Source organism: Mesoplodon bidens (assembly GCF_964165515.1).
Source record: "Mesoplodon bidens genome assembly, chromosome: X".
In the NCBI taxonomy this organism is placed as follows: Eukaryota; Metazoa; Chordata; class Mammalia; order Artiodactyla; family Ziphiidae; genus Mesoplodon; species Mesoplodon bidens.
The window spans coordinates 75,374,649-75,446,737 of NC_138163.1; the positions used below are offsets into that span (position 1 = coordinate 75,374,649).

The following is a 72,089-nucleotide window of genomic DNA, read 5'->3' on the forward strand; positions in this document are numbered from 1 at the left end:
CTTATTAAAATATTAAACATTTGAATTATATAATGTATGAAATGTACTTTTATATAATCTGGGGTAAGGAGAGTAGGTGCAGACATAGAGGAAAGAAGACTGGCCATGTGTTGCTGTTGGTTGAAGCTGAGTAATGGGTACATGAGGGTTTCTTATACTAACTGTTCTTCTTTTCTTCTTTTGAATATATTTGAATTTTTCCATAGTAAAATACATATATATGTTATACATTATATATATATATATATATATATATATACACATATCTATCCTTATATGCATCTGAGTGAAAAAGTTAAACTTATTTAGTGACACTATTTTGAACCCATTATTACAATGTTTTACTTTATCCAGGTATGGTGTAGGAAGTTTATAGTAAGATTACTTTCTTCATACTTTCATTCCCTGAGCCTCAAACTTAGATCGTTATTGTTTCAAGGTGTTTTTGTTTATTTTTTCTTCTCATTAGATTGGCATTTTAAAAGGTATAAATGATCCTGGTCTTTGTTCAAGTTGTGAATATTCAACATTATTTAGGAAACGCTGAAAAACATCTTTCCATTGTGGGACAGAATCAAACTTGAAGAACAGAGATCCTAGATCTGCCTCTCAGCTCTGCTTCTGAAGCTCCTGCAAAAGGAAGATATTGGCGTCAGAGTGATAGGCCTAATTATAGCCCACTTCCCACCAATGAACAGTTGCTCTATTATTCCTTGAAGAGATCCAAGAAGGAAAATATAAGGCCTTAAATAAGGACTATGCCTATAGATGAATAAACAGATGTTCAGTAAGGAGTTAGATGAAGAGAACTTAGTCAACAAAAAATGGAAGAAGAAATAAGGTATTGGAAAAATCAAGTAAGTGTTTAAGGCTGAGGAAGTTCTGCTGAAGAAATTATCTGTGAAGTTCAACAAAGATACAGCTCACTGCCTGCCCCTCAAACACTCATCACATCCTTTAATTATTGAGGAATAAATAAGTTGAAAGAGCCACATTTACTTGAGAGTTTATCTCTCACTTCTTCCCTCTCAAAATACGGTACAGTGAAGGCAGTGAAATTACTTGTGAGGTGGATTCAAGAAGGCATGTAGGAGGGATGTACATTATTTGAGGACATTTGAAATGTGGGTCAAATCCCATATTTATATCCCATTATTTTTTTCAAGTCTACCAAAACATCAGAAATTTCTCCATAGGAAAGCCTTTACCACTTCCTAGGAACATTTTTCTGTAGCAGTCAAAATGTGTAATTCATAACAACTTGGTTATTGCAGAAGATACTGAAAGCATTAGGAATATAGGTGAGATGAGGAGGGAGTTGCTAAAGTGGAAGAAAGATAACTAGGATGAGAGGAGAGCCAGAGACAATTCTTCTGACTTTACTATTTGTTTTGTTTTGTTTTGTTTATGTAGATCTATTTTGAGAAGAGCAGAGAGGGACAGTGAAGGATAAGATTTTTTCCCTGTTAATCTATAAGAAAAATCAAACTATTGGGTCTTAAAATCCCTTAAGATTAAAACATTCCTTCTGTTCCCTCATCTTCTTTTCTGCCCAAAGACTGTACTTTAGCAAGTACACGTATTTAAGTCATTTGGATATACTTGGTCAACAAGTGAGGATGGAGAATAATCTTAGTAGGGTGTGACCAGTATGGGAAGAGTGGATGGCAGGTGTAGGGTAGGATGAGGAAGTGGTTCATCTTTCCATTTGAAAATAGAATGCACCACTCCAGAGAAAAAGAGAGAGTAGAGCCTCAGGGGACTTACATCCATGTATGTGAGAACACTGACAAAGATCATCAATTACATCAGTTTGCAGAAAAAGTAACATTGAATTCTGGAGGCAGAAATTTTCTATGCAAATAGAGAGACCATCTTTATTATTAAAATGCATATTATAAATTATAGACATAAATATATTCCAAGTGCAACATTTTCACAGTGTTTTGGGAGTAAAAACAAAAAGATGACAGAAAAATGACGTTGCACAGGAGTTCCACTTATGCATAGTTTCAGACCAAGGTAGTTTGATCTGTTGTTCCTAGAGCAGATGGCTCCTTTTCATGTAATTACAGGTTAACAGAATTAGTTCCTAAACCAAGTGACAATGTAAACATATAAACCATTTGTATATAATAATAATAACAATAAAATAATAGCAATAATAATAAAATGGAAATCACTCCATATTAAAAATATCTGTTAGGGACTTCCCTTGTGGTGCAGTGGTTAAGAATCCACCTGCCAATGCAGGGGACACGGGTTAGAGCCCTGGTCTGGGAAGAACCCATAGGCCTTGGGGCAACAAAGTGCATGCACCACAACTACTGAACCTGCGCTCTAGAGCCTGCAAGCCACAACTACTGAGCCCACGTGCCACAGCTACTGAAGTCTGCGTGCCTAGAGCCCGTGCTCTGCAACAAGAGAAGCCACAGCAGTGAGAAGCCCATGCACCGCAATTAAGAGTAGCCCCCACATGCCACAACTAGAGAAAGCCCATGCTCAACAATGAAGACCCAATGCAGCCAATAAATAAATAAATAAATGAATAAAAATTTTTTAGAAAGCCACTTAAAAAAATATTTGTTGGAATAATTGTGTGTACATTTCGCAATCAGAGCTCAAATAACTTTAATAGAAAATGTGAGTTCATTTATCTTGAATTGTATATTGCTGTAGTTGATGGTGTTTACTTTTTGAGGGTTTTACTTTTTACATTAAACCCAGAAAGTGACAAATGGGAGGTTTGGAGAGAAAATTCTCCAAGGAAAGGAGACACTCAAGAGGCTGCTGTCTGGATGGCAGCTGCAACAGTACTTCCCTCCTAGTTTAGACTTTTCCCTGGAAATCAGATCCAGAGTTGGAAGGGGAAAAAGTCAAAAAGAAAGAAAACAAGCAGAGATCAGAGAAACTGATAGTCATGTTTTTAGATATATTTCTTAAGATTTAGCATCCCCATTATTGTAAGAAAATTAGGTGATCACTTACTATATGTAACCTGAAAGACACTGCTGTAAGACTTTCTTCAAAATATCTTCCTTTCCAGTCTGCTTCAGTGTCTTTAATCCCTCCATTAAAAGTGAGAGATGTACACCTTGAGTTAAAGTTCATCCCTAAGGCGTAGAATTCAGATATCCCTTGGCAAATTAATATTAAGCTAACATTAGTCATTAGTACCTTAGTGTGAATAAATTTATCAGGTACTGACTAGAACAAGGGAATAGGACAGAAGACAAAACATACTGATGATGAGGACGGTTTGATAAAGTAAATCACAGCATTGAATACAAACTTAGATGGGCAGGCCTGAAGAGAAGGTGTGATCCTAGCTAAGCAGCATAAGAATACTGGACACTTGTTCTCTCTGTCTTTTCCTCAAATGATATAAATAATTTTCAAGGGCTTCTGGACTGCCTAATAAATGGGCTATAACCTCAACATTTCCTCTAAGAAATTCAGTAATCTCCTGCATATATTTCCCTCCTGTTTAAAATGATAGATATGTTTAAAGTGAAATTAATATGTTAATGAAATTAAATCACTGGTCTCCCAAAATGACCCTAAAAAGTGTAATTCATGCTAATATAGAAAATAATAAACACATATAGTATAGACAAGTCCCTTTCATCACAAGTACCCACAAAATTATTACTTCTAATGCCATTACAACACTGAATTATGTTCAAAGCCAAATCACTTTAAAGCAAAGAGACCAGGCATAATTACAGTTACCCATTTTAAAACACAATTTAACACTCATTTAGAACTCATTTAACACATCAAAATAGGTACCTTATGATGAATAATTAGGATACAAATACATACACAATTGCTAGCAGCACAAAGTCGATCTTCTAGCAGGGTAGTATCTTAATAACAGAGTACAAGCAAATCAACACTTGCCTAGAGAAAACATTAGAAAAATTTCCATTCATCTTAGATATTAGAATTCATTTAAATTTCACCAGTTTCTTTTCCCCCAAACATATTGGTATTGTAACTGTGCTTAAAATAACCCCCTTTCTGTAAATATGATGGAGCTCTTCCTTGATTTTCACATTCCTTCCAGATAGGAAGTAGCATGTTTCTTCATTTTAAAGCACACATATTTTAATTAAAGCACTCTTTGAAACTTAGAGCTTTTTGCCAAAATATTTTTCAAAGTATTCTAATATTTAAGACCTCAGGTTAAATTACTATTCATATCCTGGGTCTGTTTCCTGCATAGTAGTACTAAACAGGTAGCAGGCATGTAGCAGGCAAGGCTTTTTAATGGGCGTCCAATGTGGCCAAAATTAATCTTCTGCACTTTTCTCAAAAGGGGAAAATATTGACTTCCCCAGATGCTGGAATGGAGGCTGTGCTGGCCTTACAATGGTATGACTGGGGCAAAGCTGGGCCTGAAAAATTACTGAAGACTCTAGGGTCCACATGCCTGGCTGCCTCCAAACCTACTCTGGCTTGTGAATGCAGCTTGACAGTTGCCACCTAACTTAAAAATAAGGAATAACTTCATCTTTTTGCTCTGGCCTAAACTTAGTGGCCTAAACTTACTGCACTACTTCTTCCATAGGCTCAGAAAGTGCAGTAACCTGTCAGAGGTACCTTGATGTCACTCTAGAAGCATGGTGGACATTTCCTTTACTTGGTAGGTCCGTACATCTTCAGAGGTGTTCTCTGGAAATAGTTTAAGAGAATCAGAACTATGATTATCACCTATCTGCTTTCTCCTGGACCTTTAAAGGCAATTTGGGTCACATTGTATGAACTTTGACAAGCCACCTGCCCTGGTTAGATTAAATATGGCAATTTATACAGTCATAGAGAGTATGTGAATTTATTTATTGTTCTTATTTTAAACATACCAGAGGCCTGAGTGCAGATTTTGATTCTATTAATAGATGTGACAGATGATTTTTCATACTGATATTGAAATGAAGGAAATAGCTATTTGAGTCTTCAAACACTAGCCTGCCGATGCAGGGTACATGGGTTCGTGCCCTGGTCCGGGAAGATCCCACATGCCGCGGAACGGCTAGGCCCATGAGCCATGGCCACTGAGCCTGCGCGTCCCGAGCCTGTGCTCCACAACAGGAGAGGCCACAACAGTGAGAGGTCTGCGTACCACAAAAAAAAAAAAAAAAAAGGTCCATGATTTTAACACTGTTTTTGCAGAATAATATAATGTCCATCCTACTTAAAGACAACTAAAATATGATATTGGGATATAAACTGTGATTACTAGTATAAATAGACAATTACTTTGCTTCTAAATACAAGGAAACTCAGTGTCCATTTTAACAAAACTAAGTGCTTATAATGACTTCAACCTAATAGTCTCTCTTTGTCTTAGGTTCACAGATACAGCTGCTGGCTCTAGTTGAGATCATATGTATATAATATGTCACTGAAATTTTATAGCTTAAGTTTCAGTCCACATCCAGTTTTTTTTTTTTTAACATAGTTCAGTTGTCAAGGTAGAAGTGGTATGGCTGCTCACAAATGATTTTGCATGGAGTTTTATGTTATCATGCAAATCTTGTCTTGAAAGCCGTCTTCTGAACTCATCAGTGGTAAAGTAGTATATGATAGGGTCAAGGCAGGAATTCAGACTAGCAAGACACAAGGCAATAGAATGAAATATCAGAATCACCCTTCTGGCTAGGCAGCTTTTAATTTCATTGGACTTGACCAGGAAATCTAAAGGAAAACTGAAGTGATAAGGTGCAAAGCAAATTAGGAAAACTCCTGCACAGGTTAGAATCATCTTCAAGGCTTTCTTCTTCTCTCCAAGGTCTTGGGACACAGGATATTTATCCTGCAGTGATAAAACCGTCTTCCAGGTACAATACAGGACAATCAGAAGAGGAGTGACAAATCCAATCAACTCACCAATGGTCATCATGACAACAGACTGGGCTAGATTGACATTCCTGGTAGGAAGATCCACAAAGCATTTGGTTCTGTTGCTAGGGGTGTCATCACTGCTTCGGAGGAGAGGAAATAGCAGACAGGCAAGGCAGATTATTAGCCAGCCAGCAATGCTGACGTATAGGTCATATTTCTGTTTACAGTCATGGAAGCGAAAGGGGTAGAGGAGAAACCAAAATCTTCGCACACTGATGCAGACCAAGAAGTAGATGCTTGCATACATGTTGACATACTTCAGGTAGAAACAAAACATACAGAGGCCAGGCCCAAATGGCCAGTCATGATTCAAGTAGTAAAAGATCCTCAGTGGCAAGGAGAGGACTTGTAGTAAGTCAGCAATGGCTAGGTTTATCATGAATATCACAGCCCGTTTGGTTTCTTTTATATAGCCATAAAATACCCACAAGGCTAATATGTTCCCTATGAGACCTGGCACAAGAATGACAGTGTATGTCACTGCATAGATGAAGTATCGAAAATCTGTATTGGATCCATCTGTCCCAGCACATGTGTCATTAGCAGGCATGTTTCTTTCTAGAGAAACTGCCTTTGCTAAATTGTGGCTTAAAAGCTAAATTTATAATCTACTGCTGCTGTTTCTAAAAGACTGATCATCGATGGGCTGGGGAGACTGAATATAGAATAACCTCCTTTTTATTGCATTGGTCTGGGCTTCTATACATGATTTTTTTTTTCAAATAACTATCTGCATGTTTGCTTTGGATTTGTCTACATTAACTACATTGAAGTCTAATGTGCAAGCACAGATGACAAGCTGTTATAATTTTCCCTTCTTCTTTATTCTTTACTCAGTTAAAAGGCCTTCTGGGACATCATAACAGTTGATCCTCTTCCATTTGATCATAAATGTGCCATATAGTAGCTCTTCAAATTCCCATATGATGACAGTCATCTCTTTACTGGTGTTTGGCAGGCTGTTTTTCTTTTTTTTGGCTCACATAGAAGAAAGGTTTGCTTTAGTACTCAGTGGGTCCACAACTCTTCACAGGTGATTAACTTGGATAGATCATCTTTCTGGGACTTTTTCAGTCATGTGTCGTAAACTAAAAAGTGAGAAACAAAGTCAGAGCTGCAAATGAAAAAAAATTAAGCCAATTATTGTCTAGAAATTTTTGAAAAAACAAAAACCTATGTGTAGAAAAATCTATTACCTTTAATGGAAAGTTCTGATGTGAATGAGAGTGATTAGTCACAAGTTCCATAAGACACTTTAGAATCACAAGACAGTATAGCTAGAAGGAATCTGAGAAGAAATCTAGCCCCTTACTACTCAAAATGTGATCCATGAACCAGCATTACTGGAGAGCTGTTTAGAAATGCAAAAGAATCTCAGATCCCATCTGGGACTTACTGCAACACAATCAGCAATTTAAGAAGAACCACAAGTGATTCTTAGGCATATTAATATTTGAGAGGCTCTGACGTAGACCACAGCTTCACAAACATCACTGATTGTCACACTCATCTGGGGAATTTTAGAAAAAATTACAACTTTCCTTAGATTTTCTGGTGTCTCCTGTAGAGATTCTGATTCAGTACTTAGGGCCTGAAATTTGTATTTCTAAAAAGATCCCCATATGATTCAGATATAACCAACCCAGCATTTGTCCTTGAACCATCATATAGGGGCCACTGATTTGTTTCATATCTTCCCCAGATGTCTGAAAATTAGTGGGCAACCAGCCTCTCTTTAATTACTTGTAATAACAAGGGTCATCTAGTCACCTCTCAATTATCCAAGACAAAGGACAATGACATCAATACAGAGAATCAAAATCCCCAAAAAGGTGACCCAGATAGGTCCATGACCTTTGTTCTAAAACAAATTTTAGTTTAGGCACCTGGATAGTTGCCTCGAGGCTGCTGAAATGCAGGAGGAGTTAACTGACTTTAAAGGTATGGGGGAAGAACAAAAATGAAGTAGAAATTATAAAACATCCTGCCATGGATTATCAAATCCATGTTGATTATCAAATCCATGTTTGAAGTTGGCTTGATTCAACCACTGAAGGAATTGTAATTGTTATTATTTTGCCTCAATTGCCTGGTAAGTAAAATAGCACATTTGTTCAAAGATACGATGCACACTTTATTTAAACATGCTGATAAATAGTATGAACTATGCATTCAGATTGAAGGGGTTAAATACTTGAGATTTCTCAGATAAGGAAGTAGAGTGACAGTATTATAAAATAAAAAGAATCAAGATTGTAAAGAATAACATCAATGTTGAAAGAGTGGTTAAAATTAGAGGTTGTTCAGCTCCCAAACTGAAATACATCTTTGAAATATTTTCACAGGTAGTGATTTTGATTAGGTGACAGGCAAAATTAGGTGGCAGACCAAAAAGTCACAAGCCCTGGGTTTTCAACCACCTTTTAACTATTTATATAAAAGTCGTCACCTGCTAACATCACTGATTAGAAGTCAGAACTATACAAATAAACATCCAGTCAACCTCTAATGAACATTCACCTCTCCTATCAAAGCCAATGACTCTTAAATCTATATGTCAATCCTGAGCTGTACCTCTCTTTCCAACTATATATAACACCTCTTCTTTTGGATATTTCATTATTGTCTTAAAATTTAACATATGAAAGTGAAGCCATCTTTTCTATTTATTGAAAATATGTCATATTTTGTCAGATAATGTCACCTCTTTGATAAAAAATCTCCTAATGTCTTCTCATCTAACTCAGAGGAAAAATAAAAGTCCTTACAACAAATGGCCTATTTTAACTATATGATCTGGCCCCTGGTTACTCTTCTGACCTCACCTTCTAAGATTCTTCCCCTTGGACTCTGCTCCAGCAACTTTACCATTCTTGCTATTAGGTGAACAGACCAAGAACCTTCCTGGCTCAAAGCATTTGAATTGGCAGTTCCCTGTGCCTGAAATGCTTTAGTCTAGTTATTTATTTGTTTTACTCCCTTGCCTCCTTCAGATCTTTACCCAAGTGGGTCCTTTTCATGAGGCTTTCCCTCATCTTCCTATTTAAAACTGCAGCTCACCTCCAACACTCCCCATCTCCCTTCAGCATTTATTTTATCTATTGCCAGTTGTAACTAACATACTCTTTGATTTTTACTTATTTATTTTGTTTTTATATATTTTCCCTACTAGAATGTAAAGTTCAGGAGGACAAGGATTCTTGTGTGTTTTGTTTACTTGCTATAAAACAGAACTGAGGACTGTGGAGACCCAAATAAGTGCTCAGTATTTGTTGAATGAAATAATTTCAGTAAATAAAATCCATATATCTCACACAAAAATCATCATCCCTCAAAACTTCAAAACAGATTCTGCTCCTGACTTCTTCATTGTTATTAAGTTCACTAATGTTTTCCTAGGTTGTCTCAAAGTCTTGGAGGCATTGACTCTTTGTCATTTATTTTCCACTTCCAAACAAGTTAGGGAAGATAGCATATTATGGGGGAAATAATATATGTTTAGGAGTCAGGATTACCTGGGTTTAAATTCTTACTCTTTTAATTAATAACTGTGTGACTTCAGGTATATCACCAAACTTCTCTGATTCTTTAATTTCTCATTGTAATCATAGTACCTAACTTAGAGAGTCAGTGTGAGAATCAATTGAGCTGCTGTATATAATTTATTTAGCATAGTGTAAGGTACATAAGTGCTTAATAACTGATATTATTATTATTACTACTTTCTGCAACTTTCTCATAATATTATTCTTTAAATTTGCATTGTTTATACTTTAGTTCAGGACCTTATTACTTAATTTATTTTCCTATCCCTTATCATTTTCTACTCCATACTATATAATGCTGTCAGATATTTTTTTCCTTAAAATGAGCTCTTAAAAAGCGTTAATGGATTCCTACTGCCCAACAAATCACAAAATACAGTCTGGCAGTCAATGGCTTCCTTAAATACAGTGCCATCTACCTTTAGGATTTTGTCTCCCAGTGCTCTCCTAACATGCCCAGAACTCCAGCCCAACTGCACTCCATACTATTCAAACTGACTTTTTCTTCCCCCACAAAGAGCTTTTTTCATTTTTTCAGTCTGCTACCTCAGCTTGGAATATCTTTTGTTTTGTTTTGTTTTGTTTTGTTTTTTGCATACCAGTCTTACTTATTTGTGAAGACCTTTCTCAAATTTCCTGTTCTTCGTGAAAACTTCTTTAACTCAACACTGTTGTCCTAACTCCTTTTTAAAACCCTCACTTATACCTCTTTTAAAGCACATACTTCTTCTGCTTTTTCGTTAGTAACTTATGTCTGTGTCTTATTTATGCCTCTGCTCCCCTTTTCACCCCACTGTACCACAACTATGCCAGAAAATTGTTGAAGTCAGGGTCTGAGTCTTATATACGTTTATACCCCCCGAAGCACCTAGAACTAGGTTTGGAATATGTTGGGATCATCCAATATTTATTCAGCAAATATTTATTCAGCATTTATCATTTACCAGGTGCATGCTTACTACTGGAGATATAGGTGGTGGAAAAAGGCACAAGATCTCTGTCTTCTTAGGCCTTATAGTCTAGTAAGGAAGAATGATAATTGCTGCACAATATGAAAACTGTGATCATAGGCAATGTACAGTATACCCTAAAAACACAAAAGAGGGGAACCAACTAAATATTAAGAACATTTTGATTAAGTAATGTGAACTTAAAGTCAAGGCTATCTTCCTGAAGTCTGTATTTTTCCTGTTGGTTGTTCCCTCACTGGCCACATTTTAATGTTTTTTCATCTGTATATCCTAAACTGCAAACTTGAAATGCTCCTGAATACAGAATCTCCCTTAATATACTTCTGACTTCCTTCTGGGAGAGCTGGTAATGTTTTCCCTTTGTTCAGATAACATTATTTTCTAGTAGGAAAAGTTGCTTGGGATTGTTGGAAAGGCTTTCAAGCATGGAAAAAAAAAACCCTAGTCAGCTGTGCTATAATTAATATAAATATTCCTTTATCTAAGAGCGATGGACACAAAAGATGAAGGAGGTATTTTTTCCAGAGCATATTACTTTTTTTTTTTTGAGATTTCCCTTTCTCAGGAAGGAATCCGTATTGTAACAGACACTGGAACAGACTCCAATTTTAAATAAGCTATTTATTTGAAGCAACATGCCAGATTCCTTGAGCAATTTTTTCTTGCTTCAGGAGCCTATCCTTACTTAATTTTATGCACTTCCTTGGGAAGAAGAAAAATATAAGAGAAAAAATGAAACTGATGGCCTGAATTTAGCCTGATTTCCAGCAATATACAGGCCAGAAACTATTCTATATATAGTTCTTGTGGGAATTTAGTATTTTTATTTATGAATATTTATCCGTTTACCTGAACCTGAAGCTTCACTAAATTTTACTCATGATATGGTTCAAGAGTGTTTTCAGCAATATTATGTATTTGGTTGCTTATTTCTGGGAAAACCTGTTTCAAAAGAATATCACGGATAGCTTTCTGTGTTATTTTACTGAGACTTCTTAGTAAAATCTCAGCAAAATGTGTTTCTGTATTTTAATAAAGGAAAGTGAATTATTAAAATTATTAAAAGACCTAATTTATAATGGTGGTCTTTGAGACATATTAGTGGCAAGTAGAGACTATATTTTGGGATGTGGAGCTCTGCCCAGTAACCATCCAATCACAGGTCAAATGCAACTGCTTGCTCAAAAGCCAACTTTATTTTAGAGTTCTGGTTATGTACACACTTTAGTAAGCCAAGAAAAAGCAGACCTAGTGCTACAAGTGACTGCAAATAATGTGGGACAGAACAAGGAGCGTACATGTGTGTGGGAGGCAATTATACTTTTATGATACACGAGTAATCACAAATATTGAATAGAAGAGAGCAGAACAATTTCTTCCTGATTCTGATCAGCACACATAGCAAATCTCAGGGCTTCTTTTTCACTTTTGAAAATCTTCGAAGTGAAATAATTTACAGTATTTCCAGAAAACCTGTCCAGCAACTATATCTAAGAGCTGACTACAGCTCAGTAAGCAAATACTTTAGAAAGTCTTTACCTAGCTAATTCTCCTAGGGAGAATGTTCCATCAGAATTTTTATTTTAAAGAGGGGTGGGGGGCTTCCCTGGTGGCACAGTGGTTAAGAATCTGCCTGCCAATGCAGGAGACACAGTTTCGATCCCTGGTGTGGGAAGATCCCACGTGCCGCAGAGCAACTAAGCCTGTGTGCCACAACTACTGAGCCTGCGCTCTACAACCCACAAGCCACAACTACTGAAGTCCGCACACCCAGAGCCGGTGCTCCACAACAAGAGAAGCCACCGCAATAAGAAGCACATGCAGGACTTCCCTGTAGCGGAGTGGTTAAGAATCCACCGGCCAATGCAGGGGACACACGTTCGAGTGCTGGTCTGGGAAGATGCCACATGCCACGGAGCAACTAAGCCTGTGTGCCACAATTACTGAGTCTGCGCTCTAGAGCCCATGAGTCACAACTATTGAGCTGATGTGTCACAACTCCTGAAGCCCGCGTGCCTAGAGCGTGCATTTGGCAGCAAGAGAAGCCACTGCAATGAGAAGCCCGTGCATTGCAACAAAGAGCAGTCCCTGCTCATCACAACTAGAGAAAGTCCATGCACAGCAACGAAGACCCAACACAGCCATAAATAAATAAATAAATAAATAAATAAATAAATAAATAAATAAATAAATAAATAAATAAAAGAGGGGTGTTCTGTATAGATACCACATCTAATCATGTTCCCAACTCCTCTTATCTCTGACATCTATGATTCCCTGATAGGCCAGCTCCATGAAGGGAGGAAATACCTATGTGTGGACAAAGCAGTTAGAGTTATTGTTTTGCTAGGAAGTTTCACTTAGCTGAGTCTAAATGTCTCTTCTGAGATCTGAAGCACATTTCCTCTTCATCAGATTCTGTATCTTGTTGCTCTGCTCTGAGTAATACGCTTTTAATTACTCATAGAAAGAAGGAAGGTCATCACTCAATCTCCCATCAGAGTGAATAATGCCCAGACATGCTGCCTTTCCTCAGATATCTTAGTTTGCAATCATTTCGTATCCTGAAGACCAACATGTGCCAATTGGTATTGGGAATGGGTTACTGCAGAAGCTGTTGAAATCTGTACTGATAATTAAAAATTACTTTAACCACTATCCACTTTCTTGCTCCTTCCATCCATTAAAAAAAAAGAGTTTGTTCTTACACGGCTCCCACCTCTCAGGGTCTCCCTCTTATCCACATGATTTATAGGTGTCTATTTTTATTCTTTCCTTTTTTCTTAAGCAGGGCTTCTCAAAATGTGGTCTCTGGGCTAACATGGTGTATATAATAACTTTCTATTTAAAATACAAGTAACCATTTTACAAAGTTTCATTTTACATGTTACATTTAAAATATTTTCACTTTGTAGAAGTGATGAGAAGATCACAAGTTATGTTACAGTCGGAAAATGGTACATATTTTCTGTTCTCACTGCTGACACGGCTGTGGGGAATTTCCTCAGCTCTTTTGAATGTCACCTTGTGTCTCAGACCAGACATGAGCATTTGGACAAGAAGGGAGATTTTTTTTTTAAGGAAAGTTATAAGCTTCCAAGCTTATATAAAATAAACTAAGGTCCAAGATAATCAGGTCCTTCTGGCCCTTTTCACTTTTTTGCAGTTCTTTTTCTTGCAATTTTCTCTTTGAGAGTGTACCCTATCCACTGCTTCACAGGATTAATAGTCTGTGAAAGTGGAGGAGTAAACCAACCTTAAGGGTTCTGGTAAAAAGAGCAAGGGTGAAGTGGAAAGTTAAACCAGTCTCCAGGGCCTCATTCTGGAGCTGGCCTTGATTTGGGGTGTAGGTAGCTACCTAATGTGGTGTAAATTCATGGATCACCAAAAAAGCCCTCCTTTAAGGAAAAAGAAAGGAAAAGTCCTTTCCTACTTGTTGGCTGGGGCCCAAACTCCTTTTTCTTAAAGATAAGCCTTTTGCCTTATAGGGAGAACTTAGGCTTAGAATTTCAGCCTCCCACCCTTAAAGATGGAGTGCAGTAATTTAAACCTGGTAACTTTTCTTGGGGAATGTCAGTACCTCAGACAAACTCAGGATTTCTGGATCGTGTGTAATAGACCTCAGAGCTTTTGCATCCTTTGTCTTTCTGCTCATTGTATCACATCTTTCTGGTCTTGGTGCTCAGTGGTTACCCCCCTCTCCACAGTTACTTGTGTTTTACTTATAATTTGAAGCCATTTTCTCCACACTATATTATACAAGGTGTATAGCATTGTGTTTTTAAAAAGCAAAGCATAATATAGAAACCTCTCAGCAGATATTGGGGTCTTCAGAAACTGCATAAAGAATCCTGATGGAAAATTCTTTAAATTGAATTTTAAATACTTAAATGCAAATGGCAAAAAGGAATTGTTTAGCCCTCAGTAATTACCCTAAAAAGCATTCATAGAACCTTCAGTAATTACTTTGAAAAATTCCCAGGGAACATTTGATATCCAAAGAACAAGACAATTAATCTAATAAAGGGGGGTGTCTTGAATTTTACTTCTTTTTTTTTAATCGTTTGGCCTCACTGCATGGCATGTGGGATCTTAGTTTCCCGACCAGGGATCAAACCTATGGCGCCTGCACTGGAAGTGCAGAATCTTAACAACTGAACCGCCAGGAAAGTCCTATTCTTGAATTTTAAATGACAGATAATATATACTGTTCTTCAACCAGGCTTTAAGGGAGGCATATGAAAGGGGTACAAGACACTGAACACTGTTATCCCAGATGACTGAATATAAGCCTCCCCTAGTGGTGGTTTTTTCTTTGCTGGACCTGTTTTATTTTATGGCTCTTGGTAGTATGTCTTCTCTCAACAGGCTTCTAGTTGTTTACTTCTCAATATTCTACCGTGTTTTCTATACTTAGAAAGTGGATCCTATAAATTAATCAAGATTCTCACTTCAAAAAATAAGTCCCAAAAGTCTTTTAAGTCACTGTCTAAAGCGTAACCACATACCAGGAACCATTACTGTGGTCCTACAGTTCTCCTTCCAGCATCAGCAACCCTCCTGACTAGTAGAAGCAAACTGAGTCTTCTGGAAACTCTTGGCTCTTAGAGGTATTTTTCTGATTACTGAGACTGAAGTGTCATTGAAAATGATGACTGTATTCCTTGACTAATTTTCCACCAGTGATGGGAATGCTGTGACAGGTGCATGGCCCTTGGCTTAGGTGGAAGCAGAGAGGCTGGCACATCACTGCTAACGTTTCTTCTTCTCAAACTCTCCTTTTTTGTAAGCCACCACATTTGAGAAAAGAGCTATGACCGGAAAGTGTTAGAAGTGGAGGGTTCTCTTTCCCTGGATCTGTCTCCAAAAGGAGGGTTATAGGGGGTAAAATGGGGAGAGTCCTAGACTAACCTCAAAGACCTTTGTGCTAAATCTACTGTACCCATGGATCCAAGAACCGGGTAATGACATATTCACTTGGAGATCACTCTAGCCCAAGTCTGGAATAAGGATGCCCCAGGTATGAAACATCAAACATCAAATTAGATTATAGGTCCTCACCAGAACTGTTGTCACATTTGTCTGAGATGACATCATATACATATTGATTGAAAAGAGGTTGTGAAAATTGTCATATGGGACCCTTTCATATGACACTCTCTTCATCCCACACTAATATTTTAGGCACTAGATTCACAAAGACCGAGAAATTTTACTCTTCTCTAGGACAGGGCTGAAGTGTCCTAAAGAATCACAGACCCCATCTGAAGTCAAGTCTGGGATTACGTTAGCCTCTGGAGCTTGATGCATGTGCAATATTTGACTGGAATTTTGTGTATTTGTTTTTACTGCATAATGCTCTGTTAGCAAATAAAATAATTTTTCAGTGAGTGGCATTATTTGTAATATTTGGGTCACTTCTGATGACATTTCACTGGAGTGAAAGGTAATATAGTTCAAGATTGAGATATAATGAAGGACAAGCCAATGCTGTCCTTCATTGATCTTGTTCTTTGGCTTTAAAAGCAGATATATATTGGGTCTTCCCTGGTGGTGCAGTGGTTAAGAATCTGCCTGCCAATGCAGGGAACACAGGTTCGAGCCCTGGTCTGGGAAGATCCCACATGCCGTGGAGCAACTAAGCTCATGCACCACAACTACTGAGCCTGCACCCTAGAGTCCATGAACCACAACTACTGAGCCCACGTGCCACAGCTACTGAAGCCTGTGTGCATAGAGCCCATGCTTAGCAGCAAAGAGAAGCCACCACAATGAGAAGCCCGCACATCTCAATGAAGAATAGCCCCTGCTCGCGGCAAGTAGAGGAAGCCTGTGAGCAGCAACAAAGACACAATGCAGCCAAAATAAATAAGTAAATAAATAGATAAATTTGTTTTAAAAGAAGCAGATATATATCATCCACTGTTTTCTTGCAGTCTGTAGTATGGGTTGAAAAGTATCTAAGAAACCCAGAAAATCTCTTCTTCTAAAGTATTTTGCAGATGCTCCTACAGAAAGACTATGAGCTTCTGTTCTGTTTTGACTCAAAGTATAGAGTGTCATCTTCCACCTAAAATGAATAGGCAAGCAAGTAAAGAATACCGACCAGCAATTGCAAACTTTTTGTACATTTCCAGCATAGTATCAGTAACACTCAGCAATATTTCAGGAGGAACAGACATTCATATTTTATCTCTGTTTACAACATTTTGACATGAGCAATAGCTGTACTTCCTTTCTATTATGTTAAATATCACAACTTTATTATTTTAGACTAACATATTTCTGCAGATGTCTTTGTCAGATACAGGTTGAAGCATATCATGCACTTGTGCAAAATCCTTCAAATATTCACACTTTGATGATGTAAATATCTGACATTCAAAGCTCTATTTTCTCTCTTGAGCCCAATCTCTTATTACACTCTTCCAAATTCCCTAGGCTTCCACCATGCCAGGCTTATCTTGAATACATCATGTACCTTTTAATGTCTCTCTCTCTTTTAATTTAGTCGAAATGTCTTCAAGGTCCAGTCCCCCATCCCCACTTTCCCACTTTGATAGAAAAATTCTTGATAGAAAGGAGAATTTCTATAATCTCATTTCTTCCTCCAAGACTCTCTTGAGTTCACCCAAATTGGAATTAACTCTCCTTCCTTTGACTTCCCACTGCATAGTGCTTATACCTCTTTTATAGTCTGATGTGTTTCATCCTGTCTGATAGTATAGTTGGTTGTCTATATATTCACTAGATTGTAAGCTTTTTGAGAGTAAGAATTCTGTCCTAATCATCTATGTATTTCTCACAACACTTAGAACAGACCTGTATTAAATGTTCATTGGTAGACCTTTAGTAAATGCCTGTTAAATTTGAATACAAATGTCCCTGTAAGTCTGTAGAATATTTTTTCCAATTATCCAGTTCTGTATAAGTTTTGAAATATGTCACTTAAAGGCTCTTCAAGTTATAAAATCTAAAAACATATTTAGTAATTTCTAGCTATTGTTTTAATCATTGATATTGGCTACTGCGAAGTATTTGGAGATTAAAAAACCACTTTTTAAAGAGTTTTTCTTTTTTATTTGCTGAGAATCACATTTGAATTATTTTCTGTATGAAGTTGTCTTTTTTAATAACAGGAAAATTTTATCTTTTTTTTTTTTTGTGTGTGTGGTACGCAGGCCTCTCACTGCTGTGGCCTCTCCCATTATGGAGCACAGGGTCCGGACGCTCAGGCTCAGCATCCATGGCTCACGGGCCTAACTGCTCCGCGGCATGTGGGATCTTCCTGGACCGGGGCACGAACCCATGTCCCCTGCATCGGCAGGCGGACTCTTAACCAATGCGCTACCAGGGAAGCCCTATCTTTCTTATTGGTCACCTGCCAATGGATAAAATAAGTGCTCTGAATGCCATAACATTGAACTGATTACAATTTCCTACATGGTTTCCTCAAAACAATCAAATGTATTCACTTAAGTGTTTGGGAATCAAATTGAAGAAATTTCAGAAACAATCAAAAAGAAAATTATTCCTTCACAGCAACAGTGACCCCCCACAAGCTCCATGCTCACTTAACGTTTAAAAACTTATTCAACTACAATTTTACCAAATTTATCTGCAAGCTCTGAACTAAGGCAGAGTACACGACTCAAATCACACTAATAGCCTTTTTAAAAAATCTCAATTCTTAATATACATTTAAACAGCCACATTGTATTGCAATCAAGCGAAGTGCAAATAAAAGGAAGTCAGGTTTAAAAAGTATTACCCTCCCACTATGCACACACACACACACCCCAAAATGGAGAAGAGCACACTTCTTTGTGGTAATGTGGTGCTATTTTTACTCTTTTTTTTTTTTTTTTTTTTTTTTTTTACCACCACCTGCTACCTTCTTATGGCAGGAAATGACAACTTCCTCCCCCACCATAGCCAGGGAACTCACCAAGTACCGAAAGTGTGTTGAACAGGCACTTGTTCCCAAAATCTGAAGTTGAGAAAAGATTATATTTTTTTCCTATTACATTTATTTGCTAGTTTGCTCACTTTTATCTCTGACATAAGCCAATTGCTTACCTCTCTCTCTCATCATCTACTCAGAGAGTACAGCCGGACTTCTGGATACCTAAGTAATTTAGGCATAAGCTTGCTATTTATTAATTTCCAATGCCTTTCACTTAAATGTATCTTGTGAAAGGCTAAAGAGAGAAGGTACTTTGAAACCAAAACTGGTGACAGTACATAAAAGGATTTTTTTTTCAGTGAATGGCATCATTTGCAGTATTTGGTTGGTTTTTGATGACTCTTTATATCACTGGATTGAAAACTAAGTGACTAACCACTTCTTGAGATTCATTGCAATTGAGTTCATTGCATTTTCTTCCTGTTTTATTTGTAACATTTTAACAAGTGTTAAAGCAATGACATTTAGCTCTAAGAGATGGCAAAAAAAACCTTGAATTCAGATGTTCCCCCACCTCATACTTACAACCTTAAGTGTATGTCAAGGTAAATGAGATTGCAAAAACAACTCTTTGGCAGTTTGGAAGGCCAATCGTTTGTTTCAATGATTGACATCAGTGACAGAGTAATTGTGAACATGAGAAATATGGTTACTTTTTATTTTAAGATGATCATCAAATGGTAATGTGCTTCCATCATTTGTTTGTGATCTACCTAACTGTCCACCGATCATTTCAACAAGGCTTTACAGACGGGATAAAAGGAAAGTTGAAACAAATGGTTAGCAATCTTAAGGGCAAATTTATCTAAAACTAGGACCCTTCCCTTTCACTGTTCTTCCTAATACTGGGTACGTCACTGATACACTAATAACTCAAAGTTTTGACTTTAAATTTTTCTTTAATCTCCTTCCTCCCTCTGTCCTGTTCCTCTTCTCTCCCTCCTATTTAGACTGCAACTTCCTCCATCTGACCTTCTCTGCCACACTGTTGTTATCTACGTTGTTTTTTCCTTAGTTCTAGTTCTATCTATCTGACTTCCTTAGTACTCTCACAACTTCTTCAACTATGTCATCAACATGTCCTACATACCACACCAAGGTATTCATCTCCAATAAATTTCCTTTGCCTGGGAGGATGAATGGTATTCTCCATGTGAACTTATTTATCTGGGAAAAGTCACCCAAAAGACACAATACAGCACACCTACACACACACAAACACACACACAAACATTACCTTTCTAGACTCCATCAATGAGTTGAAGCAGTTAAGACATTGGATTCCTCACAGTGATAATATTTTTTAAAACAATAAAGTTATCAGAAATAACAAGGCAGAACTATAGTCAATATCTTGTAATAACCTATAATGGAAAATAATCTGAAAAAGAATATATATATATATATATATATATATATATATATATACATTCTTAAATCATTTTTAATGGTGAAAGACTGAATTATTTCCTCCTAAGATCAAGAGTAAGTAAATAATGTCTGCTCTCTTTCCTTCTATGCAACGTTGTACAACTTTCCAGGGCAACCAGGCAAGAAAAAGAAAATAACGTATCCAGACTAGGAAGGAAGAATCAAAATTATCTTTATTTCTAAATGACATGATTGTCTATGTAAAAAAATACAATGCAATCTTCAAAAAAAGAACTACCAGAACTAATAACTGAATATAGCAAGGTTTCCAGAAAAATGTCAGTGAAGAAATATCCACTGTATATCTATGTACTAGTAATTAATAGTTGTACATTAGAAATTAGAAAAAGATAACCTTTACAATAGCATCAAAATATGAAATACTTAGAAATATACCTGGTAAATGATGTCAAAAAAACTGTACACTGGTATTCACAAAATCTTGCTGAGAGACTAAAAGACCTAAAAAATGGACCAACATATATCAAAATAAATAAATAGATAGATAGATAAATAAACAAACTTATCAGGAAGCAAGCAATCAAACGAGTTTGTCTTCCCTAAGCTGTCACTTTGAAAGGCTATAGGCTTATTCCAATTACATTCTTTATTGCTCAGGAAAATTTTGGAACTCTTCCTTAGAATAGCACTCAGAGTCTGCCTCATATACTTTAGAATAATCCCGGTGGTGAAAAATCTTTGTCTTTTAAGGGTAGTTGAATTTTGGAAACAGGCAAAAGCCATTCAGAAATAAGTCTGAACAATGAAGTTAAGGATCAAGTTAAACATGCCATTTTTGGCCAAAAGCAAGGTATGATAAGGTATGACCATAGTGTGTTATGACATATTTTTCTTGATTAGCTCAAATCCAGTCTCAAAGATAATTTCAAAGAAGAAGTTATGAGACTATTTGGTGAAACACAGCATCACTACTGTAAGCATATAGCTTTACATTTGAGGGTGACATTTATTCAAAAATATAAACAGTGATGTATTTATTTAAATTAGTAATAGCAAACGCAATTTAGTGTAATGAAAATAATATCAGATTGAGAGTGAGAAGACTTGAGTTCTTGTTTCACCTTTGCCATTGAATATCTGTGTAACCTTGAGCAAGTCAATTTATCTGGGCTTCTATTTCTTCTCTGAAATGTCTAGATTAAGCCAAATAATTTTTATTTTTAAAGTTTATTTATTTATTTTTTTAATTAGTTTCTGCTTTATAACAAAGTGAATCAGTCATACATATATATCTGTTCCCACATCCCTTCCCTCATGCATCTCCCTCCCTCCCACCCTCCCCATCCCACCCCTCCAGGCGGTCACAAAGCACCGAGCTGATCTCCCTGTGCTCTGCGGCTGCTTCCCACTATCTATCTACCTTACGTTTGGTAGTGTATACACGTCCATGCCTCTCTTTCGCCTTGTCACAGTCCACCCTTCCCCCTCCCCATATCCTCAAGTCCATTCTCAAGTAGGTCTGCGTCTTCATTCCCGTTTTGCCCCTAGGTTCTTCATGACATTTTTTTTTTAAATTCCGTATATATGTGTTAGCATACGGTATTTGTCTTTCTCTTTCTGACTAACTTCACTCTGTATGACAGACTCTAGGTCTATCCACCTCATTACAAATAGCTCAGTTTCGTTTCTTTTTATGGCTGAGTAATATTCCATTGTATATATGTGCCACATCTTCTTTATCCATTCATCCGATGATGGACACTTAGGTTGTTTCCAGCTCCGGGCTATTGTGAATAGAGCTGCAATGAACATTTTGGTACATGTCTCTTTTTGAATTATGGTTTTCTCAGGGTATATGCCCAGTAGTGGGATTGCTGGGTCATATGGTAGTTCTATTTGTAGTTTTTTAAGGAACCTCCATACCGTTCTCCATAGTGGCTGTACCAATTCACATTCCCAGCAGTGCAAGAGTGTTCCCTTTTCTCCACACCCTCTCCAGCATTTATTGTTTCTAGATTCCTTGATGATGGCCATTCTGACTGGTGTGAGATGATATCTCATTGTAGTTTTGATTTGCATTTCTCTAATGATTAATGATGTTGAGCATCCTTTCATGTGTTTGTTGGCAGTCTGTATATCTTCTTTGGAGAAATGCCTATTTAAGTCTTCTGCCCATTTTTGGATTGGGTTGTCTGTTTTTTTGCTATTGAGCTGCATGAGCTGTTTATAAATTTTGGAGATTAATCCTTTGTCAGTTGCTTCATTTGCAAATATTTTCTCCCATTCTGAGGGTTGTCTTTTGGTCTTGTTTATGGTTTCCTTTGCTGTGCAAAAGCTTTGAAGTTTCATTAGGTCCCATTTGTTTATCTTTGTTTTTATTTCCATTTCTCTAGGAGGTGGGTCCAAAACGATCTTGCTGTGATTTATGTCATAGAGTGTTCTACCTATGTTTTCCTCTAAGAGTTTGATAGTTTCTGGCCTTACATTTAAGTCTTTAATCCATTTTGAGCTTATTTTTGTGTATGGTGCTAGGGAATGATCTAATCTCAAACTTTTACATGTCCCTGTCCAGTTTTCCCAGCACCACTTATTGAAGAGGCTGTCCTTTCTCCACTGTACATTCCTGCCTCCTTTATCAAAGATAAGTTGGCCATATGTGCGTGGGTTTATCTCTGGGCTTTCTATCCTGATCCACTGATCTATCTTTCTGTTTTTATGCCAGTACCAGACTGTCTTAATTACTGTAGCTTTGTAGTATAGTCTGAAGTCAGGGAGCCTGATTCCTCCAGCTCCGTTTTTCGTTCTCAAGATTGCTTTAGCTATTCGGGGCCTTTTGTTTTTCCAAACAAATTTTGAAATTTTTTGTTCTAGTTCTGTGAAAAATGCCATTGGTAGTTTGATAGGGATTGCATTGAATCTGTAGATTGCTTTCAGTAGTAGAGTCATTTTCACAATATTGATTCTTCCAATCCAGGAGCATGGTATATCTCTCCATCTATTTGTATCATCTTTAATTTCTTTCATCAGTGTCTTATAGTTTTCTGCATACAGGTCTTTTGTCTCCTTAGGTAGGTTTATTCCTAGATATTTTATTCTTTTTGTTGCAATGGTAAATGGGAGTGTTTTCTTGATTTCATTTTCAGATTTTTCATCATTAGTGTACAGGAATGCCAGAGATTTCTGTACATTAATTTTATATCCTGCTACTTTACCAAATTCATTGATTAGCTCTAATAGTTTTTCGGTAGCATCTTTAGGATTCTCTATGTATAGTATCATGTCATCTGCAAACAGTGACAGCTTTACTTCTTCTTTTCCAATTTGGATTCCTTTTATTTCCTTTTCTTCTCTGATTGCTGTGGCTAAAACTTCCAAAACTATGTTGAATAAGAGTGGTGAGAGTGGGCAGCCTTGTCTTGTTCCTGATCTTAGTGGAAATGGTTTCAGTTTTTCACCATTGAGGACAATGTTGGCTGTGGGTTTGTCATATATGGCCTTTATGATGTTGAGGAAAGATCCCTCTATACCTACTTTCTGCAGGGTTTTTATCATAAATGGGTGTTGAATTTTGTCGAAAGCTTTCTCTGCATCGATTGAGATGATCATATGGTTTTTCTCCTTCAACTTGTTAATATGGTGTATTACATTGATTGATTTGCGTATACTGAAGAATCCTTGCATTCCTGGGATAAACCCCACTTGATCATGGTGTATGATCCTTTTAATGTGTTCTTGGATTCTGTTTGCTAGTATTTTGTTGAGGATTTTTGCATATATGTTCATCAGTGATATTGGCCTGTAGTTTTCTTTCTTTGTGACATCCTTGCCTGGTTTTGGTATCAAGGTGATGTCGGCCTCGTAGAATGAGTTTGGGAGTGTTCCTCCCTCTGCTATATTTTGGAAGAGTTTGAGAAGGATAGGTGTTAGCTCTTCTCTAAATGTTTGATAGAATTCACCTGTGAAGCCATCTGGTCCTGGGCTTTTGTTTGATGGAAGATTTTTAATCACAGTTTCAATTTCAGTGCTTGTGATTGGTCTATTCATATTTTCTATTTCTTCCTGAGTCAGTCTTGGCAGGTTGTGCATTTCTAAGAATGTGTCCATTTCTTCCAGGTTGTCCATTTTATTGGAATAGAGTTGCTTATAGTAATCTCTCATAATCTTTTGTATTTCTGCAGTGTCAGTTGTTACTTCTCCTTTTTCATTTCTAATTCTATTGATTTGAGTCTTCTCCCTTTTTTTCTTGATGAGTCTTAAGCCAAATAACTTTTAATAGCACTTCTGGCTCTAATATTTTGTCATTTTACTTCTGGATTTTATTCATTTTATTTATTGTATTTATTTATATTTTGGTGCACCACATGACTTCCAGGATCTTAGTTCCCCAAACAGGGATTGAACCTGTATCCCCTGCAGTGGAAACACAGAGTCCTAACCACTGGACTGCCAGGTAATTCCCCTATGTCTGGGTTTTAAATAGCCCTGGCATTCCATTTCATATATATGTTTTCATGTACATGCATTATATAATTATTTCATAATATGCAAACATTTTATAAATAATGAGGCATGATTTGTAGTTGGCAAGAAAACGGAATCTGGAGCCAGTGTTCCTGTATTCAAATTGAGGCTCTGCAACTGACTATCTGTGTGACTTTGAGCAAGTTACATAAACATTTCTACATCTCAATTGCCTCATCTGTAAAAAGACGTAACAGTACATTCCTCTATGGGTATTTAATGAGTTGTTATTTGTAAGATTCTATACCAAGTGCTATATAAATTATTAAATAAAATGAACAAGTTCTTAGTATTTTAAACAGTGTAAAATAATTATATGTATGCATAAATGCTGTCACTAAAGACTGAATGTTGGTTAATGTCTCAAGGAGGAAATAATTTAAACAAATTACATAGACTACAAGTTACATACCTACTAATACAAATTACAAATTGCATACCTATTAATACAAAGGTTTTACTGTTGTTGTTCACCTTGTTTAGCTTTTCTGTTTGTTTGCCAGTTGTAATAGTTGAGTATTTCTCTTTTTCTCTCTTGAGCCTGAGGTTTTATCTTGACTATGGACTTTCAGTGTTATTAATAAATGAAAATGCATTTGAATTTCCCCTAGTTAATTTGAATTTTATATCACGACTGGGATTCAGGCTCAACCAGCACTTTCATTTGTTAATACTTCCAATGGAAGTATAGTACCTTAATTGAGCCAACAGATATTTATTCCACAGAAAACAACAGAAATATATCAACTGTGTAACCTACTCCACCTATAATTAATCACAAATTTACGTGTGTTACAAACATAATATGTTTTGGACAGATGCCTAAATTTTTCTCCTTGTCTCACTGAGCTCTCCAGCTATAGTCATCTTGTTTACCTCAGGAAAAATCTCAAGTGATCTTGAGAAGAGGCTCTTTCCCCTTCTACGAGAAAGTGCAACTAGAAAGAAAGGATGGAGTGGCTTCAAGTTGGCTTTCATATATCCATAAACCCATACACTAAATACTTAAGTTAGACATGTACACATTCACATACAAAGGATATTTTCACTACAAGGTATTGTATTATTTATTAAAACCCTGACCTCATGGTTAGGAATATAACTGAAAGTGACCATACTTAGGGTCTTTTTTTCTCCATGTTTTAGTGACCTGCATAGTCATTTTGCTCACGTTTTTTTTTTGATTATATAAGTTTCAGGTGTACAGCATTATAATTAAACATTTGATACACTACAAAATATCACCACTACAAGTCTAGTTACTTTCCATCACAATAAAGTTGACCTTCTTCATCCATTTCACTGACTCCCCCAACCTCCTTCCTTTCTTGTAATCACTAATGTTTGCTGTATCTATGACTTTGTTTTCATTTCATTTTGTTTTTCTTTTGTTTTGTTTTGTTTATTTAGATTCCACATATGAGTGAAATAATAGGGTATTTGTCTTTTTCCATCTGATTTATTTCACTTAACATAATCTCATCAAGTTCCATCCATGTAGTCATAAATTTCAGGACTTCATGCTTTTTTATGGCTGAGTAGTATTCCATTGTGTGTGCATGTGTGTGCATGTGTGTATAATCTTTTTAAATTGAAGTGTAGTTGATTTATAATATTATATTACTTTCATGTATACAACATAGTGATTCAATATTTTTATAGATTATACTCCATTTAAAGTTAGCCATAAAAAAGAATGAAATTTTACCACATCTTTATCCATTCATTCATTGATTGACACTTTGGTTGTTTTCCTATCTTACCTATTGTAGATAATGCTGCAATGAACATTTGTGTTTATATATCTTTTTGAATTATTGTTTTCATGTTTTTCAGGTAAATACCTAGAAACAGAATAGCTGGGTCATATGGTAGTTCTATTCTTAATTTTTTGATGAATCTCCATACTGATTTCCATAGTGGCTGCACCAATTTACATTCTCATCAACAGTGTAGGAAGGTTATCTTTTCTCCACGCCCTCTCCAACATTTGTTATTTCTTGTCTTGTCAGTAATAGCCATTCCAACATGCATGAGGTGGTATCTTATTGTGGTTTTGGCTTGCATTTCCCTGATGATTAATGACGTTGAACATCTTTCCATGTCCCTGTTGACCATCTGTATGTCTTCTTTGGAAAAAAAAATATCTATTCAGATCCTCTACAACTTGTTAAATCAGATTGTTTTCTTGTTGTTCAGTTGTGTAAATTCTTTATATATTTTGGATATTGACCCGTTATCAGATATATTCTTTGCAAATATATTCTGCCATATAGTAGGCTGCCTTTTCATTTTGAGAATGGTTTCCTTTTCTGTGCAGAAGCTTGTTAGTTTGATGTAGTTCCATTTGTTTACATTTGCTTTTGTTTTCCTTACCTTTGGAGTAACATCCACAAAAACATCACTAAGACCCATGTCAGTGAGGTTACCACCTATGTTTTCTTCTAGGAATTTTATGGTATTAGACTGTATTGTCAAGTACTTAATTCATTTAGAGTTAATTTTGTATGTTGGGTAAGGTGGTTTCATTATTTTGCACATGGATGTCCAGTTTTCCCAACAACATTTATTAAAAAGACTGTCATTTCTCCATTGCATGTTCCTTGCTTGTTTGTTATAAATTAATTGTCCATACGTGTGAGTTTATTTCTGAGCTCTCAGTTCTGTTTCATTGATCTGTGTGTCTGTTTTTGCACCAGTACCATACTGTTTTGATTACTACAGATTTGTAGTATAGTTTGAAATCAGGGAGCATAATACCTACAGTTTTGCTCTTCCTCAAGGTTGTTTTGGCTGTTCAGGATCTTTTGTGGTTCCATAAAAATTTTTGTATTAGTTATTCTAGTTCTGTGAAATATGCCATTGGAATTTTGATAGGCATTGCATTGAGTCTGTAGATTGCTTTGGGTAGTATGGACATTTTAACAATATTAATTCTTCCAATCCATGAGCATGGAATAACTTTGCATTTATTTGTGTCTTCTTCCATTTTTAAATCAGTGTCTTATAATTTTCAGTGTAAAGGTCTTTCACCTCCTTGGTTAATTTTATTCCTAGGTGGGTTTTTTTTTTGTTTTTTTGTGTTTTTTTTTTTTTGATGTAATAGTAAATGGGATTGTTTTTTAACTTCTCTTTCTGATAGTTCACTAATAGTGTATAAAAACACCACAGATTTCTGTATATTGACTTTGTATCCTGTGACTTTTGTGAATTCACTTATTTCTAACAGTTTGGGGTGCAGTCTTCAGTGTTTTCTATATATATAGTATCATTTCTTCTGAAAGTAGTGACAGTTTCCTTTGTTTCCAATTTTGTTGCCTTTAATTTCTTTTACTTGCCTAATTGGTGTGGCTAGAATTTCTAATACTATGTTGAATAAAAGTGGCAAGAGTGGAATCCTCATCATGTTCCTAATCATAGAAGAAAAGCTTTCAGCATTGAGTATGATTTTACCTGTTGGTTTGTCATATATGGCTTTTATTGTGTTGAGGTATCATCCTGCTATACCTACTTTATTGGGAGGTTTTTTTATTGTTTTTTGTTTTGTTTTGTTTTGTTTTTGCGGTATGCAGGCCTCTCACTGTTGTGGCCTTTCCCATAGTGGAGCACAGGCTCCGGACATGCAGGCTCAACAGCCATGGCTCACAGGCCCAGCCATTCTGTGGCATGTGGGATCTTCCTGGACCAGGGCACGAACCTGTGTCCCCTGCATCGGCAGGCAGACTCTCAACCACTGCACCACCAGGGAAGCCCTGTTGGGAGTTTTTATCATAAATGTATGTGATTTGTTTTCAAATGATTCTTATGCATCTATTGAGTTGATCATATGATTTTTACCCTTCATTTTGTTAATGTGATATATCACATTGATTGATTTGTATGTGTTGAAACATCCCTACATTTCTGGAATAAATCCTACTTGATCATATAATCCTTTTAATATATTGTTGGATTAGATTTGCTAACATTTTGTTGAGGATTTTTGCATCTATGTTTATCAAAGATATTGTCCTGTAGTCTTCTTTTTCTATGGTATCCTTGCCTGGTTTTGGTATCAGGGTAATGTTGGCTTCATAAAATGTGTTTGGAAGGATTTCCTCCTCTTCAGTTTATTGGAAAAGTTTGAGAAAGATAGGTATGTAATCTTCTTTGTATGTTTTGCAGAATTCATGAGTGAAGGCATCTAATCCTGGACTTTTGTTTGTTGGGAGATTTTTGATTACTGTTTCAATATCCTTATTAGTAATATGTCTATTCAGATTTTCTATTTCTTCATGATTCAGTGTTGGAAGATTATATGTTTCTAGGAATTTACTGTTTGTTCTCAGTGGTCCATTTTTTGCCATGTAATTGTTCAGAGTAGTCTCTTATGATACTTCATTTTTCTGTGCTATCAGTTGTAACTTCTCTTTCATTTGTTTCCTTTGAGTCCTCTCTCTTTTTCTTGTCTAGCTGAAGGTTTGTCAATTTGGTTTATACTCATGATTTTTTAAACTGAGCTTAAGTATTAGGCATCTATTAGTCATGTCCACTTCTGATTGTTAGATATCTAGGCTGGTTTCTCAGTAATACTCTTCTTCTAAGAATAGGTATCAAGACAAAGGAGCCAAAAGCAAGCATAACAAACACCACCCCTATCTCCATAATCTGTTCTGAACCTACATTCATTGACCTTAAGCTTAGTAATCAGTGAATAGGTGCTTGCCTAATATGCATGAGTCACCTACAGCTACTGTAATCTTCTTTTTTAGCAAATGGCATCCCTTTTCTCAACAAACACATATTATCCTCTATTGTATGGCTAGGGTGGCCAATGTGTGCTGAGTGATATATCTATATCTATATCTATATCTATCTATATAATTTAAACTGATTCTTCCTTTTGTCTCAGGCTCCAATATGACTCAATGGGACACTATTAATAAAAATCACATTCTACCAAATACTCCATAAACCACAGCTTTTCATGTTCTATAAGATTACATTTATTGACTGAGATAAATGTAATTTAACTGGCCATTACCTGGTAATCTATCAAGTGGACCAGATGTGGGACAGGCTCTCATTGCCTGCCCAGGGCCCACAGAATGAAAGAGCACTCTTTTAGGGATGATGCCAAAAGAGAAGTCAAGATAATAGTTTAGTATGTACTGTTTTCTCCAGTGTTGGGGAAATTCTTTAATCAGAGCAATAGGGTCCCCTGAAGGAGCCATAGGGAATCTAGCTGGTTTAATTCATTCATACCTGAAAGAACATAGAAGAACAGTTATCAAATGCAGCATGAAGACGATGCTCAGGAGGGCTGGAAAATTTCAGCAAGTAGATGCTGAGACCCCAGAAACAGATTACCACTGGGCAAAGGAGAGCGTGAAAAGAGTTACACTTAGCCCTTAGTGGTAGCAAAGTAGGGTGAGTGGAAATCCCTTTACTACCATCTGACATCTCCTTTTGACTTAGCAGCTTTTGGAAAGGGTGAGAGTGGATAGGGATGTCAGTGGCAGGGTTCACAGTCCCTCCCTTGTCATAAGGAGCTCTTCATTATAATGAGCTAGCCCAGGAAAATCTCACAGCTTATAGTCAAACTCAACACAGTTGGAGTGTAGAAACTGATTTTTTCTCAGTTAGGGATTTTTCTAAGTTCTCATGACCACAACTGTTTAATTAATTAGTGAATACACATGAAAGGAGACCCAGCTGGCCACTGGCTGTCAGCACAGCTGGTGCTAAGAAGATAGACTAACTTCTGTGCAAAACTACCTTACAGGTACCCTTGCAATGCTTATAGATGGCTTCCTATGTGTGGTGATTTGAGGACATCAAAAAAACACACTCCACACCTGCTCCTCTCTGCTTCACTTTACCCAGGGATCACTTGCTCAGGCTTGCCACTTTGCCTGAAATATACCATTATAGATTGAATCCTTTAAGGCACTTTTTCTTTAAGGCACTTTGTCTCCAAGAATCTCCTATTAAAATGAAACTACTACAAGGAAGATTTTCACTTTAACCCATTAACTGTAATCAATCAGATAAGGTAGTTCACCTTAAAAAGTGAATGGGATGAAATATAGAGAGACTTTTACTTGGTAGAAGAAGGGAGGTAAAGGAATGTAGAGGCAGATAGCCTTAGGTGGTGTAATGTAGTAGGATTACTTGAGAAGCCAGATTGTATCATAAGTTTTGGCAGAGAATTCTACAAAGGGGAGAAGAGGGCGGGAAAGATAGAAGGCAGGCAACTAACATAGCAGCTGCCACCTAAACAAGTTTGCTTCAAAACAGTCATTTTAACAATCTTTTCTCAGATAGATTGCCAGCTCCTTGGGGAAGGGGATCCTTTCAAAGAGACCAGAGTTCAAATGCCAGGTTCAGTTGGGGAAAGTGCCTCTCTTCCTCTCTCTCTCTCTCTCTCTCTCTCTCTCTCTCTCTCGCTCTCGCTCTCGCTCTCGCTCTTTCTGTCTCTCTCTCTCTGTCTCTCTTTCTCTGTTTCTCCCCTCTGCTCTCCCTCTCTCCCTCCCTCTCTCCCTCTATTCTCTCTCCCTCTTTCTCCCTCTTGTAAAATGGTATAATAAACAATGCCTACTCCTGGGGTGTATTGTTACAATTACATGGGATATCCCAAGTAAAAGCCAGTAAGACCATGCTTGACACACAATAGATGGTCAATACACGTTATTTGTCCTTTTCCTCTTGCCTCTAAGACATAGCAAATAACGTGCTAGGCACACAGGAACCTCTCAATATATGCTTTAAAAGGACCTGATGAAGAAAATTAATGGTGAAAATAAAGTAGACTAAAGTTCTTTCTAAATTGCTTTTTCTTTAAAAAAAGGTAACAATGCTGAATAAATAGACCTGAGAAGAGAATGAGTAATGCATTATCAGGTGTCCCAGTATCCACAGAAGTCTGTCATGGGGACTAAGAAAGGAAGCCCAGACAGGAAGTTACAGACAGTTAATCTCTACTGGTAGTTTGCCATGTGTGAAGGTAGAACAAGAATTATCCAAGTACCACCTAAACTGGGCAGATATGTGAGGACAAACTAGAGTAATAAACCATAGGGACAGAATTCAATGACTGAGCAGGGCCACAGATTAATCATAAACTCTACCAGGCAAATCCAGCTGACTAGAAGCAGATTCTATTAAGATGGTGAATATTCTCAGGAATTTTTTTTTTTTTGGTCATTTAATTTATTGTATTTCATGGACAGGACTCAGGCAAGATATCAACAAGTGGATTTTGGTTTGGCAGTCACTTCATCAATTTCTTCTAGAACAGTCATATACCATAAAATTACTGTTTTACTCGCTGGCTTTTTCAACTGCCAAAACAGGCCACTTAAGCTGAGCGAAAGCAGGATGTAGGGGAAAGAACACTGGTTAGGCATAGGATACCTGGCTTCTAGTTTTGGCCGTATCACTAATTAGTGGTATAACCTTAGGAAAGTTCCTTCCATCTCTGGTGCTCAGTCTCTCATCTGTAAAATGAAGGACTTTGTAGACTAAATTATCCCTAAGGTTCTGATACTCTTAAGTCTACTAGAAAGTTTGATTTGGCAGATAGGTCTAATTCTAGATAAAAATTGGAAAAATATGAAGAAATTTTGTGTTCTTATTTTTAAGTGCTTCATCACCTCATGTCTGATCAAGAGTCCTCACATCACAACCTACCTGCGTGGAGTCTGTATCCAATCCAAGACCCATAATCTTAGGCAGACTTTCGTGATGTGCACAAACTTATTCTTGTCATGGACTGCTCCTCATCAAAACATTTTTAGGGCCAGTGTCTCTACTTTTTTTTTTTTTCTGGTACATGGGCCTCTCACTGCTGTGGCCTCTCCCATTGCGGAGCACAGGCTCCGGACGCACAGGCTCAGCGGCCATGGCTCACGGGCCCAGCTGCTCCGCGGCATGTGGGATCTTCGTGGACCTGGGCACGAACCTGTATCCCCTGCATCGGCAGGTGGACTCTCACCCACTGCACCACCAGGGAAGCCCCAGTGTCTCTACTTTTAACCTCAGGAAATAAGTAGATTTAAGCCAATGCATTAAGGACAGAGGACTAGAAGATATTATCCAAGACCTTCACAAAAAGCATGCAGACATTTTCCCAGCAACCTATTTTTAAATAATTCATGGGAACTATTGCAGACCTAAGCAAAAAAGAGCATGGTACAGTACCATAGGAGGAGAGTAAGGGAGAGGTTTTAATCAGGTTAAACCCCTTACATCATACACTGAAGCCTGCTCAGCAGCCTACATATGGAGTAAGTGATTCAACAAGTTCAGAGAGCAAATACTTATTGAGCACTTGGGTCAACATGCCATTTTCATTAATAAGCCCGAAGATGACATCATGATGATTCGGTGAGCCTTATTATAATTTTTAAATTTCTGGCAGACTGATTGAGTATTTAAAATAAAGATTAGACTATTAGTCTTTATTACATCTCTATTAATAACCTTCTAATCTCTACTGATGCTTTAGTCTTTACAAACAAGGTAACTGAGGGCTAGAGAAAGCAGGGGATTCATCTTGATTTACATAGCAAGTTAATAGCAGAGCCAAGACTAGAATTTAAGTTTTAATTCAAAATCCTTGTGTTTTTTTTATCAACATCACATTTCCTCACAACTACACATTCTGTAGTATGTGTGTATCCACACATATTTCTCTCCCCCTCATATAGTCCAACTCTTTGGATGAAAGTTTTGTTTATGTTATTAAGGCAGTCAATTTTCTAAGTCACCACAGCATACAAATCACCAGAAACAAGTATCCCTCATTTTTTTTGCAATGACATGGAAACCAGTGGTCTTTACTATGTGCAAAACATCAACATCTATTCTTATCTCTTCTTCTTCTCTCTCTCTACCCCAGCCCCCACACATACAGAAACACAGACACCTAGACATCCATTTCTACTGACATAGAAGACTGGAAATTAACCAAAATGAGACAAATGTTCTTTTTTCCTCTTTACCTCCTTTTCTGCTGCTACAATTTGCTAAATTATCAGTCAAGGACAAAGGAATTAAGTGATGAGCAATGCCATGTAGTAAATCAAGTCACCATGTTAGATGTCACTGGAGATAAAAAGAAAGGAGACATGGCCTCTCTCATTGAAAACTTGTAGACTGGTAGCAGTGACACAATAGACAATACAAAAGAGAAATGAGTAAAATCAAATGTTAAATTGAGCAATTCAAATGTCCAGCTCTGTAAAATCTGCCATGTATTTAGAGTACAAACCCACAATAGTTTTTAATGTGTTAGGCCATTCCATAAGGCACTTATAAAAGCAGTGATTTCACTAATCCATAAAACTCACACGTCTCTTTCTCATTTATTCTGCTGCAAGCCTTATAAATATTACCCTTCTTATAAGCATTTAGAACTGCAAGCTTGACCAAATGCAATGCTCCAATGTACTGAAGGAAACCTATCAGGTGAAAGACAGGTGCAACTTAATTTTCCCAGAGTGATTTCAATCCAATTTCACATGGCATTTTACAAATTGTATAGAGGAACTCTAACCAAAGGAGTGCGAAGTACCTAGTAAGTATTAGCATTAGCATTATGATCCACACCCTATAGAAAGAGGTGTCCTTAATCACACTATTTTCATAGATAGAGAAACTGAAAAATGAGAACTCTTGCTGTCTTGTTCAGGTTTATACCCCAAGTCAGTCCCAAAGGAACACAACTTGAAGCTCAAGCCTGTAATTGATACCTGCTCAAAGTATGATTTAGAACAGAGTTCTAAATCAGGGATGGATGTCCCAAGTTCCTTCCTTTATTTCCTCTTGGATACGGAAACATAAACATGGGCGGGGGGTGGGGAGCATTGCAGAGACCAGGAAGATATGGGGTAATAACCAACATTATCAGGAGATGAACTATCTTAAAACCCTGTTACTGTGGGGTTTTTTTTCTTTTAATTTTTTACCCAGAGTTCTGTAACTAGGTGGGTTAGATGTTTACAACACTGAGCTCCTAAACTTAAGTATGTGAGTCAGATTCTCATTAATTCTTTCTGAAATATAGCCATAGATTGTGTTGTGAACCTGGGACAGGCATCCTCTAACTCCAAGGCCTTGGTCTTAAGGGAAAAAATGACTCACAAATATAAATATAGCTCTACTTTCTCTTCTGATGGTTGGTATGTAGCATCAGTTTTTTATATGAAGGACCTCATGCTTTTCCCTTCAATTTTGATGCCCTATACCCAATAGAGAGTTAATAGGAGGTTGGCAATGAAGTATACACATAAATTATTTTATTCCCCGAGACTTATTTAGGAGAGTCTCTCTGTAAATTTTTGTCTGTGCCCTTTCCTTGGTTTTATTTTAACTTGTATCTAAAACCACATATTCTGTCCTAGTCTCTAATATGGCCTTATATCTAAAATTCAGAACATTTACTCTAAACTTAGCATGACATAGGTTAGGGATAGAAAAGCAAATCTTTTGTAAAAGCTCTAATATGATTTCCTTTTTGCGTCACTTCAGCTTAAACGTGAATGGGGATAGTGATTCTCTGTTTAAGGAAAAATATGTCATGAAGTCACATATCTTCTAAATCTGTTTTGTATAGTCAGGTTTAATATGTGTTACTTTATCTTCCCCAAGTAAATAAGCTCCATGAGGGCAGGGGCTTTATCTTATATGACTCATATTCTTACCCATACTATGCTGGAAAAGTCGTAATCACACCATAGAGATTGGTTAAAGAGAATTAAAGTACTTCATCTATATTTTCTATGACCCCCATGTTTTATCCATTTTTATTCCTCATGTTATGTGTTTTACCCCCTTATTTCCTAGTTCACGCAGCCCGAACCTAATAAAAGAAAAAAAACCTATTTTTAAATTGGTACATATTAACTCCTTCTATTATAAACTCTCTTGATTCTCAAGTGGAAAGGGTCAAAGTAGTGTGATGTGACTTTATCATACAGAGATAGTATAGCATAAAGGGAAAACTTTGGCAACCAATGGAATTGGGTTTGAAATTCAAACAAGACAGTTGTAAAACTTTGGGAAACATTTAATTTCTGCACATTGTTTTTTTAATCTATAAAGTGTGTGAAATAACATAGTTATTTTCAAGAAATAAGAGATATTGCCCAATGCTTAGTACTTCATAAGTGCACAATAAATCATAATCATTATTATTTTTATAGCAGAGAACCCCAAACCAAAGTTAGAGCTAGTAGTAGATAAGCTCCAAAAACCTGGTAAATTCTAGACTCTAGGTAGCTTCTTAAATATTTAATAGCTTTTTCTGGAGTCATTACTAGGAAGATACATGATTTCAAATAGGGCATAAGTTCTTAGGGGGAGAAAACAGCTCAAGGATGACCTGAATCTGATGTTGACCCTTAGTCCATGGTGAGGACCATGGCCCTGCCTTGAAGTTCACAGCTTGAGCTTTGAGGAGGATTTGGGAACCACTAAATGTACATCAAAACCCATAAATCATATTGGAAAATTCTGATTATTTTTCCTTTCCTATAAAAACTAGACTGGTTTCCCAGAGTTGTGAGAATAGAACAAGGCCAAAGATTCAGAATTTTCCATAAAGAAAATGAAATCAACACACTTAGCAGTGAGACTGAGCAAATCAAAACTAACTTATATTCCAAAATGAATTTTTCAAACCTAAAAATAATTCCATACCCACAAAAAGGCTATGTGAAATTAAAATCTTATTTTGAAAACACACTATTAAACATGAAAATTAATTATATTGTTTAAATAAACATGCTAAGAGTTTATGGGAAAAGATAATGAACTGATCATCGCGACTTAGAAATATTTTATATTCTTTGGGCCAATAAGACAAGGGGGTTAATGCATGAATGCATTACTAGATTAGACTTAAAATCTCCAAAGCAACATCATACAGCCGTTGGAGGGGAGTTTATCAGGGTGGTTCACCATCAATTTTCATTTTATAGTGTCCAAAATATTTCCTTCAAGTTCACAAATGTGTCACTAAATGAAAATGCTGGGGAACAGACTGCATGTTTATCCAGTGTATTAAAGCATCCTGCATACTGGAGATCCCACTGCATTTGGATAGGAGCCAGCATGATTAACCCTCATGCCCATATTTTCCAGATACTGGTTTAGCATAGGTTTTTATTCTAGCTCTGTATGTTTGTCCCAAGTCCCAGTCAGGGAACAACTTATAACCCAAGGTAATCAACCTTTATGTCTCTTCCTTATTGAATGATGTCACAGGGATTTTCAAATTTACTGATTCCCAGAGGTCAGGCAGCTTTAAATTTCCTGAGTAATTTTATTCCCCTAGGAAAGACGAACAGGCACACAGATGACAATTTTCAATGTTCAATGACTACAACTGTAACACTGAATCAAGATGGTTATTAACAAGTAATTATATGTAAAATATAATCCAGGTCATACTCTGTGAGTGCTGAGAAACAGCACTCTTGTCTCTGCAGATTGCTAAATGTGTTTACAGTGCTTTGCTTAATCAAATTTCATGGTCCAAAATTGGGGAAAGTTTACTCTACTTTCCATGACCAAAAGGACCCTTCAGCAAATGGCCAGAGCAAATCTGGGCAGCCCATAATTTAATGGATTATCCCCAACTCTGGATAACTAGGGCCCAAAAGTCTATTTTCCCTACTTAACCTGGATTGGTTACCTAGACTGACAACTTCACAGTCTGTCATATTCATATTGTACTTCAGCTGGGTAGATCATCATCAGGATGAGTTTATTATATACATTGATGTGAAATTAACACAATTTTTTTTTAGTCCTGATAAGATTTGGAAGTCATAAACTTTCAGAGGGAAATACTTTACTGTACCTGATGTCTTGTTATGGAGTGTGCCTGATTTTGACAACAAAACCAGGTATTTCTATCATCAGTGGCTCTTCCTCAGAGAGATTAATGTTAAGTCTAGTGACTGAAATTTCCTTTATTATACTGAATTGCTTTATGAAGTATTAAAAATTAGAACCACCTAGCTTTAAGCTTAGCATCCTTAGAAAAAAAGAGAAGTCTGGTTGCACCTTCAGAGTTAAAAATATTAGAATGAAGGGGGGAAAAAAAGATTAAGCAACAAGAACAAAAGAAGAACAAAATCAGGTCCCAGTCAAAGCTGGACCCAAGAAGATAGAAGCAGAATGCTATAATTATTATGGAAATGTGGGAAGAAACTGCTAAATAAATATATCTTTAGAATATTAAATGAGTAAAATCTTTAGGTATAAAAATTAATAAAGGGCAGGAAAATATAGATTTAAAAATCCCCTTTGCAGGTCCCTACCACCTAAGCCAAACAAAAACGAAAACAAAGACAATTTTCTAAATTATTTCTGCACTTACAATTTTAAGCTAACCAGATAAATTGGGCAAAAAGAGTAAGAGGACAACACTGTGTCTACTAAAGAAAAGTTTGTTTATTGCACCCAGGTTATGCTCTTCCTCTATCGACATTAACTGAATTATTTGGATAATCATTCAAGTTTCTGCTGTGAGAAGAATGTATAAAGATAACTTCATATCTTAGAGTACCTCTGATAGAATTTTTAATAAAAGTTATCTAACTTTGTCATATCATTGTGTTTAAAGGTAACACCAGTCTTTTGTTTTAGACTCTTTACAAGAATGTCTAGTGCATATCCTTGATTCGCTAATATGCACAATATATGTCAAGTTGCCAAATGTTCATTAATTTCAACAACTTCAATTTTCGAGGAAGAAGAGAGGGAAAGAGATCTTCAACGTTTTATAGTTAATCTAGAACAGAAATTGTTTCTGTTGTTTGGAACCACTATCTTACCTCTGTAATCAGGGTGGCTTAATTATATCCATTGAAGTGACCTTAGTGATAAATATCAAGAAAACATTTCCTTTTGCAGTTTTAGAATTGAAAGGATTTAAAAAACGAACACACCTGATAAATAATAAATCAGTCTATCTTCCACATGTCATTCATTTTCCAGCATACCATTTGGTCAGACACTTCAGAGTAGCTACCCAAAATAACAAATTTTTAGTTTTAAAGATCCAATTCATAGGTCACTTTGTGTCATTTAAAAAAGATTCAATACTCCAGACAGTAAATCATCATCAGTACTGTTATCCTATAAATAACTTGTAAGAAATATTTTATCATATAAAAAATGTCATTAGCTTTTAAGAAATATCTGGTAGCATCTTATTAGCGTATGAGAAATACCTGAATCTGATCTTCCAAGTAAAGCTGAAAAGAATCTTAGCTAAGTAATTATAACAATATTAAAACTTTTCTTCTGCTGCTAAGAACGTGGACAAAACCTTGTCATTGTCTGCCTTAAATAGTGTAAGCAAAAGCTCTTGGAAGAAACAAATATATTGTCAATAATTAAGGAAGAAATTGAGGGTCTTTTGACTTGGGGTAGACATCTGCATATATATTTAGGTACCTAGTGAGATAGCAATTATGCTGTCTGAGATAAAACTGAGCCTGAATAGGCAGCCTTGGCTTATGTGCTGGACATAAGTCACACTTCTATGTGACCCACATACTGATCATGGCCAATGGTGTAAACTTTGGTTTCCTTACTAGGTAATCAGAGTTAGTGAACTTCTTGGCCCATACCCAAATCTCCAGGGTCTATACAGACTTGATTTTCGTTAAGATCGTGCACTTCTGATTATTTCTCAAGAGCTCTATCTGCATCTGGCTGATGCTAATGTAGCTGTTGCTACAAATGAAAGTGATGCCTGTGAAGCATAGTCTCTACTCGCAATTGTCTTCCAATGACTATACCAAGAGAGCCCACTTTAATTTTCAAATCTAAGATTATCACCCTCTTATATGATAAACATTAGTGATAGTCAAGCCACTAACTACTGCATCCTCTTTGGGATTCACATACTGGCAATTATTACAATATTTAGCTTCCTCGCACTTTATCCTAAGCCTCATATACCTGTTTCTGCAAGGCAGATACCCTGTAATCTTGATCCCCTTCTCAAATCTGGACTCTCCTAGACCTCAACACTTTCTTAATACTCTCTCTTACAGCTTTGCCAAACTTACGCCCTGGCACTCGATATAACACATAAGCATCCAGTCCACGGCCAAGTCTGTGGTAGTATTATATTACGGCACCTAGTGTACATCAATTTGCATTTTGGGATTTTTTTTCTGTCAGCACAGTAGGAATAATTATTTCCTATTCTTTCAAGTAAACAGTGGTAAAGCCCAGCAAATCAAGGTTTGTCACATTATCAGGGCCCTTGGGAGAAACCTGAATTGTGCCCCCGGTATTGAGAAGTCCTTGAATGATTTCAAAATGACATCTTTTAACATTTCTTAATGAATAATTCATGTGTCTGTTAATCCTCAAGCCTTGTTAGGCAGTAAAATGAAATGAACTCTGGACAAAGTGTCAAAAGACCTAGGATCCAACCTTTTCTCTGTTATGGACTCACAGAGGTTCTTAACCTATTCACTTCAACTCTCTGGGCTTCAGTTCAACTGTAAAATGCAAACTGACGATCTATGTCACTTCCCAAAGCATAAAAGAGTTTCATATGCTCGTCACTGCTCCAGTGAATGACAAGATTCGAGTCTGTCTCTGATAATTTCATATTCTCTGACTAGGGTTCTGGCAACTGATTCTTGGGACCTACAGCATAAGAGGAAGGCTTTGGGGATGTCACTTTAATGGGCAAGGGAAACAGGAATGTCTATGGTCTCTCCTCCGGGATTAAGTAGGAGTCAGAAAAAGGAGTTAAATTCCCTTTTTGGTTCCAAGCATCTGATTGGTGCCAAAAGTGTCTATCAGAGGAAGACAGCATGCTTCTTTCTCCTTTTAATTTCAGTTACTTAGTGCAAAGGGGGAAAATTGAGTCCATTAATTTCTAAAAATCCCTAGGTGGAAATTCAGTGAGCTTTTTGAAAGAGTCAATGTCCCTCTTGTATGTATTCACCTTTACAATATTCTGTACTATATTACACTGGCCCCAACAGAATAGATACAATAGATGGTTCCTGTCTCACAGAAATATTACTGCAAACATGCAAGGTAGAGTAGTATGTGTGTTAACAAGTGCAAAGAAAATTTTATAATTAAAAAAACAATTCCCCTTTGGCACAGACTTCTTGGAGTATGGCATTTATGTATTCCAAAACTTTGCTAGCTTGGAATCTTTCCTTGGGCTAAAATAATTGAATCCCATCTTATAAACAAGGTCTTTATGTATAGCACAGGGAACTATATTCAATATCCTGTGATAAACCATAATGGAAAAAATATAAAAAATGTTTATATGTTTATGACTGAGTCAGTTTTCTGTACAGCAGAATTTGGCACAACATTGTAAATCAAATATACTTCAATTAAAAAAAGTTGAATCCCATCTATAAGGTTGGTACCTTTGCCACCATACCTGAGATTTACAGCAAAAAAAAACATTCAGAAAGATATACGCCTTGCTGAATGACCCAAAGCTCTCTAACAAATGTAGCTTTCCTAGTTGAATAAAATTATAACTTTTTTTTCCCCTGGAAAGATTACCGCAGTATAATATGAAGTCCCTGTACACCACTGTTGATAGCAGAGAAGGGAGCAGGAAAGTCATTTGGGATTTAATCTTGGGTCATGTTGCACCATAAAAATCTATCATGTCCTTTCTGTTAATCTCTGAATGGAGTTTCTAACAGTTTCATGCTATTGATAGCCTCATCATTTAAAGTTTGAAGGCAACTTCCTTAATATTTCCTCTTTGAGCACAAAAGAAAAACAACATGCGAACCAGAAAACTATTTCACTTACATTTTGTCAAAATAAGTTGTCAGTTATGTGTCTAAAAATGTAAATTTAATTCAAAATTATTTTATCCATTGTTGACTTTTTAAATATACTGATTATTTATTCTGATAGATGCAGCTTCTCTATGAGCAACTGTTTCTATTATTTTCTTATTTCCTCTCTCTATCATTAAAAATATGTTTTGTTTTGTTTTGTTTTCTTTCTGCAGTGTTTTCTTTGAACGCAGACTCTTTATAGCTAACATTAATTATAATTCACTTTTAAAGTGAAAGTATGTAACTTATATAAGCTAATAGGAACACACATTCATGCTGGTAAGGGTCCTGAGATATTATAGCTCTTTTATTTTTTAATCATAGCTCATTTTGAAAATAACACAAATCTAATTTAATATTTTGACAGATAAAAATATCATCTACAAAGAATTATAGCAAAGAGTAGATAAAAACATCCTGCACATTCATACAAGTAACTCTGCTTAATAAAGAGTTGGTTAAATCATGAATGTTCATAAGACTATTTTATTCAATATCAATTGAGGGAAACACATTATGAAAAACCTCTCCATGTCAAACTTACATTTCTCCAAGTTCAAAGTTGCCTTCTCCCTCTCACCTCAGGCAGCCAACTGTATAATTATTTTTGTTTGTGCAAATACCAAGGAAATGACATAAAAGGATGGTCCAGATTTATTATATCGATACCACCCTCAGATCTGACAGGTTACCCAGAATCTGGTGTGAAGACGTCAATTCAAGACAACAAGGGTGAAAGGCACAGATAATAGCTAATATGCATTTAAAAACTAGAGCTTACCGTTTCAGTTTCTTTCTGTTTTCTCCAGAGATCTCCAAAGAATTCATGTGACAGCCACTCCAACAAGGACACTACTGATCTGTGCAACAATTCCAGCTCCCTGTTCTGAGAACAACCAATCCAATCCCCCTTCACTACCACACCAAAAACAGGAAAGAGAGAAAGAAAGAAAGAAAGAAAGAAAGAAAGAAAGAAAGAAAGAAAGAAAGAAAGAAAGGGAGGAAGGAAGGAAAGAAAGAAAGAATGAATGAATGAATGAAAAAAATGAATGAAAGAAAGAAAGAAAAAGAAAGAAACGAAGGAAGGAAGGAAGGAAGGGAGTAGGGAAAGAGGTTGGAAGGAAAGAGTAAAAAAAAAAACAAAAGAAAAGAAAAATGAAGAAAGCAAGAGGAAAAAGAAAAAAATAAAATTCTTAGCATTACATAATCACTACCATGTTGAACAACATGGTAGTGAGATGTCAGAGTGAAATATGCAAGCCACTCTGTGAACACTGAACATTTCTGTTTTCCAGGGGTAGCTTGAGCTAAAGCTCGCTCTCTCTCTCTTCCCCTCTCTCTCTTTCTCTCTCTCTCTTTCTGATTAATGATGCAGGGCTACCACTACAGCCTGCAAAGCTTCACACTTAACACAGAAATTCTCGTTTCTATTTATAGGGCCACAGTGTATTGTCTTCCAATCCTGTGGTTGAACTCAGCTTTGACTTTGTGGTATACAACCTATTTGCTTATGAAGCCCTTTGCTGAAGCTAGGAGCCCCTGGTCCCATCCATAGACAGTTGATCACTGCAATCTTCACTGTTTTCCTTTCTCACAGACTCTCAGTTATTGTGTTCAAGTATGAAAGTGGACACACCCTATCTAAGGATGTCCCTTAGGTAGCTCCCAATAGGAGACATCAAGGTGGGGAAGACATCTGCCTAGGGTATTCTTTTATGTTTAAACATCCAAACTCCTGATAATGAAATAAATATTCCTTAAGAGGTTTGGAGATACTTAACCCACCATTTCCTATCCACCAACTCCCCATTCCCCTCAGAGTCTTTGTGACCAGGAAGTACAGGTAAGCACCCATTTCCACTCAGTGTTTCCGGAGGACTGAGTAAAAAGGAGCTGATTTCCTGTAGCCCAGATTTATAGCCACAGCCTCTTAAAGATGGTGTTCCCAGAAGCCTCAGAGGCCCAGAGCCCAGCATCACACTGTATTAGGCACCTAACACACCACCACCACTAACACCATCAGCACCACTGGAAGATGAACAAGAGGCAACTGAAGGCAATTCCCAAGATGTGAGTAGTATCTTTAGACCAGAGTGAGGGAATTTTTCACATAGGCCATAGGAGAAAGAAGTATGTTAGTGCAGGTCCAGCCTCACACCAGGACATACCTGTATGATATAGGAAGCACCTGTAGGGCTCTCTGCTTCAAAATGCTTCCTTCACTAATGCCTGAAACACTAGCCCTATGGAGGTAAGCATTCCCTTCTTCCTGAAGTCTTGATTTTCAAATCCTGATGCTCTCTTAGAAATATACTTACTTAAAAACCTTGGTGTGAATGAGTTAATTAGAATTCGAAAGACAGAAGTAGTTGGTGGGAGCAGGTCACAAAGGAAAACTGAAGAGATCCCAAGATGGGAAAACTGACTTGCCAAAAGTAATCTTTTTTTTTATAAACAATTCAGCAAGAACTGAAAGTAATACAATCATTTCAACTGGTATTCAGAGAAAGTCTTTCAAAACTAAATGAATGTCTTTTTTTAACATCTTTATTGGAGTAAAATTGCTTTCCAAAGGTGTGTTAATTTCGGCTTTATAACAAAGTGAATCAATTATACATATACATATGTTCCCATATCTCTTCCCTCTTATGTCTCTCTCCCTCCCAACTTCCCTATCCCACCCCTCTAGGTGGTCACAAAACACAGAGCTGATCTCCCTGTGCTATGCGGCTACTTCCCACTAGCTATCTATTTTACGTTTGGTAGAGTATATATGACCGTGCCACTCTCTCACTTTGTCACACCTTACCCTTACCCCTCCCCATAGCCTCAAGTCCATTCTCTAATAGGTCTGTGTCTTTATTCCCATCTTACCCCTAGGTTCTTCATGATATTTTTTTTCTTTCTTAGATTCCATATATATGTGTTAGCATACAGTATTTGTCTTCCTCTTTCTGACTTACTTCACTCTGTATGACAGACTCTAGGCCCATCCACCTCACTACAAATAACTCAATTTCATTTCTTTTTATGGCTGAGTAATATTCCATTGTATATATGTGCCACATCTTCTTTATCCATTCATCTGATGATGGACACTTAGGTTGTTTCCATCTCCTGGCTATTGTAAGTAGAGCTGCAATGAACATTTTGGTACATGACTCTTTCTGAATTATGGTTTTCTCAGGGTATATGCCCAGTAGTGGGATTGCTGGGTCATATGGTAGTTCTATTTGTAGTTTTTTAAGGAAGCTCCATACTGTTCTCCATAGTGGCTGTACCAATTCACATTCCCACCAGCAGTGCAAGAGTGTTCCCTTTTCTCCACACCCTCTCCAGCATTTATTGTTTCTAGATTTTTTGATGATGGCCATTCTGACCAGTGTGAGATAATATCTCATTGTAGTTTTGATTTGAATTTCTCTAATGATTAATGATGTTGAGCATTCTTTCATGTGTTTCTTGGCAATCTGTATATCTTCTGAGGAGAAATGTCTATTTAGGTCTTCTGTCCATTTTTTGGATTGGGTTGTTTGTTTTTTTGTTATTGAGCTGCATGTGCTGCTTATAAATTTTGGAGATTAATCCTTTGTCAGTTGCTTCATTTGCAAATATTTTCTCCCATTCTGAGGGTTGACTTTTGGTCTTGTTTATGGTTTCCTTTGCTGTGCAAATGGTTTTAAGTTTCATTAGGTCTCATTTGTTTATTTTTGTTTTCATTTCCATTTCTCTAGTAGGTGGGTCAAAAAAGATCTTGCTGTGATTTATGCCATAGAGTGTTCTGCCTATGTTTTCCTCTAAGAGTTTGATACTTTCTGGGCTTATGTTTAGGTATTTAATCCATTTTGAGCTTATTTTTGTGTATAGTGTTAGGGACTGCTCTAATCTCGTACTTTTACATGTACCTGTCCAGTTTTCCCAGCACCACTTATTGAAGATGCTGTCCTTTCTCCACTGTACATTCTTGGCTCCTTTATCAAAGATAAGGTAACAATATGTGCGTGGGTTTATCTATGGGCTTTCTATCATGTTCCATTGATCTATATTTCAGTTTTTGTGTGAGTACCATACTACCTTAATTACTGTAGCTTTGTAATATATTCTGAAGTCAGGGAGACTCATTCCTCCAGCTCCGTTTTTTTTTCGTTCTCAAGATTGCTTTGGCTATTTGGGGTCTTTTGTGTTTCCACACAAATTGTGAAATTTTTTGTTCTAGTTCTGATCAAGTGGAGTTTATTCCAGGAATGCAAGGATTCTTCAATATATGCAAATCAATCAATGTGATACAGCATATTAACAAATTGAAGGAGAAAAAACATATGATCATCTCAGTAGATGCAGAGAAAGCTTTTGACAAAATTGAACACCCATTTATTATAAAAACCCTGCAGAAAATAGGCATAGAGGGAACTTTCCTCAACATAATAAAGTCCATATATGACAAACCCACAGCCAACATTGTCCTCAATGGTGAAAAACTGAAACCATTTCTACTAAGATCAGGAACAAGACAAGGTTGCCCACTCTCACCACTATTATTCAACAGAGTTTTGGAAGTTTTAGCCACAGCAATCAGAGAAGAAAAGGAAATAAATGGAATCTTAATTGGAAAATAAGAAGTAAAGCTGTCACTGTTTGCAGATGACATGATAATATACATAGAGAATCCTAAAGATGCTACAGAAAATTACTAGAGCTAATCAATGAATTTTGTAAAGTTGCAGGATACAAAATTAATGCCCAGAAATCTCTAGCATTCCTATACACTAATGATGAAAAATCTGGAAGTGAAATTAATAAAACATTCCTATTTACCATTGCAACCAAAAGAATAAAATATCTAGGAATAAACCTAACTAAGGAGACAAAGGGCCTGTATGCAGAAAATTATAAGACACTGATGAAAGAAATTAAAGATGATACATATAGGTGGAGATATATATACCATATTCTTGGATTGGAAGAATCAACATTGTGAAAATGACTCTACTAGCCAAAGCAATCTACGGGTGCAATGCATTCCCTATGAAACTACCACTGACATTTTTCACAGAACTAGAACAAAAAGTAATCTTTAATGACTTTATACTAGGCTAGCTATGGTGAAAATATTCATGAGCAAGTTGAGGAAAATATAAGGGGGAAAAGAATAAATTAATCTAAATTTGCATTAAGTCAGGTATGTTGACGCCAGACCATAATAGATTACCTCTGCTTTATCTTTTTATTCTGTACTCCAAGGTCTGGCAGAATATGGGGGTAATGCTTTGTTTGTTTATTTAAAGAAAGATTTTCCCATTTGCTTTTGGTTTCTCTAGAGTTTATCATGATGCTCTTTTCCCTCACACTCCATTCAGCAAATATTTATTGAATAACTGCTAAATTAAGAGCAGTGCTTCAAATACAGATTAGGAGGAGACAATGAGGGGAAATGTGTGGGAGGGGGCTGATAGTAAAGGGATCGGTGCCACCTCCCAACAGCTTTTTAGGATCTAGTTAACCAGATAAGACAATATGCAATTACCTCAAATATGTGGCAACATATATGTTATAAGGATCTAAGAATGACATATTTAGAGTCACAAGATTTCATAACAGAAGTAAGGGATCCCGGAGGGCTGGGGTAAGGAATGGAATTTCAGGATGGAAGTCAGTCAAGTATTCCAGGAGAAGGAGAGAATAGGCTGGGTCTATTTATAATGGCAGGATTCCAATAAGTAAATAATAGAAAGATATTATTTGGATTTCTAAAAACCCATATATTTTGATGCTTTAAACAGGCCCACCTTTTAGTGTCCTTATTTTCCTCCTGTCTGCTTCCACCAAATAAGCTTTAGGTGTTGGCATATCAGTCTCCTTGAGTTTTCAGCCTGCTACCTCAGATAGAATTCATAAGAGCCAATCTTCATTTTGAAATAAAACAACCGGTGGTAAAATTTCCTGACCTGGGCTGCACTTTACCTATTTAGGTCAAGGAACTTTAGGCTGATTAGAATCAAAGGAATAATCATATAGGAACATTGTTAAATTTCACTCCAGATTGGTCAAGTAAAAATTGTATATCAGAGCTGAAGGGGATATGAGTGATGCTTTAGTCTAAGCTTTCATTTTAAAGATGAAGAAGGTAAAAGAGAAGGAACCCATCTCATGTCTTGCAGACAATTAATGGTAAAGTTGAAACCTAAACCTGGGTTTCTTGACTTTTATGACAATGTCCCCAGCAAAGTCATTTCTATCTGGCCCACATCTAATGGTATCTCTGAAATGGTTGATTTGTTTGCAGTTATGTCACCTGTGGCAAGGCTTAGTCATTTAATTTCAGAAGAAAGGTCAAATATCAAATAGAGTAAAAAACTAAGTTCCATGGCTCTGCCTTTATATATAAAAGAGGTTGATATTTTAAATCATTAGGTTGACTTTAAAAAAAAAAGGTCAAGCCCACTCAAATTAAGGATACAAATCTACAGATCAAGATAATTCTTTATCCTTTCTCAAAATTTGAATTCTGAAATATAAAATATACTAAAGTAGAAATAAAGGAAATGTTTGAGCTCTTATTATTAATTTGAGGAGATAATTTTCTTTTTAATAAATGTTTCATTATGATCTAACGTTTACCTCACAATTCTAAAATTACTAAGTTTCAACTTAACTTTTTTGTTGTACATAAAATATTGCATGTTATAATATAGATTATCATTAATATAGTTTTTCTAAGCATATTCATACCATCAGACCTACAATTTAAATACCAAGAGTTCTCCCTTTCCAATAATTTTCTATAGCTTAAATTTTTATTTGTTGTGATTTAATCATGACTAGCATTTTTCTATAATCTGCAGAGTGCTTATGCCTTTTTATGTAATTGTACAGAATTAACACATCATCATTCATAAAATGTGAGTGCTGCAATTAACAGATTAAAATACATTAAAAATAAGTTACCTAACCTGTTTTCCTTGGGAAATTACCAGTTAAAGTACTAATTATACTCATTCCTTGTTTAAGCAAAACATTTTTCTGTGTGAAAGGGGAGGGTATTTCATGACCTGAGATTTGGCAATGCTCCAGGCACTGTGCTACCTCTTTTACATTCATTATCTTATTTACTTATCAAAACAACCCTATGTTTTAGGTGCTATTTGTCCCCAGCTTATATTGAAAAAGACAGGTTCAGAGATGTTAAGTAATTTTCCCCAAGTTGCACAGCTTTGATAGTCAAGAAATGCTGAGAATTGATTTGGAGTTTTGAAATTAAGATTTCAATACAGAGAATATTATTATTGATTCTCAGGCTATAGTGGTACCAGTTGGTAAAGTGTAATATTTTAACCAAATTCTATTAATTATTGTAAATATTCATACAATAAAAAAAGAACTTATAAATGGAGATTCAGGAGATGTTCAGGGCCAAAAGAAAAACTCTCATAGTCTTGGGATTATGAGGTTACAGCATAAGGGAGATTTCGTATTTAGGGACCTCCCACATAGTCCTAAATGGACTGCAATATATCTCTAAATACCAAACTTTCAATCAGCCCCAGCGTAGATCACCTACACAACTCCTTCTTTCTTTGCCAAAGTTTTCTTTTATATCTGATACCTGTATGTTTTGTGTTTCCTGGGGGTATAGTCTCTTACAGGATCATGGAAGAAGGTGAGAAAACAGAATTCACTTTACAGAAATTTACTGAATCCAGCAAGAAAGTGTGTGGGGGGAATTAGTGGAAAGTTGTTTCTATTCCGGACAAATATTCCAGTGGCCAAATACAAAGAGCTAGTTTGTTCAAGATCATACTCATTTACAAAGCCAATGTAGTAAAGTTTAATTTGTTCATTGAATTTTCATTCTTTATCTAGAAAATAAAGATAAATGGTCCAGAACACAGTGTTAAAAGTAATAAATAGTGGTTATCATGTATTAGGACAGGTTTAGGGCCTGAAGGGAGCCTATTTTGCTATTTTGAAAAATATTCAAGAACATTACACTAAAAGTCACAGTGTAAGTGCAAATGAGAAATGGCTTCCCCAATCAAAAATATCACTCAAGGGAATAGAGCAAAGGATCTACATACTCAGACCAGAATTCAAGGCAGGAGTGATTTTGTTGTTGCTTATTTTAAGTCCTTATAATTAGCATAAGTAGTTAGGGAGGGTATCTACTGTACTAGATCTTTGGTAATAGGGGATTCAGCTGAAGCCACCAAGGTTACTTTATACAGCCTATATTCGGATATACATCTGTGGACAATGTCCTACAGAGAAAGAAACATCCTTATCCATAGACAGACTAGAAGGTCAATTATTGTACACAATATAACACTCAGTGCAAGTGTTATAACCCCTAAAACCCACTCACATACCTGCCACCAGGTCTGAAAAGTCAGTATCTCAGAAGTGGGTTTTATTTTTGGTTCTTCCCCTTCTGTGTCCTTTTTGCAAAGCAAACTCTGTTGAGAAGTGTAACATGTATAACCTCAAATTCCTTACTTAGTGTAAGTTTATCAAGTAAATCTGCTCTCAGCAGTTTCAGGACAATTAACAGGAAAGGAATTCTGAAGAGGAATGGGAAGGGTGTTGGGAGGTATCCACCACATAATTTTGCCTTGGGTCAAACATACTGATCACATAAGAGACAAAGTATTGGAGTAAAAGAATTCTTAGACATCTTTCTGTACATGAGTTTTTATTAGTAAGTCATGCATGGAGTTCAGAAAGTCATGGAATCTCTGAAAGCATTTATAAAATTTTTGTGTGCAATCATATGTGCACTTTTGGGGGGAGAACATCCATATTTTAATCTGATTCTTGTACAGGACTGAGGCCACCTCGGACTATCTGCTCTCAGGAAGTGCAACCTGGCAGGAAGAGCCTAGTGAGTGAGGTTTTTCAAATAATAATCCCTCAAATGGCTACAAGCCACTGATCTGTCCAACTTCCTCATTTTACTGGTGAGGAAATTGAAGCCAAGAGAGTTACAAATCTTGTCCAAAACAGTATAATCAGGATGAGCTCAGTGGAAATTATTTTGAGTCTAATGAGAAATGATCTCTCTTAACCTCTATTTTCCTTGATATTATCTTTGTGAGGGGCACTGTGGGTGGAAAAGAGGATGCTCAATGTGTTGGATACAGGCTTATGCTGTTATTTTCTGACCTGAGTAATGGTAGAAGAGGAGAGGTGGCAAAAAGGGAAAGGAAATGTTGAATAAAGCAGATTCTTCAGCCTAGAGAATCTCTGAAATTGTATGAAAATGTTAGCTTAGCAAGATGTAAATGATGTAGTACTGATAAGCTGCTTCCCTCACCACTATGTAGGGAGTAGGTGAGTCCCTGGTCCCCCATCCCAAAAGGCTATGCTCCCTCCCAAGTAATTAATCAAGTACCTAGTAGTTGAATTCAAAGCCATCTGCCCTTTTTTGGAGCCTCCCCATGTGTCTCGTTACTATTTCTTTTCCTCCATCTTCCATATGCTTTGGTTAAGGAAAAGAAGTGTAGGCATTTGAACTTTCAGGGATTATCATCACATTAACCAAATCATTCTATGCCCTACGTTACATGTTTTAGTCAGGGTACTTTCATATGCAAAATACTGAAACCCAATTAAACTGGATTTTTAAAATATGTGCTAGCTCATGTACCTGAAATTTCCAGGACTTCAAGCACTGCTGTACTTAGGTACTCAGACAATCAAAGCAGATATATGTTTTTGTTGGTGGTTTTTTTTTTTTTTTGGTCATATCTTGTCTCTTATTTCCTCTGGTTTGGCTTCATTCTTAGGTAGGCTTTCCAAAAGTCGTGATTAGTTGTACTCCCAATAATCCTAGAAGATAAGTAGAGCAGGTATTATTATACTCTTCTTATCCATGAAGAAAATGGAAAACAGATGATTTAAAGATGTAAGAGGATTGCTCAAGGTAGCATAACTAGTTAGGTAGGTGACTGTATCAGACACTTCACATCATTTCAGACCTACATTTTACTCCAGTTGTTGCTTAAGCAACTAGCTGTGGACCAACATAAGCTGACAGTATCATATCTCAAATGCACCATATATATCTCTCATTTTGGCTCAGGATTTCTCTGTATAGAATGGATACTTTCTGGAAAACTTGAAACTGTGACAGAGCTTCAGGAAATGTTCATCACTGCAGATCCAATAGGATCTTAAACAGGACTGGCTCTAACAAGATGGGTTTTAAATAGGAAAAAATGCTTTACCTTACTCTATATCTAAAAATGTAATCACCCACATAGAGAACAGGAGCGATGTGGATAAGCAACATAACATGTAGAAAAGACTGAGGAATTTCAGCTGACATTAACTCAGACTCAGTGAACAGTGAGCAATAATCACCATCAACAGCAAAAGGTAAATGCTGTCTTAATGGAAATAAGCCATCTAGAATGATGGAGATGATAGTTATATTCTACTCTGAGCTAGTCACTCCTAGCTACTAAAATAGCTTATAAAGTTCAGGTGGTCACAACTTGAGGAGATAATACAATTAGAAAAGAACATCTAAGATAATAAAAAGGTATTTACAAGATAAGACAGTTGAAAGAAGTGAGGAAGTTTAGTGTGCATAATCTGGCAGTTTGGAATGGAGCACAGGACCTCTACCTTTAAATAACTCAGTGGCTGTTATACAAAAGAATAACAATATCTTATTCAGAAACCACTATGCACCCTTTACATGAGCAGATTAATCAACACAATCATAAAGGGAGGATAGGAAGCTGTAGATGAAAACTCCCAAGAGACATGTGCTTCCTGAATGTTAGAAAAATAAATATTCAAGCAATTATCTATGACAAAAGTTTAAAAAGACAAACTAGGCAAGCAACTGAGTTCCCTGTCCCCATAAAGTTATGAAAGCATAAGCTAGACTATTCATAATGGAAATTACTATGTACTGAATCATAGCCTCTACAAAATTCATATGTTGAAGCCTTAATCCCCAATGTGACTATATTTGGAGATAAAGCTGGCCTGTGAGGGGATGGTAAAAGTTAAATGAGGTTATAAGGATGGGTCCTTTATTCAATGGAGCTGCTGCCCTTATAAGAAGAGGAAGAGACACCCGAGCATGCTCTCTCTCTCTCTTTCCCTTATGTTAGGATACAGCTAGAAGGCAGCTATCTGGAAGCCAGGAAGAAAGCTCTCACTAGAACCTGAATCCTGAATCCTGCCAGAACCTGGATCTGAGATTTTCCAGGCTCCAGAACTATGAGAAAATCAAGTTCTATTGTTTAAGACACCCAGTCTATTCTGTTATGTCAGCCTGAGCAGACTAATGCAGAGATGTTGCATTAAGCAAAGGAAGAAAACTTAGGCTACTCCAAAGATTCTAAAATCGTTTGAAAAAGCCCCAGGGGATCTGCAAAAGCATGAATCTCGGCACACAACGCAAAGAGTTCCATGTTAAAATGCTTTATATATAGAATTCCTATGTAAAAAATCATTTAAATAAATAATTTGAATACTTTAAAAATATTTGGAAAAAATGATTGAGCCCATTAATCATTTTGATCCTTCCCATACTTGAGGTAGTATGATCACATAGCACAATAATCAAAAGCAAAGTCTCTAGAGTTCCACCTGGGTTCTAAACTTGATTCAACTTCTCACTAGCTCCTTAATCTTGGACACACAATTTAACTTCTCAGTGCCTCAGTGCCCTCATTTATAAAATGTGGATAATAATAGAACCCACTATGTGGGGATGTTATGAGGTATAAATAAGTTAATATAAGCAAAGTGGTAACTAAGCATTCAATTTATGTTACCTATTATTATTATTAACATTATTATATGAAAAGACACTATGAGAGTTTGTAATAAGTTCCAAGTCCACTCTCAGAGTATGGTTAAAAACTTTCTCATTCTTCAGGTATCCAACACTAGCATAATATTTTGCTGCCATATACAGAGGTCTCATCACCTTTCTTCTGACAAGAACAAGGCTTGTATTTCAGTGGCTCAGAACTGTTAAGGAACTAAAAAAAAAACGCTAATAAGTTTAATGTTCAAGGTATATTGATTGAGGAAAAGTAAGAAAATTTACTTGACTTCACTCCCATTTCAGATTTGTATAGATTTACCTATGTGGTATGTGTTAGAAAAAGACTAAAAAATTAACTTCTCAGCTTAATCTTCCCTCTCCCCATGTCCTCAAGTCTGCATGAAGTGAGAGAGTGGAATGGACATATATACATTACCAAATGTAAAATAGGTAGTTAGCGGGAAGCAGCTGCATAGCACAGGGAGATCAGCTAGGTGTTTTGTGTCCACCTAGAGGGGTGGGATAGGGAGGGTGGGGGGAGACGCAAGAGTGAGGAGACATGGGCATATATGTACACATATAGCTGATTCACTTTGTTATACAGCAAAAACTAAAAAAATAATTGTAAAGCAATTATACTCCAATAAAGATGTTAAAAAAATTAACTTCTCCAAACCATTGCCGCATCTCTACCTACCATTCTCCCCTAGCCAACAAATTGGAATTCTACCACTTAAATTGGGAATTGGCAAGGTATGACATGCAGGTCAAATCTAACGTTTATATGCCATTAACTTCATCTGTTTAGAGTATTTTCAGAGTGGTACACTATCACTATAATCAAATTTTAGAACACTTTAGAACATTATCAGAACCCCAAAAAGTCATTTCCACAAATTTGATTCTTCCAATCCGAGAACATGGTATATCTCTCCATCTGTTTGTGTTGTCTTTGATTTCTTTCATCAGTGTCTTATAGTTTTCCATATATAGGTTTTTTACCTCCTTAGGTAGGTTTATTCTTAGGTATTTTATTACTTTTGTTGCAATGGTAAATTGGATCATTTCCTTAATTTCTCTTTCTGATCATTTCTTGTTAGTATATAGGAATGCAACAGATTTCTGTGCTTTAATTTTGTATCCTACAACTTTAACAAATTCACTGATTAGCTCTCGTAGTTTTCTGGTGGCTTCTTTAGGATTTTCTATGTATAGATTAATGTCATCTGCAAACAATGACATCTTAACTTCTTCTTTCCCAATTTGGATTCCTTTTATTTCTTTTTCTTCTCTGACTACCATCGGTAGGACTTCCAAAAACTATGTTGAATAACAGTGGTGAGAGTGAGCATCCTTGTTTTTTCCTGATCTTAGAGGAAATGCTTTTATTTTTTTCACCATTGAGAATGATATTTGCTCTGGGTTTGTTGTGTATAGCCTTTGTTATGTTGAAGTAGGTCTGCTCTATGCCCACTTTCTGCAGAGTTTTTTATCATAAATCAGTGTTGAATTTTTTCCAAACCTTTTTCTGCATCTATTGAGATGATCATATAGTTTTTATTCCTCAATTAGGTAATATGGTGTATCACATTGTTTGATTTGCATATATTGAAGAACCCTTGCCTCCCTGGGATAAATTCCAATTGATCATGTTGTATGATCCTTTAATGTGTTGTTCAATTCTGTTTGCTAGTACTTTGCTGAGCATTTTTTTCATCTATGTTCATCAGAGATAGTGGTCTGTAATTTTCTTTTTGTGTGTGATATCTTTCTGGTTTTGGTATTAGAATGATGGTGGCCTTGTAGAAGGAGTTTGGAAGTGTTCCTTCCTCTGCAATTTTTTGGAAGAGTTTGAGAATGATGGATGTTAGCTCTTCTCTAAAAGTTTGATAGAATTCTCCTGTGAAGCCGTCTGGTCCTGGACTTTGGTTCATTGGAAGATTTTTAATTGCAATTTCATTGCTTGTGACTGGTCTATTTATAGTTTCTATTTCTTCCTTGTTCAGTATTGGAAAGTTGTACCATTCTAAGTATTTTCCCATTTTTTCCAGATTGTCCAGTTTATTAGCATATAATTGCTAGTAGTATTCTCTTATGATCTTTTGTATTTCTGTGGTGTCAGTTATAATTTCTCATTTTTCATTTGTAATTTTGTTGACTTGAATTCCACCCCTCTTTTTTTTTTGATGAGTCTGGCAAAAGGTTTATCAATTTTGCTTATCTTCTTAAAGAACCAGCTTTCAGTTTTTTCGATTTTTGCTAGTTTCCTTCGTTTCTATTTCATTTATTTCTGCTCTGATTTTTATGATTTCTTTCCTTCTACTAACTTCAGGTTTTGTTTGTTCTTCTTTCTCTAGTTTCTTTAGGTGTAATATTTGATTGTTTATTTGAGATATTTCTTGTTTCTTGAGGTAGGATTGAATTGCTATAAACTTCCCTCTTAGGACTGTTTTTACTGCATCCCATAGGTTTTGGGTTGTCGTGTTTTCATTGTCATTTTTTTCTATGTATTGTTTGATTTCCTTGTTCATTTTTCTAGTGATCTCTTGGTTATTTAATAGCATATTGTTTAGCCTCCATGTGTTTGCATTTTTAATTTGTTTTTCCTGTAATTTATTTCTAATCTCATAGCATTGTGTTCAGAAAAGACACTTGATACGATTTCAATTTTCTTAACTTTACTGAAGCTTGATTTGTGAGCCAAGATGTGATCTATCTTGGAGAATGTTCCATGTGCACTTGAGAAGAAAGTGTATTCTGCAGCTTTCAGATGGAAAGTCTTATAAATATCAGTTAAGTCTATTTGGTCTATTATGTCATTTAAAGCTTGTGTTTTCTTATTTATTTTCTGTCAGGATGATCTCTTCTTTGGTGTAAAGTGGGGTGTTAAAGTTCCCCACTATTATTGTGTTACTGTGAGTTTCCCCTTTTATGGCTTTTGGCTTTTGCCCTGTTTATTGATGTGCTCCTATGTTGGGTGCATGTAATATATTTTTATAATTGTTATATATTTTTCTTGGATAGATCCCTTGATCACTATGTAGTGTATTTCTTTGTCTCTTGTAATAATCTTTATTTTATAATCTAGTTTATCTGGTATGAGTATTGGTACTCCAACTTTCTTTTGATTTCCATTTTCATGGAATATCTTTTTCCATCCTCTCACTTTCAGTCTGTATGTGTCTTTCTTTAGCATTTGTTCTAAAGTTGGTTTGGTGGCCCTGAATTATCTTAACTTTTGCTTGTCTGTAAAGCTTTTGATTTCTCCATTGAATCTGAATGAGATCCTTGCTGGGTAGAGTATTCTTGGTTTTAGGATTTTCTCTTTCATTTTTCTAAAGTATATACTGCCACTCATTTGTGTCTTACAGAGTTTCTGCTGAAAGATCAGGTGATAACATTATGGGGGTTCCCTTGTATGTTATTTTTTTGCTTTTCCCTTTTTGCTTTTAATATTTTTTCTCTGAATTTAATTTTTGTTAGTTTGGTTAATATGTATCTCAGTGTGTTTTCTTGGGTTTACCCTGTATGCAACTCTCTGTGCTTCCTGGAATTTGGTGGCTATTTCCTTTCCCATGTTAGGGAATTTTTCGACTATAATATCTTCAAATATTTTCTCAGATGCTTTCTCTTTCTCTTCTTCTTGGTTCCCTATAATTTGAATATTGGTGTGTTTAATGTTGTCCCAGAGGTCTCTGAGACTGTCCTCATTTCTTTACATTCTTTTATTTTATTCTGCTCCTCAACACTTATTTCCACCATTCTATCTTCCAGCTCACTTATTCTTTCTTCCAGCTCAGTTATTCTGTTTTTGATTCCTTTTAGTGTATTTTTCATTTAAGTTATTGTGTGTTCATCACTTTTTGTTTGTTCTTTATTTCTTCTCAGTCCTTGTTAAACATTTATTTTATTTTCTTGATCCATGCCTCCATTCTATTTCCAATATTCTGGATCATTTTTCTGTTATTACTCTGAATTCTTTTTCATGTACATTGCCTATTTCCTCTGCATTTATTTGGCCTTGGAGGTTTTTAACTTGCTCCTTCATCTGTAAAATATATTTTTGTCATCTCTACTTTTTTTTTTTTTTGATGGGTGGCACTGTGTTCTTGTCTTGCTAGTTGTTTGGACTGAAGCATCCAGCACTGGAGTTTGCAGGCAGTTGGGTGGAGCTGGGTCTTGGTGGCAAGATGAGGACCTCTGGGAGACCATATACTGATTAAAATTCCCTGGGACCTGAAGTTCTCTATTAGTCCAGAAGCTTGGACTCAAAGCTCCCACCACAGGAGCTCAGGCCCGACACTTGGCCTGGGAACTAACATCCCACAAGCCATGTGGTGTGGCAAAAAAGAAAAAGAAAAAACAAACAAACAGAAAAGAGCTGAACTATAACAAAGAATAAAAAAATAAAAAAATATATTAAAGAAAATAACAATAAAAATGAATCAACAACAGAAAAACAGAACCACAACAGGAAAATAAAATAAGAAATAACATTAAAAAAAGCAATAATATATAGAAACAATTAAAAGTAAAATAAAACAAAAAATAAAATATAAAAATAAAAATAAATGAAAAAATTCCTGTCCCTCCTGTATCTGTGTTTTTACCCACAGAATGAGCTACGACCTACTTTTGCTTCCACAATAGGCCTCCAAGACCTCTAGGTAGGTCTCTGGACTTGCTGTGTGAGCCTCACTGCTGCATGTATTCCTCTCAACAGTGTCTGTTCCTGGAGCTTGTCTGGAGCACACAGGGGATGGCCCAGTCCCAGGGACCCCTGAAGCTGGAAGAGACCCTGGGGGTATCCTCTCCATTCCCGCTTGTCATCTCTGTGTGAGGGGGCCCCAGGGAGTGGGGTCCCTGGCCACGACCCCAGCTGGCTCACCAGATCCCTAGTTGGTGGGGGAGATGCTGGCCACTTTCCCCTCTGATCCCCTGATCCCCTGAAGGTCCCCCTCCAACCCCACCTATACCCCTGCCACAAGTGGGGTCCTCTGAGCATGGGATCCTCTCCTCTCCCCTAACTCCCCCACAGGGGCGCTGGTCCTGTCCCATCTCCACTCTTCTTCCCTCCCTTTCTCACTCCCACTTCCTATCTGGTTGCACGGTGGTCGGTCCCTTTAGATGTTGAAGGACCTGCTCCAGCAACCAGCAGGTGCCTCAGCTATGAGGAGATGTGGACTCCACATACTCCTACTCCACCATCTTGACTTTGCCTGGTAGTGATTTTCTCTTTATCTTTCAATGTTTTGATTATATGTCTGGTTGTAGACTTATTTGTGTTAATCTGATTTTAAGTTTTTTTTTTTAATTTCTTAGATGTGAAGGTTAGTGTTTTTCACCAAATTGGTGACGTTTTCAGCCATGTCTTTTGAAAATTCTTTTATGTCCCTTTTTTCCTTTCCTCTCCTTCTGGTATTTCCATTATGTACATGTGAATCTGCTTCATCATGTACCATTTTTTCTGAGACTCTTCATTTTTCTTTCTGTTGTTCAGATTGCATAATCTTTATTAATCTATTTTCAATTTTGCTGACTCTTTTTTTTAAATTGAAGTATAGTTGATTTGTAACATTGTATTAGTTTTAAATGTACAGCAAAATGATTCAATTTTGTTTTTTTCAGATTATTTTCCATTATAGCTTATCACAAATTTAGCTGATTCTTTAATCTGAAAACTAAATGTACTCTTGAGCCCCTCCATTGGATTTTTCACTTTGCTTATTAGATTTTTCATCTCCAGATTTTTCATTTTTATCATCTTTATCTCTTTTGATATTGTTTGATGACATATAATTTTCATACCTTTATTTAATTCATTAAATATGGTTTCCTTTAATTCTTTGTGCATATTTCTAATACCTGCTTTGATATCTTGGTCTGTTAAGTCCAATTTCTGGGCTTTCTTAAGTGTCCTTTCTGTCAGCTTGTTTTTTTTTTTTTTTTTCCCCTATGAGTATGTCACATTTTCCTGTTTCTCTACATATTTTGAACTTTTGTTGAATACTGGACAAATAATATATTGTAGCAATTCTGGATATTGAGCCCCATTGCTGGGGCTTGCTGCTTTTTGCTCTTTACTTGTACATTTGTTTATTTATTTAGTTACTTGGCTGTGCTGCTTCTCTTGAAGTCTATTTCTTCTGCATAGTGCAGTCTCCGATGGTCCTTTTCAGATTATTTTTCCCTTGGTTATATGTTTGTTTTGTTTTGTGTTTTAATCTTCTAGGCTGGCTTCTCTGTTTCACCCCTTGTTTATCATAAGTCACTTATTGGTCAAAGGTTGTGCTTAATTCCCTAAGCCAGTTACATTTTCCTCCTTTACCATTGGATGTGTATGTAGCTTGGAGGCTGTTGCTGTAGTTCAGGGAACTTGGATTTTGCTTCATTTTCAGACTGGGATGAGTTGCCCAGAAGTTTCCTCTGTGGCTGCCCGTGAGAGAAATCCCTTCTTTGGTAACACAACCTTGGGTATGTGCAGTCTTCCAGACCAGTAAAATTGAATGTGATCTTATTTATTTTTGCCTAGATTCTTAGGAGCTACCTGGGGTCAGGATTGTTTATTATTTCACCAGTGTTTGGTCAGAGGCTGGGCTTAAACCCCCTGAGCCAAGAAGACTTCCACTTTTTGCTGATTGAGCTGTATGTAGTTTGGGGAATGCTTTAAATTCTGCCCCATGTCCTACTCTGACTGGTCATGAGAGTACATGCACATAACCTTACCAACCCTCAGAGTTGACTGTGATCCCAAGAGGGTTCTTTGTGGCTTTCTCTTTTTCTAGGAATCTCTACTACACTTCTGGCTGTTCTGCTGTTTTTCTTATATCAGAGCTATCAGCTACCTCTTAATTGCTCTCCACCAAAATCTCCATTGTTTTGATAAGGACCTTAGGTATGGAGTTTTCCATTCTCTATTCCAAAAAGTCCCCTCAGGTAGAGCTGTCCTTGTAGCTGACCTCTTCCCTTGTTCACATCTTTTATGCCTTTGTACAGGAGCTACAAGTGGAAACAACATATTGTTTCCCTCGGAGCAACATCTCTGCTTTACCAGTGGGTTTTGGAGAGGGGAGAGAAGTGTGGTAGCCCTTGATTTTTCTCAGTTTGTCTTTCCCAGAGTGGAATCTCTGCAAACTAGGATGGGGTCAATCAGACTCCCGTATTCACTGTCATTGCTTGGGAAAATTCTTAACCCTATGAGTAGAAGTTGGGTGGTCAGAAGAACCTCCAGTCCTCTCAACCAGGTCTGCTGGGAATAGTGCTTGAGCAACATAGACCTAGGGGAGAGCATGAGATAAGCATATATCCTGCCCCTGTCAGGTGAAACTGTAGCATGCTTAGAGTAAAGCTTCTATAACACAGAGCTGGGGAGGGCAGAGAATGGAAACTCAGCTCAAATGCCACAGACTTTGACTCATTGCTGAGAGTTACTAGATTTAGTAGATTTTCTTGGATAATTTCTTGTCATTTCTTGTGTGCTGCTTAGATCAATTTTCATATAGTTTAAATGGTTGTTTTCTATCATTTTCACTAATTAAATGCTTGTTGCTCTGGGGAGAAAGTCTGCTGAGCTCCACACACTACCAACCTGCTTTTATAAATAAGGTTTTATTGTAATATAGCTATGCTTATTCATATATGAGCTCATTCATGAATATATTTATGTCTATGCCTACTTTTGAACTCAAAGTCAGAATTGAGTAATTGCAACAGAGGTTATATGGCCTATGAAGCCTAAATTATTTACTACCTGACCCCTTACAGAAAACCTTTTCCAACCCCTTATTTAAATAAACATTATTTTCAGTCAATCAGCTTTTTCTTTTAAGATAAAAACTATCTCAGAGGGCTCTAGGTATAGTTGGGTTAACCAGTGATCCAAATTATGTTATAAATTAGTTTGATCAGCTGTTCCAAGGGAATGGAAATTCTAATTTGGGAACTGGTGGCTATGGTCTGAGAACTACCTAGGGATTCTGGAAATTTTAGGGAAGGGCAGATGTGAGTGGAGGGTTGAAGAAACACATTTTGACTAGTTAAAGGGCAAAATGAGTATATAGAGTGTGAGTGGAGTGTTGGAAGAGAAGATTCACTGAAGTGCTAAAAGGATGTTGAGAGATATGTGTATCTAGGTTCCCCTGATGCAGTTTGAAACATTTTTGTTTGCTGACTTTAATAGTTTCAACATTATGCTTCTTACCTTCAGGAAATTTTAGAAAAAAATGCACATTTTAAATTATTGGACTGGTAAAATATCAAACACAGCAAAAGCAGATATGTGTGAGCTTTTTGGAAGGCTTCCTTCTCCCAAGCCTCTAGCCCTCTCCTACTTGGAGCTCCAGGCACACCAGGGTATGTTTCCCATGTTCTGCTCACTGTTCCCAGGATGGGATAGAGCTTTTGTGAATTTGGCCCCAAAGCTGTGAAATTCCAAACATAATTTGTAACTCTTTTGTTATCCCACAGCTGTGCACGGCTGTTTCCCTTGCTATGGAAGCTCTCTTATCTTCCTCCTAGGTATTTGTACACTGTCCTTGACTAAATTCCCTCTGCACACAGGCACACCTATGTCATTCACTTTTAAGGCCCTCCAGGCAACTGGTGAGTAGAAAGCATATTTTTAAAATAATCTGTAAAGCTGAAATCAGACAGAAGTTTTTTCTAATGGTGTCTCCATTTAACTGCAAAATGTCTCTGCTCAGACTGCTGTTTTCTTGCTACAAGGTAAGAGCTGTTGTTGAAATAGGGTGAAATTGAAAGAAATACAGACAAAAAGTGCTGAGCTGGGCTCTTGCCCCAGCTCTCGCATTAAATCTGTGTGTAACCTAGTTACCCCTATCTCCATCCACCCAGGCTCGTTTCTTCCTCTATAAAAAATAGAGGTGTTAGAATAGATGATTTTTGAGGCCACTTCCAATTCTAAAAATTTCTGATATCTACTCTACTAAATATTTGAGTTTTTATTTTCCAGCTGTGTCATCTGGGTTGGTTTGGTCTGGAAGGGATTTCCACCTGGTGGGTGGGAGTAGATTTCTCTAGCAGCATATAAAGCCGAAGGCACATTCCCCGTGCTCCACTACAATCATCAAGTTTGGGCCACAGCCTCTGCATATCTGACCCCAGAGCTGTGAAATTCCAATTTTGATGCATAACTCTGCAGCTCTCCCCCAGCTGTGAGCTGCCCTCTTTTTTTTTCACTCTTGCAAGTTCTCATAGGCCCGTCCTTTCAACTTCAGGATTTATACTCTTTGGGGGATGAAAACCTCACATATACCTCTGGATCAGCACCTTCTTTTTTCTGCTGCACAACAAGCATTCCTTTAAACCAAAGTATGTGGTTTTGAGGTCTTGCCTATTGAGCAACTGCAGAAACAATAGAAGAGACATACAATTAATTCTGATTACAAGTTTTTTAAAGATAGTATGTAAAGATCTAAGCCATTGAGCTATGAAATAATTTCAGATGTGCTGCTTATTTAACTTCTGGAATTGAAAAAAGGTATATGATTCTTTTGCCATCCTTTTCTCATCTGTCAAATGTAAATAATGCCTGTTCTACTCACTTTATTGTTATGGGTGCTCACCTTAGTTAATAATGTGAATGCAATTCAAAAAGAATTCAGTGCTGTATCCTGCATATAGTAAATGCTTTCAACATGTTTGTCAATGGTAATAAAATGAATTACTGCTATTGTTGCTAAAAATATTTTAAAGGAATTGTCTTGATCCCTATTGTGTATGTAAGATAGTACAGATAATTCTGGCCCCCTCATATCTTTACTAATTGTGATGATGGAGAGAGCAGTCCTTTCACTGGAGAAGCCAGCCAATTTATCAGTACAGACAAAGGGCTTATTTTGGGATTTCAACACATCCTCACTATGAAAGATGAGGAAAACCTTGTTTCTGAGAAAGACAAATATTGGATTTTCAGTCTTCTCAATATAGATATATTTTATAACTACTAAAGTGTGTGGTCAGATTCACCCAAAAGGCCTTACAACAGATATCTATTCAACTTGACTTAAGATCTTGAATATTTCCAAGAAAGACTTTGTGTGTATGTGTGTGTGTCTGCATGCATAAGCACACACATGCACACGTCTGTGTCTTTGTTTAAAACCTTCATCCCCATTCAAATTACTCAAGAGACCTTACACATAATAGATGTTAAGTAGAGATTTGAGTGTGTTGAAATGTCAGTCTTCTTTGATGGGTAAGCTGTTCTTAGCCATTAGCATCTTAGGGAATAGGTTGAAACTGAAATCAGAATAGGAGGGCAAGAGTAGCTTAATGGGAAGAAGGAAGAAGCGATAAAAAGCTAAAAATTGGGGGAGGGGGAAGAAACAGTACTTTTGAATGGTTTTCTTTAGCACTGGTCAGAGCAAAGATATAGGTGTCAGCTTCTGAGATCAGGTTTGTTGTGACTGAGAAGGTAATGTGCTTCAAATGTCAGGCGTTGTACACTGAAGCAAAACTAAAATTAATATAAATGCTTATTTTTGTGTTGTTTGCTTTTTATTTTAAATTTTTTTTTAGAAGGGAGATGGAGCTCAGAGAAAAGATCCTGACTTTATTTTCTTAAAATTTTCTTCCAGTCTCATAATGGCACATTGAGGGAAATGGAATTCTTGTCAGAGTAACTGTAACTGTTAGAATAATTTTTCTTGGATTTCTTAAACTCAATTTTCAGAAATTTACAAAAAAGCCCATTACCATGGAATTTACTTGGTTTCTCTTTATTACGCATATATAAAACTTCCCTTTGAGATACTACACTTGAAACCTTGAGATTTCAAGGTTTTGAAATTGATATTTAAAGCACTTACTAGGTTTCATATTCTGGTCTGAACTCTCATGTCCTCTCTTAGAGAGCTCAGTTGGTTGATTGCTCAGAGTTCTCTAATTGCAGGCATTAACTTCTGGGAAACAGAGTTTGAAGTGTTGTAGCTTCTCAAATTGCAATCAGGTCTCTCTGAGTGCTCAATCTATTGTTAATTTTAAAATCAAAGAAGAAGAGATTCTTTTTGAATTTAAGCTGTCTGCCAAAGTTGAAGAATGTTTAGTGGAGTGCCAGGCTGTGCTTGAGAAAGAGACTGATATAAATGCAGGTGGTGATTAGTGCTATAGAGAATGTTTTCAAGGGGTTCTATATCAACGATTGAAGCATAATTAAGTTAAAATCATTGCTTTGGAGAATGTGGTCAAGGTTTCCTTGTTCAGTTGTGTGTATTTGGAGTTATATTTCAACATAAGTTGAGTTCAGTTCACAAACTTTTGTGGCTTAGCAGATAACATTTTTTCATTTGTCGATTAAGCTTATTTCTTTAGATTCATGGAGTAAGTACAAGGTAAATGAAGAGACATGGTTAGAAAAAACAGCTAGTGTATGCCCAGTGCCTTGACCAACTAATCTTAATAGAAACACCAAAGTTGTCTGAAATGGGAAAAAAAATATACCTTTCTGCCCATTCAAATCATAACTGTCCTTTACCCTTCAAAGGTGCTTTCAAATTTTCACTGGGTCCAAAAATTATCAACCTCTGAGGCCTCAGAATTATCTAATTCTCATTTGCAATGTTTGTAGTGTTCACTATTTTTTTCTGGATATACTGTCCTTCCTAATTAAATGGTAAGTAAGCTGCTAGAGAACAAAACAGTCCACAAGAAAATCATTTAGAGCTAATTGATAAACCAAACGGCTGAACAAAGCAATTTGTTCTTTGTAAAAGTAAAAAGCAAGGAGGAGACTAATTTTGGGAGGTTTACAGGTGCCAGATACATGGCATGTGTTTATACCAGTGGTCTGCATGCCAACCTGCACATTTTAAGATTTGGTGTGTATGGCAGGGATTTTCTTTGCTCTCCTGTTCACTTTACCCACTCTATCAAAAGTGGGGTCAAATTCTCACTTTGAATAAGGCAGGTTGGCCCAGTAGAATAGGCTTGAGCAATCTGTATTATCTCTTTATGATGTCATGCCTCTTTGGTAAATTTATTATATGGTAAATTCCCAAGCCTATACTTTTCTTCATTAGCAGCTGAATACTAATGAGTTTTACGTGGCTGGTCTACATATTCACTTTGATTGTACTCTTGAAGGGGATTTTTATTTTAAACCCAAGGAAGTGATGTTATATCCTGTTTTTGCTAGTGGTTTATGAATAGCAACAAAAGTTCATTGCTCAGCCACTTAATGAGTCTGTAACCTAAAACAAGTAAGATATTTGATTCAGAATTTCTTCCATATGGTACCACTTAATTAATTATGAGAAATGGAGAATGCAAATCATCCTGAAGCTAACAGGTTTAAAAGAATGCAAAATAAAATATTTCTCTGCTTCTTATTGTTCAGGGTTAATCTATCATCTTAACAATGCTTTAATGATCTCACTGATAATAATGCCAGAATACAGAGAAATAAGGAATCTTCATCAAAACCGTCATAGGACTCTGATTAATATAGTATATTGTTTGGATTAGATTAATCAATAATATCTTTATTGATAACTGAACTTTATACTAATACTAATAATAGCTCAATTTTTAACATTTACTATGTATTGGTCACTATGCTTAATAATTTATATGCATTGTGTCATTCAATCTGTGAGGTAGATACTATGTTATCTTCTCCATTTATAAAATGAAAAGTCAAAAAACAAACAAACAAACAAAAAAGAAAAGTCAGGCTCAGAAATGTTAAGTGATTTGCTTAAGATCATACAAAGATAGTAGCAGCACCCTTTACAGACACTTTGCCCAACTATTATGCTATATTCCCAACTCTGCATCTAGCTCCAGGTAGAATTCAAAGAGGCACAGGACAAGACTTTTGTTTTCTAGGAGCTTTCAAGCTAGTTGGTGAGTTTTGACTCACAGCTAGAAACATTTCAGAGGCACTATAATAAATGTTCAGCTGCAGGACTCTAGCTTTAAGTGCTATAGGCATCCAGATATTCTAAGTCAGTCCAATATGCTTCTCAAAATCATGTGAATGGAATTTGAGCTGTTTTAACTGCACTGAAAAATCACCTAGGAATAGCAGAGGCAATATGAAAGCCACTAATATTGATTGCATACTTACTATTGTACAGGGACACATTTTCAACTAAATCCACAATAACCTTTGTTAAGAGCATTTTACAAAGGAGGAAAGTTAATTCAGAGAACTTAATTTCCCAAGATATCCCAGCAGAAAATGGTGAAGTCGAAATTTGGATCCAGGTGTGCCTGATTCCAAAACACAGGAAACAAATATTTTATAGTGGGAAGAACATAGACATGGCACCTCACTCTTCCCATCAGTAAAAGTGGGATGATAATAATACCAACCACCTTATTGTTATTATAACATTGAATCACACAAATAGAATATCATTGCATATTCAAATTTTTTCAACACTTCAAATAAGGTTGTTACATGAAGTAAATGAAATGATGTATGAAAAGTCTCTGGTATGTATTAGACAATTGATAAACTAAAGTTATTGTCATTTTTATTTTTGTAATGCATCAAGAAGAGCATTTATGGTGATGCACTGATTTTGAAGTATTTTAGATCTGATGTTTTTAAAGGATTTGAAGATGAAAGTGCTGAAACAACTCTTAGGAGTATGCTTGGTTAGGTCTGTACAGAGATAATTATTTTTAAATATTGGGGTTTGTTTTTGCAGATAAAATTTGCCACAAAAAATGGACAAGTTAGACCTTGATTTAACAAGATTAAGTCTCCTTGCAAACTGGTGCTATCAATAGTGCTTATTCCCATTACATTTCGTTAGTTATGTATAATGGTGCTTATTGTCTTAGGCCCTAAGTTCCTTGCAACAGAAAACATACTGAGCCTAATACTGCAATCCTCGGCAAGAAGGGGTTTGTGTAACCCTGTCAATGATTTCTTGGTAGCAACAGAAGAGAGTGTTCCTCACCCCCACTGTAGCATTCTTTGGTCCAGGGAACAAAATAAATTCCTTACAGATCCTTTCAGTTGGCACTGTCCCTTAAGATATGGGGATGCTACTCTGGAGCTAGACACACATTACAGAATAAATTATAAGAGTGTTTACTAAAATGTGAAGTAGTCAGGTGTGACAAAAGGTCAGTATTAAGTGTATTGAATCACAGAGTTAGGAAAGCATTTCCTCCTCAGTTTTCTTTCAATACATCTGATTATATCAAAGATAAAATTTCTAGTATTAGTTTTTGGTGTCTCTGGAAGACTTGATAATTTCTCCTTTTATCATAGAGAGAACAGAGCTTTGAGCAGGCAACAGTGTCTGGAAGTAAATTTTCATTTCAATGTTTTGATTTTACCATATTTATTTTTAATAATACCTTCTATTTGTGGTAAACAATAATTATTTTCTATCTATGGTAGTAATATAAAGTTTTAAAAATTAAGTTTTATTAAGAAATGAGGCATGAGTCAATGTAGAAAAAATGAACTAAATGATAACTCATGGTAACCAGGTGTGGCTAAAATTTTAAAAAAGATGATATGAAGTGTGGTAAACAGACACACAAAAAGATTTTATCATCCATAGAAATAAGAATGTAAGCTCAAAAGAATCAGGAAGATTGATTTTTTTTACTGAGGTATAGTTGATGTACATTATTATATAAGCTTCAGGTGTGCAACACAGTGATTCACACATTTTAAATGTTATATTCCATTTATAGTTATTATAAAATATTGGCTATATTTCCTGTATTGTACTCTATATTGTTGTAGCTTATTTATTTTATACACAATAGTTCATACCTCTTAATCTCTTACCCCTATCTTACCCCTCCCCACTTCCCTCTCCCCACTGGTAACCATTAGTTTGCTTTCTATATCTGTGAGCCTGTTTCTGTTTTGTTATATTCTCTAAGTTGTTTTATTTTTTAGATTCTAGATATAAGTGATATCATACAGTATTTGTCTTTGTCTGACTTATTTCCCTTAGCATAATACTCTCCAAGTCCATCCATGTTGTTGCAAATGGCACAATTTAATTATTTTTATGATAGTATTCCATTGGATATATATACAACATTTTCATTATTCATTCATCTTTTGATAAACACAGGTTGCTTCCACATTTTGGTAATTGTAAATTATGCTGCTATGCACATGTGGTTACATGTATCATTTTGACTTAGTATTTTTTTGGATAAATACCCAGGAGTGGACTGGCTGGGTCATATGATAGCTCTATTTTTAGATTTTGAGAAAACTTCATACTATTTTCCAAAGTGGCTGCACCAGTTTACACTCCTATCAACAGAGTACTAGGGTTCCCTTTTCTCCATATCCTTGCCAACATTTGATATTTGTGGTCTTTTTGATAACTATTCTGACAGATATGAGGTGATACGGTTTTAATTTACATTTCTCTGATGATTAATGAATTAAAGCATTTTTTTCTTGTGCCTGTTTGTCAACTGTATGTTTTCTTTGGAAAAATGTCTATTTAGGTCTTCTTCCCATTTTTTTAATCAGATTGTTTATTTTTTTTGATTTTGAGTTGTATGAGATATTTATATATTTTGGATATTAAACATTTACTGGAAGGATAGATTGATTCTTAAAATTTTATATGAATATTAGGTTTTCATAGAATAACGTAGACAAAAGTAGTCCAGGTGGTTTGATAGAAATTAATTACCACATTTTTTTTAATGTAGCCAAACTCATTTTTACATTCACATACCTTTGCAGCCAAAGAAGTGGACCCAAGTGGTCTGGGTAAGAATAAAGTTGCTCATTAAAAAGTTGCTCACTAAAACTTAAATTTATTCAATAAAATTGTTCACTTACCCATCTAGACTCAACATTCAGCTAGCTATACATTTGGTCATTCTGCAAAAGAAAAACGTGCACAAACACAAATTCTGAATACATACCACACACACACACGGACACATATACATTTATTTAGAATATGATAATATGTACCTCAAATCCTTCTGCTCAATTCATAGTCTCTGAGATGTTGGAATGGTAATTTCACTCTTTTCTCATGGCCTGAACCATGACTAAAACAGTTAAGATTTTCCAACCAGATAGTATTATCTTTAAAGTTCTGAAAGTATCCTTAAAGTTCTAAAGGTATCTTTAAAGTTCTCAGGTTAAGATGAATTTTAAGTGAGACTAAATAATAAAGAGGAGATTAAATATAAGATAAGAAGATGGTATGGAGGATGTGACACTAAAAATAAGATGAAGCTCATGGAAATTTATGCCATCATTGAAATTTTTAGAAACCATGTTTTATAACAGAAATAATAGGTAACATTTATTGAGTCTTACCATGTGACAGTTATGCTGTACATCAGGAATACAAGTTGAAGAATAAGATGTGGTCCCTGTTCTCAAGATCCAAATAGCTAAGAAAAAAGGATCTTTAATTTAATGAGATTTTTAAAAGTACTGAATGGAATGATACATTCCCGAGTAGTAAATTTGGGGTCTAGAGAGATACATCAGTTTTTTGGGATTATAAAAATCTTCACTTGAGGCATCAACATTCACTCAGAATTATTTACTAAGCACTAGGTAGCAATTTATTTAGACAAACAGTTGGATCACATTGACTAAACTGCCCATTTTATTACTGGAAATCTACATTTTCAAGCCCTCGAATGTGTTGGATACTTACCTTTCAGACCAATTAGTCATAGCTGCAACAGTCCTAACTCACCTCAAGCAGGGCCTTAGAGATTTGAGGACAGGGACTTTAGAATCAAAAACATTTGGAATTGATTCTTATCTTCACCATTTATAACTTGTGCAGCCTTTAATTTCCTAAAACTTCATTTCTTCACTTAAAAATTGGAAATAGCTTTGATTTTCATTAGTCTAGCAATTAGTAAGGTTGAGCATATTTTCATGTGCCCCTTGACCATCTGCATGTCTTCTTTGGAGAAATGTCTATTTAGGTCTACTGCCCTTTTTTTTTTTATTGCATTGTTTGTTATTTTGAAATTGAGCTGTTAGGGCTATTTGTATATTTTGGAAATTAATCCCTTGTCAGAGATTACAGTGAAGTACCACCTCACACCGGCCAGAATGGCCATCATCAAAAAGTCTACAAATAATAAATGCTGGAGCGGGTGTGGAGAAAAAGGAAACTCCTACACTGTTGGTGGGAATGTAACTTGGTGCAGCCATTATGGAAAACAGTATGAAGTTTCCTTAAAAAACCTAAAAATAAAGTTGCCATATGATCTAGCAATCTAACTCCTGAACATATATGTGAAAATGATGAAAACTTTAATTCAAAAAGGTACATTTACCCCAATGTTCATAGCAGCACTCTTTACAATAGCCAAGACAGGGAAGCAACCTAAGTGTCCATCGACAGATAAAAGAATTCCTACTCCCAGTGTAATATTTCTCAGCCATAAAAAAGAATGAAATAATGCCATTTGCAACATGGATGGATCTAGAGATTAACATACTAATTGAAGTAAGTGAGACAGAGAAAAAAATATATCATATGATATCACATATGTGAAATCTAAAAAAATGATAAAAATTATTTAAAAAACAGAAGTAAACTCAGAGACATAAAAATAAACTTATGATTACCAAAGGAGAAAGGGGAGAGGGAGGTATAAATTAGGAGTTTGGATTTACAGATACACACTACTCTATATTAAATAGACAAACAACAAGGACCTACTGTATAACACAGGGAACTGTATTCAATATATTTTAATAATCTATAATGGGAAAGAATCTGAATAAGAATATACTCACCCACTTTACTGTACACCTGAAACTAACACAACACTGTAAATCAACTATAATTCAAAAAAAATGAAATAATGATAATATAATATAATCCACATTAGAGGGTTTTGATGAGGATTTTCTGACATAAGCATGAAAAGTACTTAGTGCAGTGTCTTAAGTATAACTCTTGACAAATGGTAGTTTTATTATTATTAAGCAGCATTTCCAAAAGCTAGTTTCTCTAAATGCTAGTCTGAAAACTAACCACATAAATAAATGAATAAACAAATAGCTATTATTGTTCTTCTAAAAGGGCCCTGTAGACAAATACTTTTGGAAAATGTCATGAGATAACAAGCTCCATTGGAAGATTAACAAAGCAAATAGCATATTAAAGCCTTTGTAAACTTCTGTAGTAAAGAAACCTACTAAATTCTGTTTAACTCAGTCAGGATCTTAGAAGGAAACAGTTCACCTCAAGTGGTTCACATAAAGATACTTTAATCAAGCAATGTCATACAGAGTCCTGGTAAGGGTTAATGGAACATACAAGGGATGGTGAAGCACCCAAATTTAGCAACAAGCCATTTTTTACCCCTAGGGCTATAGGGGTCAAGGGAGTTAATAGTGTCTTATTTCATTTTGAAAAGCCAACTCCTAAACCTTCTTCAACACTCAGCTCAAATGTCATTTCATAGATGAAGGCTTCAATTATCTCCACCAATCCTCTGATATCCTATAGATATCCTTCATTGGCCAAAGAACAAGGGACTCCAAGGTTATAAAATCCTCAGGAGTTAGCTTTCAGGGATGCAGCTCAAGACATAGAAAGTCAGGAAAATGGTGGAGATGGAGGTCAAATAGAATATCAAATGCCTTCAATGTTTCCTAAATATATTTGACTAAAGATCCCTTTTTTAAAAAAGCTGTGGAATATCAAGTAACATACTAGCTTTCTGTGAAGCACACTTTACAAAAAATTATTATTGGGGCAATGATCTTCCTCAAGGGTCTGCCTTGTCCAAGCAGCTGCAATATAGTGGTATTTTGTCAGAAAACCTGGATTCAGTGAATAACACTGAGAGATATTAAATGAGACAAACATGTTTTAAGCTACTAAGTGCAGTGTATTCTAACTTCCATAATAAATATGTATGAATTTGTATGGAAACTTCAAAACACAACCAGAGACAGGTTAAATAAATTTATAGGAGCTCTGGAAACAGTCTATAAGTCTATAGCAATCAAGCAAATAGCCAATAAAGGAAAAAAACAATTTAAAAACTGTAGGAAATGTCATGATGATTTTACTCACTCTTGTCCTACTCTCTCACCTTATCCTTGGTGAGGGGTGATGTGACTGAACTGTAGGAGGTGGGAGCCCAGCTCTTGATCTACTTCCAAGAAACAGAAGCAAAAGAGTAGACCTATCT

The 72,089-nt window shown here is 36.2% G+C and overlaps 1 protein-coding gene across 1 annotated transcript; it reads right to left on the minus strand.

The window, feature by feature from the left end:
• Positions 1–5,300: 5,300 nt before the first annotated feature.
• GPR174 (G protein-coupled receptor 174) lies at positions 5,301–41,996 on the minus strand. Its single transcript, XM_081222207.1, has 2 exons — positions 41,928–41,996; positions 5,301–6,995 (listed from the first exon to the last, which is right to left on the minus strand). The coding sequence occupies exon 2, from the start codon at positions 6,455–6,457 to the stop codon at positions 5,456–5,458; it is 1,002 nt and encodes a 333-aa protein (XP_081078333.1). The 5' UTR covers positions 6,458–6,995; positions 41,928–41,996; the 3' UTR covers positions 5,301–5,455.
• Between the last annotated feature and the right edge of the window lie 30,093 nt (positions 41,997–72,089).

What these genes read in the sequence shown, in the direction of transcription:
- GPR174 (XM_081222207.1), bottom strand. Translation starts at nt 6,457, where the DNA reads ATGCCTGCTAATGACACATGTGCTGGGACAGATGGATCCAATACAGAT.